Source organism: Nyctereutes procyonoides, unplaced genomic scaffold, assembly GCF_905146905.1.
Source record: "Nyctereutes procyonoides isolate TBG_1078 unplaced genomic scaffold, NYPRO_anot_genome, whole genome shotgun sequence".
NCBI lineage: Eukaryota > Metazoa > Chordata > Mammalia > Carnivora > Canidae > Nyctereutes > Nyctereutes procyonoides.
Window position 1 is genome coordinate 38,069,951 of NW_026575159.1, and position 72,089 is coordinate 38,142,039.

The window sequence follows — 72,089 nt, forward strand, 5'->3', positions numbered from 1 at the left end:
TACAAAACAATATTATGTATTAAAATTAATACCCTTTTGAAAAAAATATTTTATTTGGTTCAAAGATACATACAAAATTTTATGTTTGAGGTTAAAATTTCAGAGTTTTGTTTAGAAATTAGCAAACATTTATATTCAGTTGCTCAATTGGACTCATGAGTAAGTAAAATAAATTCTATCATCTAGATGATTTTGCCCAACTGTAGGCTAATGTAAGTGTTCTGAGCACATTTCAAGTAGGCTAAGCTATGCTGTGATGTTCAGCAGATCAAGTATATTAAATGCATTTTCAACAATGATATTTTAAAATTATGAAGGGTTTATTGGGTCATAATCCCATCATAAGTCAAGGAAGAGCTCTATTCAATAATTCATATTTCCAAGACAATAGCTACTTATTTACATCATGAAAAGTATCTTTACTTGACTAATCATTTTACATTTCCTAAGTGAATGAGTATAAAGATTTACATATGTGTAAGTTTCTTTACTATCCATAGTATCATAACTGCAAAAGTCTGTTTTCGAAGGTTTCAGAACATCTTAGAGTATTTTCAGCTAATTAGCAATTTTAACAGATAACTGCTGAGTTCCATTTCCTCAAGTAGGACTTAACAAATCTGACCAAATCTCATCCTCATCCCGTTTGTTATCAACATGAAATATTGATAAATCCAGTGAGGGTGCTTGCAAAAGACGGGCTACATCTGTGATATTTTCTTCTGAAGCATATTGACAATCCTTGTCTATGTTATTTCTTCTTGGTCACAGACAACATGAATTAATTGAGAGGAAAATATTTCTTAGACTTATAAAAAATCCAATACATGAAAAGATTTTATAAATTTGACCTCATCAAATTAACGTTTGCTCTGTGAAAGATCCTGTCAAGAGGATGCAAAGATAGATTTTAATGCGGAAGAAAATATTTACAAATCATATATATGACAAGGAATTTGTATCTAGAGTATATAAAGAACTCCCAAAATTCAACAGTAAAAAAAAATACAATAAAAATGTTCAAAGGACATTAAACAAACATTTTAGTTTTTTTTATTTTTTTTAAATTTATTTATGATAGTCACAGAGAGAGAGGCACAGAGACATAGGCAGAGGGAGAAGCAGGCTCCATGCACCAGGAGCCCGACGTGGGACTCGATCCCGGGTCTCCAGGATCGTGCCCTGGGCCAAAGGCAAGCGCCAAACCGCTGCGCCACCCAGGGATCCCAAACAAACATTTTAGTGAAGAGAATATAGAGATGACAAGATGAAAAAAGATCAATCATTAGCCATAAGAAAAAGGCACATTAGAATTACCAGCAAATATCACTACATTCCTAACAGAACAGCTAAAACATAAAATTAGTGTTCTCACCAAATGTGGATGAGGAGGAGGAGAAACTGAACCACTCACACATTGTTGGTAGGAGTATGAAAGTGTACAGCTACTCTGGAAAAGAGTTTGGCAGTTTCTCTTAAAACTTAAAAAAAAAAAAAAAAAAAAAAAAAGGACTTACATATGCCCTGGCAGTTACTTCCTTGGGAAGATATCCTAGAAAACTGAAAATATTTTCATATTAAAATATGTAAATGAATGTTCAGGACAGTTTTATTAAGAATAGCCAGAAACTGGACATTATCCAAAGGTCCTTCAATGATGAAAAAGCAATTTGTGGTACATCTATACCATGGGACACTAATCAACAATACAAATGGATAAATTGATGCATACAATGACTTTTTGGGACTTCAAAGAAATCATGCTGAATGGAATAAAGCTAAAAGAATACATTTTTCGTGATTTCATTTTTATCCTAGTAGTGAGTATATATAGCATTATAAAGATGAAAAACTAGTGGTTGTTAGGCGTTTAAGATGGAGGAAAGACATGGCTTTATAAGAGTAAAATATTGGAATCTTGGAATCAAGGTGCAGTAAGTAATTTGATTTCGGTCATCATGGTTACTTGATTTTGGCCAAATATAGTTATGTCACTTGTAATAACATAGCATAGAGCTACACACACACACACAAATATGTGAATTTATAATCGGTAATATCTGAATAATATCTATGGTTTGCATGAGTATCTATTTCCTGGTTTTCACACTGCACTATAGTTATTCAAGATGTTAACATTGGTTTAAACTGGAGGAAGTGCTCATGAGACACAAGTTTCTATGAAATCTATAAATACCTCAAAAAGGTTTTTTAAAAAAAATTATCTTCTTGAGTCCTTGAATTATTGAATTGTGGAATTCTGGACAGCATTGGATGACTTTATTTAAAAAAAGGTATACATTTGTGTTGTTACCCAACCCCTGTAAATTTCCACAATATGAGGATTTAGTTGTAATATCTGTATGTATAAATATTACCCTGATTGCCAACACAAGGTATATTAAAAGGAACAATTAACTAGGTACAGAAAATAAGCATGCCTTTCTTCTTTGTCCCAGTTCTTCACTCTGGAGTGAAACAGGAGAATCAAATGTCATCCTATAAATGGTGGAGTCTACTTAAATGAAGCATCTCAAAAAAGTAAGTGTGGAGAGTTATATAGGAGATTTAGCTGTCTCTCTTCCCCTTCACAGAGAATCTCTTCAGAAATATAATGGGAAGGATTTGGGGTTCTTAAACCCTTTGGAATGTAAATTATTTTTTTTTTAGGAAAGAGAGAGATGTTACTAGTATCAGCAAATTTAGAAGTCAGAGTTAGGGTGATTTGCCTACTATTGAAGTGTAAACATAAGTCCAGGGATGTTAGTCACAAACTAATAATTAGTTGAGCTAAGTAGTCACAAACCTTTAGGTTTTTATTTTTGAGCAGGTGACAAGTTTCAGTAAAATTTACTTGGAAAGACTTTACAGAAACCCAAATTTTTTTCTTGCATAAGAAAGGAATGTAATCAAGATTTTAAAATGATTTTAAATGTGCTATTCTTCTGTATTTTCTAGTAATGATTTGTTACATTTCTTTGATAAATTTGACATCCATATATCACTATTTTCAGTGAATTTGATACTGAACACTACTGAAATTATTAACAGACAGCATTTTGTCCCATAGGTGGATCATTACAGCGGGCATGTGAACTTTAAGATTTTATTTATCTTCCTCCAAGGAACTGAAGGAGAATTAGAAATATTATGTGGACCACTTACCCAATTGTGAAGTTGATTAAGTTTTGATATTAAATGCTCTAAGCAAATCTATCCCCTCTCTTTGAGAAGTGCTTTCCTGAATTGTGTAAGAATGTCTTTCCTCTCCTTATGCTCCCTCTATATAAATTTGTGACTGTCTCAATAGCATTATTTTTCACAAGATTTAATATTTCACTCATGCCTTTATTCCTAATTATCCTTAAGAGAAAATATGTCCATATATGTAAACTTATTGATAAATATTTAGCATACTAGAGATATTAAGAATATCAGCCATCAGTTTATTTTTTAATTTAAGAATTTTAAGAAATTTTAGAATTTTAAGATAATTAAAAGTCTCATTGTAGGCCCCAGTAGATGAGTTTGCTGAAATATTTCTTCTTGGAAAATACATAAAATGTAAGTGTAATAAACAATAATTCTATCAGATTCTGTTTAGAAAAATATCTAATGCCTTCTATAAACTGAATTTACAGACAACTTACTTTATTTTGCAAGATTTCAAAAAGAACAGAAATTGATAAGTGCCTGAAGCTTTGACTTTGAGTTCTTATTGTCAGGGATTTTTTTTTTAAGGTGGCATAGGTAGATCTATAAGCAAAAATGATACTCAGAGACTCTTAGAGACTAAAATAACGACATTAATATTTCTGGCAGGTGATTTCTCCACTGATAATTCACCTTCTACAGATTCAAGGTCTTAAGTTTTTGTGTATAGGCATAAGATTGTGAACCTTTTTTCCTTGTGAGCTTACAGTATCAGCCCAATTTGACTATATATCAGAGCACCTGGGATTGGCTTGTGTAAAATGGGTTTTGAAACAATCATTGAAATTTTGTTAAATGATTTAAACAGCCTGAAAGCCATCCTTAAATGAATACGCATTACACCTTTGTGAATAATATCCACAATTACTGATGACAAAATCCAAGGAAGACAACAGGATTATAAAAATGTCTAAAATGCCTGTCATGCAGAATCTCCAGAAAGGAAAAGAATTAACATCTATAGAGATAATAAACCTGTTTTTTGTGCTTTTCTATATTATTTTCATATTGCAATAAAAGGAAAAGTTGTTTGTACTGGTGCTATACTAATTCAAGCATCAATATAGTAAATTACATTTAGAAAAACACAACAACAAACACTACAGATAAATACAGAAGCTTTAGGTAAGTTTTATGGAAGCTTTATGGAAGTTTCTAAGCATATGCAAATGTAGAGAGAAGAGGATCATGAACTTTGAATCCTGCAGCTTCACCAATGACACCTACTTTAAAACACTGTTTCACATATATGCCTGCTATTGCCTACCTACAAATTAGTTTTTGTGACATAATCACAAAAATTATGCCATTTTTTGATAAATATTTAATAATATTCAATATCTGGTTTGTGTTTAAATTTCACTGCTTATCAGAAAATATTTTTTTATTTTAAATTTGAATACAAATGAGCCTCAGTTATTACATTTGGCTACATGTCCTATGGCTCTCTTTTTATCTATAGCCTGTCCACCATTTCTATCTTGTCACCTTTATAATGCTAGTTTTTTTTGGGGAAAAAAAAAGTTAATATTACATTAAAAAATGCTTAAAAACTGCTAAAGATAACCAATACTTCTGTCTAAAATGTACTATTTAAAAAGAGTGTCATTTCTTAAGGTAAACTTTCCACTCAAACCTTCATTTTTTTTCTTTTTTTAGATTTTGTCAAGCTGTGATCATCTTATAAAGTTTCTAAGAACAATATCAAAGGATATTTTTGTCCAGTCAGTTCATTCTCTATAGCTAAGTAAGTACATATTTAAGATAGTTTGAAGTAGACATGCAGAGTTTCACACTATTTTTAGAGTTAACTATATTTAAAATGACATTATTATATTAATTTTCAAAAGTATAAGTAATTTAGAATTTCTAATGCATTTATTCTCATTTAAAAATATATTTCCAAGACACTTCTTATTTTTAGAAGACATGTATCAGTAAGAGAAACTATAGTTTACTTTGTTTTTATTCCTTAGGTTAGATTTTCAATAGAAATTATATCAGCATATTTTATATGTTCAGTACACTTAACACAAAACACTATGAATTTCAGTAACTTCTTTTAGAGGACCACATTAGATTGCATGAATATAAACCATGGTACAGTTCCAGAGAAACTTGCACTGGTACATTAACATAATCCATTTGTAAATTTCAGCATATTTTTCTGCAATATTTCTGTCTATAGACCACTACCTGAAATTTCTGTACACAATTATAAAACTATACAAATAATTCAATGGTGTCTAAAACTGCACCTTAGACTTTAATATTTTTTTTCTATGTACAGAATCCTAAAATATTAGAAGCTAGAGAAGGAAAAGACTTCTAGGTCATCGTGTCTCTCTCAGTTCCAATATGAGATTGTTCCAGGCAATATATTCTGACATATTCTGTCTGGGAGAGATTTCAAGTGATTCCAGTAAGAGAACTTCCATTACGTCCCATGGGATGCCATTCTGCAATCTAACACACTTCAGTAGAAACCAACTGAACATTCTTATAATTTCATCTCTTCCCTTTTGCTGCACGTTGTAGAATTTGGTGTTAGAATGATGCTTTGTCATGTTGTCCTCCAGATAGGATGAGCTTCTCTGCTGCCACCATTTTTTAAGTGTAAGGAAAGGAAAATATTATTAGAATAATAAAGAAAGCTTACTGTATCATACTGTGTTTAATAATACTGTAGAAAAAAACCTTTAAATATAGCTGCAATATAATTTTGTTTGAGAAATTAAATGCTTTAGTGACTTATAATATGCATTTTCTAATCTAACCTAATATGCCTGATTGAGAAAAGTGGCTGGAAAAGAATGCTGAGCTAGTCTAATTTCTTAAAACAGAGGAGCAATTTGTCCAAAATCAGTTGAAATGAATATTTCAGTTAAATTCATATTTCAGCATTCCCAAACCTCTAAAAATGAAAACATTAGTAGAGATAAATAGGCAATGAAAGAAGGCTATTGAATGCAAATCCTTTAGTTGAGAAAAATCTGGACTAACCTTCACTCTAAAGCAGAAGCACAATGTTGAATGTTTTGTGCATACATAAGAACATTTCAAATATCAAATTATTCTTTTAGCACATCCTAATGTGACCCTTTGCATGAGTTCATATTTTCTCCTAAGGAAAAAACATTTTATTCTAGTCTAACATTAGCAATGTGTATACTACAGGCTAATTGGGGGAGAAAGTGTTCTTCTCTTATTTTTAATTAAGTACTGTTGATACATTTATATTAGAAATATTTTCATAGATTCTGCTTAAGATTACCAATCTATTTCAAATGTTTATTTCTTCTGATCCTAGCTTTCAATGAGGAAACTATTTGTGCCTCCTGCTATTTTAATGAAAATGTTGAATATCAACATTTCAAACCTTTTTTTTTTCCTTTTGGACTCAGTCCCATCCAATAAAAACCCAGAGTATATATATGTATGTTGTGTGTACATGTATGTGTAAATACATACAAGAACATTTCAGGGGATCCCTGGGTGGCTCAGTGGTTTAATGACCCAGGGCGTGATCCTGGAGTCCTGGGATCAAGTCCCACACCGGATCCCTACATGGAGCCTGCTTCTCCCTCTGCCTGTGTCTCTGCCTCTCTCTCTCTCTCTCTCTCTCTCTCTCTCTGTCTCTCATGAATAAATAAATAAAATCTTCAAAAATTAAAAAGAACATTTCATTGCAGCAATAATTTTTAAAGAAAAAAAATCTCAGTATCTCTTTTTCATGATATCATTGATAATATCTGAGTTTTTAAAAAATACATAAAAATTAGTATTTCAATTATTTATCTCACATTCTATTTAAATTACGATCTGTTTCATCTAGGGGTGTTGGGGTGGCACAGTTGGTTAAGTGTCTGACTCTTGGTGTCAGCCCAGGTCATGATCTCAGGGTCCTGGGATCAAGCTCCACATCAGACTCTTCCCTCAGCATGGAGTCTGCTTGAAATTCTCTCTCTCCTTCTCCCTCTGCCCTTCACACTCTCTCTACTGTCTCTCTTCTGTCTCTAAAATAAACAAATGAAATCTTTAAAGAAAAAGGTATATTTTGTCTAAAAAAGATTGAATCAGAAAGTGTAATGGCCAGTTTAATTCTATTCTGCTGGTAAATAGGAGGGTAACTAGATTCAAGATATTTGTTGCTCTGTGATTTTTTTAAAACAAGATACTTAGGTTAAATATCTTTAAATTTTCTGAAACTTTGCCTTTATTTATAATTTTTGTTGTTGTTATCTTTCAAATATAAATAATTTGGTGAATGTTTTAGTAACTAATTTTTTTATTTAGAAAAGTTTGGATATATTTTATTTTTATAATTTTCTATGAAGTTTTTCTTTTGTTGGTAACATAGTTCATGTTAATAATTCTGTTGACTTCCTGTACACTAATATTTAACAATCTCACTTTCAATCATTTGCATTTATATAACACACCTCTTGCTCACACTTTAAAGTGCTTTACGGATCAGAACAAATGAAGAAAACACCAATTCAAATAAAAGTGTTTAATTTGGATTTAAACTGTGACAGGGTCTATGAGAATTTAATCCCAAGAGAAATAAAATGAGAATTAAATACTGGCGGTTATTATACAAACAACAGTCTATTTTACTGCTAGCCTATTTCTAAAATGAAGCATTTAAAATTAAAGTAAAGGAGAAATGAGGGATAATTATAACATGTCAAACATGCAACTTTATTCTGAAGAACTGAAAACATGCCAATTTCTCAGTCATGGTGTGAATATTCCAGAAGGGTGTATTGTCAAATGACAAATTTGGGGCATGGCATGCAAAATACTAAAATCATGTAACAAATTATATTACTATGAATATTGTTAAACAGACTTCTGTTGTTGGTATTATATCAGATCTCTATAAAGTATATACATTGCTATACACAGCAAAGCTTCTGAAGAACTTCTAGCATTCTGCTTTGTTTTTATATACATAGTTTTTCTTTATACTAGGTTGTGAGGGTTTGTAGTACTGTAAGTGGAGTTGAGGGGAAAAGCCATGGAGGGAGATAATAAAGTAAGATGTATTCAGCTTTGTACAAACTAATAATTATGGTCTAGAGGAAGAAAGAAATCAGTGATACTAATAATGTAACATAGCTGTTTACTTTGAATTTCTGTCTGTCATTTTGTATTATTCTTATAACTATGTTGATATCCTTAACTTGATTATCAAAGGATTCAAAATACACATTTAAATGTGTCTAACTTAGAAATAGTATATATCATCTTTTGAAAACAAATAAGTAAATAAAATTATCCAATCAACTTTTGAGGGAAAAGAATACCATTAAACTGATATATATTTTTTTTGACTCATGTACTTCTCTACAGCAGACAATTCGTCACTTTTTAACTTTTTTTAGGAATAAAGCCTCATCTACTGTTTCCCAATCTGCCCCTATCTCTATGCTGTATAAACTAAAAGTATTCCTTAGGCATTGAATCTTCTTTTACAATATGGCTATAACACTTAACGACTTCATACAATTCTGTTGCAAACAGGATACCAAAATAATACGTATGTTATTTTTCATCACAGGTCATTTGTTCAATATTAGCTTTCCTTAATTATGAATTGATGGGAGGCTTTTAGAATATATTTAATTATTTAGAATAAATTTCTAGAAAAAAAGGATTTCTGTTGCAAAGAACTTACATATGTATTAGGATTTGCAAAATATGTAAAATACATTTCCAGAGATAAGGCTAACACATATGTAAATAGAAGCAATTCCTATTTAGAATACAATGAAATTCATTTTAATTCTCCTATGAGTAGATGATGTGAGAAATTTTGTTAAAAGTTTTCATGTTTGTAAACAATTCTATTGCTATACTAAGCTCTATTTGCACTGTGGGATGGATGCACATTAATAGTTTACCATTAATATTTATTTATTGATTTATTATTTTGTTTCTCATTTTATGTTAATGTTCATATTTGAAACACCTCTATAGTTTTGTTTTTTGTTTTTTGTTTTTTTTAGTCAAGCAGAGGAAAGCTAGGCTCTTACAACATCATCATATCTTCTACGCCCTTTTTTTCTTTTATGTTTTTTTATTTTATTTTTTTTATTTATGATAGTCACACTGAGAGAGAGAGAGAGAGAGAGAGGGAGAGAGAGAGGCAGAGACACAGGAGGAGGGAGAAGCAGGCTCCATGCACCGGGAGCCCGACGTGGGACTCGATCCCGGGTCTCCAGGATCGCGCCCTGGGCCAAAGGCAGGCGCCAAACCGCTGCGCCACCCAGGGATCCCCTCTTTTATGTTTTTTAAAATATAGAATTTATCAGAAGTATTTTATAAAAATGAATTTCTGACTATATTGAAAGTTTTTTTCTAAATCTTCCATAGTTATTGGTCTAATCATTTTTGTCTTTTAAGGTTTTGTGCTTTACTTTTTTGACATATAGTTGACAACTAATATTATATTAGTTTCAGGTATACAAAATAGTGATTCAACTCACATACATATGAAACAGATAAACATAGTTACTCCTTGTCTCCAAAGTTATTACAATATTATTCACTAAATTCCCTATGCTGTACCTTCATCCCATACCTAAATTATTTTATAATTGGAACTTTGTACCTCTTAATCTCCTTTATTTTTTTCTCTCACTCTCTCAACTCCCTTCCCCCTTGACAGCTACTAGTTTGCTGTCTGTATAAGTCTTTTTTTGTATTTTGGTTTTTTTGTTTGTTCATTTTGCTTTATAGAATCCACACATAAGTGAAATAATATGGTATTTGCCTTTCTCTGTCTGACATTTCACTTAGCATAATATCCTCTAGGTCTATCCATATCATCGCAAATGTTAAGATCTCATCCATTTTATGACTAATATTCCATTGTGTACATATCCTACTTCTTTATCCATCTATTGTTGCACTTTAGGTTGTTTCCATAGCTTAACTATTGTAAATAATGCTGCAATACACATAGGTGTGCATATCTTTTCAAATTAGTGTTTTCATTTTCTTTGGGTAAATAACCATGAGTGGAACTACCACGTTGTGTGGCACTTCTATTTTTAATTTTTTGAAGGAAAACTCGTATACTGTTTTGCACAGTGGTTGTACCAGTACACTCCCAACAACGGTGCATGAAGATTTCCTTTTCTTTACATTCTCAGCAACACTTGTTTCTTGTCCTCCTGAGTCTAGCCTTTCTGACTAGCCTAGGTGTAAGGTGGTATTTCATTGAGGTTTTGATTTGTATTTCCCTAATGATTAGTGATGTTGAGCACTTGTTGAGGAAAATATACAAGACCCTATATGATATGAGTTCCCCCAACTAACGTCTTAGAGCCAATAACTTTGTGAGAGAATTTACTTTTTTCTTACACCTGTGCTCCTACTAACTGCCCTTTAAAATGATACAGAAGCATGGGAAGAGATTAGTTGTCCTGGAGCCCTTCCCATGGTGTGACCAGCCATGCTCAAGGCAAGTACACTTCACTGGACTGATGGGAGCTTAGGAGACTGTGTGCATTTGGTCTAGTTTTTGCGTCTAACTTTCATGAAAAAAATTCTGTACGAATAGTTTCTAGAGGTGGTTAATAAATTATCAAAAAAAACATAATGAAATATGTTTAAGGTTTTTGAAATTAAAACTATAATTTAAAGCCTTGATAAGATGCCATTATTTTCCTTAAAAAGTGGTGAGGACTTTAAGTAATAATCATTTTCTACAATGACCTTTACTTATTGCATGATTCACTTGTCAGTAGTTATTTTTTTATACTATTCAATGTCTGATTATTTAGGGAACTATATTATTCTCAGTGCTTGGGGTCCTGTATCATGTTTTCATACTAAATAATGACTGATAAGTTTTCCCTTTAAGTATAAATGATTAACCACAAACCCAAATACAAATTCATATAAATTTATTTGAACACTTTACTTTGCACTAAATATAGAGAGGTTTTCTAAGTGTGTTATTCAATAGAAATACATGTTTTGTAATTCATGGGTATATTAGTTGAAACATAAGGAAATTACATTTTGTAGATCAAAATGATGAAATACTGGCAAGTATATAAGTTTTGACATGACCAAATAGAGTATATTTCATTCTCTTCAACATTAATTATGTAGCAATAGCATCAAGTATAGTATTTCCCACTACAGGCTAGTAACTAATGACAATAATTAATAAATTAATTAGTTTAAGATACAAGACTTATTTACAATCTATAATTTATCTAAGATATTTTTTTTCTAAAAATTTCTCACAGCATTACTATAGATAAAAGCAATACCAAATTTGCTATGAGTTTTATTAAAACTCAAACCATTCTACAATCCCTAGATATTTGAAGGGATATAGAGATATAGATTTTATTGTTATATTCTAACATATTTCTTCAGAATAATTAAAACATGAAAATATTTTGTATAATATATGCATTCTTATTCAATCAATGAAATAAGCTTTTTTAGTGCTGGAAAGTGCAGAAAATAGGTTTGCAAAACATGCTTAGTACATTGTCCATAATAACCCAGGTATTATAAATGGAGAAAAAAATTGAAAACTGCTGTCTAGGCTCAAAGGATTACTGACAGGTAGCCTTAACCTGAGATTGTTGCCATCAATGATTAGAAAGTAATCAGTCATTTTAGCACATTATTTACTTTTGGAATAACAAAGTTTCTTGTTGCCAAATCATCTTCAGGTTACAGACTATTTTTGTGTATGTGTATATATTTTTCTTCTTTTGTTATACATTTTATTTTGTTTAATTCAAATAGAAAATGTTCTTAAAATGTTTAATAAAAGTTACCTAATATGTATTTTTATCTTCCATTTTTCTATGCTTTTGAATGGCATAGAACCTTTCATGATCTTGAAAATATTAAATGAAATTAGATTTAATTTCTCAGATATAAAGTGCAACACCTTGAAAGGTAAATGATATCTTATGTGTTGCATTGTAACTTCCTTTGTCTCTACATATTTTTTATGAATGTATCTTATAGAATTTTAAATTTTCTTTAAAAATTAGCAATAACATGCATACTATGTATACTAAAAATGAATTATTTTTAAATACTATTCTCAAAGCTAAAACATATTAGAGATCTAGAGAAAGCTTTGTTACAAAATATGATATAAATCAAAGAAATACAGAGTTTCCCAGGGTTGGTAAAATAAATTTGGTACCTTAGGATTAGTATATTTAAAAATATATATAAGGTTTTTTTAGAGGTTTTATTTTTTCTGTTTCTATTGAGATATAATTGACAATTAACATTTTTAAGTTTAAGATGCATATCATAATGATTTGATGTATGTATATATTGCAAAATTATTATCACAATAAGGATACTTAACATATCCGTCACTTCACATAAAGTATTTTTGTGTATGGTTTGAACTTTTGAGATCTACTTTTTTAGCAACCTTCAAATATGCAATACATACTGTATACTATAGTTATCATGCTGTATATCACATCCCCGGAATTTATTAATCTTATAATTGGCAGTTTATACCCTTTGACTATTTTTACCCATTTCCCACAAACCCTCGCTTTCCATCCCAGTCAAGTACCACCCTGTTCTCTGCGTTTATGAGTTTTTTTTTTTCACAGTTAAGTGAGATCACCAATAATTGAGTTTTTCTGACTTATTTCACTTAATACAATGCTTTTGAGGTACATCCATGCTGTCATAAATGTCAGATTTCCTTTTTGTTGTTGTTTTGGCTGAACAATATTCCTGTGTGTATATATGTGTATGTATTTTGTCCATAGATCAACATTTGTGTTTATGTCTTTGCTTTTGTAAATAATGCTACAATGAACATGGGGGTTGTGGTGCAGATAAAACTTTAAGATTGTGATTTTATTTCTTTCAGATACATACCCAGAAGTAGAATTGCTGAATCATATAGTAGGGCTAGTTTTAATTTTTTGAGGCACCACCATACTATTTTCAATAGTGGTTTCATCAATTTACAATCTCTACAGTAGTGCGCAGGGTTCCGTTTTCTCCACATCCTCACTGACACTTCTTAGTTTATTGTTTTGATGAAGGCCATTGTAACAGGTGGGAGATGATTTCTCCCTGTGTTTTGATTTGCATCTCCCTGAAGATTAATGATATTGAGCATCTTTTCATGTTCCTTTTGGCCATTTGAATCCTTGGAAAAATGTCTCTTCTGGTCCTTGCCCATTTTTAATCAGATTATTTTTGCTGCTATGTTAAGTGAGTTTCTTACATATTTTAGATATAAATCTTTTATCAGATACATAGTTTGCAAACATTTTCTCCCATTCCACATCTTGCCTTTTCATTTTGTTGATTGTTACTTTTGCTGTGCAGAAACTTTTTGGTTTGATGTAGTCTCACTTCTTTTTTACTTTTGTTTCTTGTGCTTTGGGTTTCATATCCACAAAAATTGTTGCTTCCTGCATTCTCTATCTGATCTCCAGTGGTCAGATCCTGAAAATTCATCCAGTGATCACTCTGAGGCGAGACCTGAGTGCAACTTTGGGAAATGTTTTAAAATGTTGGGGAGGGGATCCCTGGGTGGCGCAGCGGTTTGGCGCCTGCCTTTAGCCCAGGGCGCGATTCTGGAAACCCAGGATCGAATCCCACGTCGGGCTCCCGGTGCATGGAACCTGCTTCTCCCTCTGCCTATGTCTCTGCCTCTCTCTCTCTCTCTCTCTCTCTCTCTCTGTGACTATCATAAATAAAAAATTAAAAAAAAAATGTTGGGGTGGCTGGATCCATCTTTGGCACTCTTTTTCCCTAGCAAGGCCTTCTTAGAGAGGCATTGCATAGGGAAGGGTGATGTGGTCAGAATATAGCTGCTTTTCTTATTCTAAGTTGGTCCTTCTCAGTCTTTCTTACCCACTGGAGTGCTTCAGCACCACCATTGGTCTCTGGGATTTCCACAATGGCATCTGTCTCTGTATATTCACTAGTTGGTGTTCTGAGGGGGACTAGAAGTTGGGAATGACCTATATCACCATCTTCATGGATTAAAAAAAAAATGCTGCCATTTCTTTTCAGAAATAGGTAGTGATTAACCTCTTTTTGGTTGTATTTTTACTCTACTTTTTCATAAAAACAAAAATCCCTGGTTTTATTAGGGTTCAAATTATTGGCCATGTTTTTAAAAACATTTTTAAATCTTTAAATCATAAAGATTATTTATGGGAAAGAGAGAGAGAGAGAATGAGAGAAAGCATGAGCAGGAAGAGAGGCAGAGAGAGGAGGACACTCCTCACTGGGCAGGGAGTCTGAATCCCCAGGATCCTCAGATCATGACATGAGTCAAAGTCAAGTGCTTAACTGAGCCACCCAGGCACCCTAGTTATCAGCCATATTAAGAAAACATTTTTAAGCTTATTATTATTTTTTACAAGCTCTATAAATTGAAAACAGTATCATCATCATCTTTTTCTTAATGGCTTTATAACACACTTAGGAAGATACCGTGGAATTTTCTGGATTTGATTTTTTGTTGTTGTCACAGCATGTTGATTGATTTTCAGTTGCTGTATAACAATTGTTTGGAGGACACCTGGGTGTCTTAGCATTTGAGTGTCTCCCTTCAGCCCAGGGCCTGATCTTGGAGACCAGGGATCGAGTCCCACGTCGGGCTCCCTGCATGGAGCCTGCTTTTCCCTCTGCCTGTCTCTGTCTCACTCTCTGTGTCATCCATGAATAAATAAGTAAAATTAAAAAAAAAAAACACAATTGTTTGGTGAGATGTATGTTTTATTTATAAGAAAAGTGGTGAATAAAAAAGAAAAAAGTGATGTCTTACTCATCTAGTAATATTCACATGCATACCTTAATATCTTTTTTCTTTTCCTTTGCTAAATATGAGTGTCTTAGAACTTCAGCACCTGCCTTTGGCCCAGGGCGTGATCCTGGAGACCCGGAATAGAGTCCCACGTCGGGCTCCCTGCGTGTAGCCTGCTTCCCCCTCTGCCTGTGTCTCTGCCTTTCTCTCTCTCTCTCTCTCTGCGTCTCTCATGAATAAGTAAATAAATAAAATCTTTAAAAAATGAAATTTAACAATTTGCAACAACGTGGACAGAACTAGAGTGTATTATGCTATGTGAAATAAGTCAATCAGAGAAAGACAATTATCATATGATCTCATATGTGGAATTTAAGAAACAAAACAGAGGATCATAGAGGAAGAGAGGAAAAAATAAGATGAAATCAGAGAGGAAGACAAACCTTAAGAGACTATTAATTATGGGAAACAAACTGAAGGTTGCTGGAGGGGAGGTGGTGAGAGTATGGAATAATTGAGTGACAGACATTAAGGAGGATACATCATGTAATGAGCACTGGGTGTTATATAAGACTGATGAATCACTGACCTCTACCTCTGACACTAATAATATATATTTCAATTAATTGAATTTAAATTAAACCATAACTTAATTTCCATTCAAAAAACTAAAGGTTTTTTGTGATCTAAATTTTGAAATGTTTATTTAATAAATTTATTTATATTTATTATAAAAGGAGATATAATTATACTTGATTGTGTCATTTTCTATTTGTCACATTATCTATTTCTAATCCTTCCTTTGATTCCCTTCCTTTTTTATGATCTGTGGTTATCTGTGTATTATAGGTGTGAATGTATTTATAAGTTATATGGATATTTTAACTTCCTCTCTGGCTTACTTTTATCATTCTGATTAATAGCAAATAATCTATTCTTTATATGCAGTAATCATTGATTCTCAATAAAAAAATTGTGCTTTAATTTCCATACCTATTTGTCCCATTCACTTTTGTATATTTTAGTTACATTAATTTTATATCATAGTTACCAATCTATTCTTTCAGAATTTCCAAATTTATTAATTTTATATTTTATTTAATTCAGTTTTAATATTTTGACATCTTACATTGATTTATATTTCATATAATTTACTGGTCACCAAGTTTTTCTTTTATTATTATTAAAATGTGAGACATGCTCTATTCCATAAACCCTCAAATTTATAGACATTATTAGGTTGAATTAGAGATCCTTGTCTTAACCTTTTCTTGTCTCACATCTTTAAACTTGTATCATATTTTTATAATTTTCTTTTCAATGATTTATAGTTAACATACAATGTTATTTTCAGGTGCACAACAAATTGAATTAACAATTCTACACATTACTCAGTGCTCACCATGATAAATGTTGGAGCCATCTGTCACCCAATGTTAATACAATATTATTGACTATATTCTTTATTCTGTACTTTTCATCTCTGTGACTTATTTATTTTATAACTGGTAGTTTGTATCTCTTAACTCCCTTGAGTCATCCCCCCCCCCCCGCCCACCTCTCCTCTGGTAACCAACAGTTTGTCCTATTCAAAACTGTGGTTATTTCATTTGTTTGTTCACTTCTTTGTTCTTTTAGATTTCACCTAGATCTGAAATTATTACGATATTTGTGTTTCTCTGTCTGACTTACTTTACTTACCTCAGGTCCATCTATGTTGTCACAAATGGCAAGATCTCATTCTTTTTTATGGTGGAGTAATATTCTATTGTGTATCTATTATATCATGAGAATTATTTCTGGTGTTTTCGAAACAAAATTAGCATCTTAATCAAGTTGTTTCTTTTTAATTAATTATTATTATTATACATTTATTTATTCATTATCATTATAGATTTATTTATTCATTTGGGGGGGGAGAACATGAGTTGAGGGAGGGACAGAAAGAAAGGGAGAGAGAAAATCTCAAGCAGTTCCTCTACTGAGTATGAAGCCCAGTGCGGGGCTTGATCTCTCCAACACAAGTATCAACCATGCAATTAAGTATCTTCCCTCTATTACTATTGATTTTCTCTGTATTTTTATAACATATATCAATCTGTGGCTTAAGGTTGTAGTTTTTCTTTGGTTCAGTCAAGACTGAGTTCCTTGGCTATTTTATTTAAAAAATAAAAATAAACAGTCCATATTTCAAGGTAAAATTTGGATAGTTGTACATTATTCTCCCATTACTTTTTAAACCATAAATTCTATTAATGTTTCTGAATATTTTATTTGACAAAATTTGAAAAAGAAAAATAAAAGCCAGATTAAGAAACTAGTTCTTTTGCATATGGAGAGAAAAGAAAATAAAGTTAAATGTTTTTAATGCACATATGTTCTTAGTGCAAATATTTAAGACTGTGCAAATGTTCTCAGTTTGCAAATATTGAAAATATGATTTCCTGCTATGTACGTTTTAATTTTATAAAATCTCTAGGTTAGCTTACTCTAAATTGATCATGATTACTTTAACATTTATTAAGATTTATAAATTTATAATTTGTTTATTTTAAAAATTTAAAGGGTTACAAAACAGATGAATTGTCTATCAAAATAAGCCAAATTAAAATCTGAAAAATTAAAACCAAATTAATATATCTGAAAAGAATATAGGCAAATTTCTCAAGAGATAAAAAAAATAATCTTATCACTCAGGAAATTTTAAGTGGTCTTTTTTTTTTCTTTTTTGGTCCAACTATGTGAATTGAAAGTTCACAATGATTCATATTAATAGATAACTTCCTTTGTGTTTTACCCAGGAAGAAATAGTTTTTCTCTATACTCCATACTCAAGAAAATTTTTATCTGTGAAAGCAAAAATAAACCAAAACAAAAGAAATATTTTAAAAAAAATAGTGTCATGAACTATTTATTTGAAGAGGCACCCAATTCAGAGTACAATATATATCTTCTTATTTGAAGTTTCAGATATGCATGTCATAAGAATGGTAAGTATGTGAATTTTTCTTGTCTCAAATTTTCAAATGCTTTTTGTTTTTCTGTAGTGTCCCATTTTTTAAGAACAATGTTTTTCACTACTTTAGATACCATAACATAAAACAAAATTTTCAGCCAGTGTGACAAATAATATTCACCACTGGGGACCAAAAGGGTGTCTTCTTTGTAAGAATAAAATAGCATGGAGACAGATCTCTTCCATTTCTCTCAGAATAGTCAAACGTTTTGCAGCCTAACTTTATTTATTTATTTACTTATCTTTCAACGTATTCACAATCCAACTGATTTCTAACATTTATTGAGTAACTATAGCATTCTGGACGGGGAGAATGTTTCATTAAAAGAAAGTAGAATAACTCTAGTTACCTGTATACTGTTAATGATGAGCTCTTACCTGTTTATCTCTGAATCTCCTTCCTACTGAAATAATTTAGGTTGAAAACATCCCATGACTTTGATACTTTGCTTTTTTTTTTTTTTTTTTACTTTGCCTTATTTCTGATGATTATTTCTTTGCTACCAATTAGGCTTGGAAAGTATGTTTATTTAGAATATTGATTAGGCAATATGTTTAAATTTTCTTTATTAGTATTTCTAAGTTATGTCACACGATTAAAGAAACGTGTATGTGTGATATTATTACTGATTCATTACCAATTCAAGTTATAATATGTATGCTCCCATTTAAAAACAAATAATCAAAAGAAAATAACTTGTCAAGAAAAGAATATTTAAAGAAACATATTGCTTTGCAAGAGTCCCAGTATAAAGGAAAGGTGATTATCATTATTCCAGTGATTTGATGTGTGCAAATTTATCATTTTTTCCTCAAAAGTCAACCCTTCCACATTACCTATGTGCCTGACCCAATGAGGTAAAAGGAAAAGGACAATTCTACAAAAGGCTTTGCATCTTAGAACTAGAAACTCATTGCCTGGGTTTCCTTGGTCTCTAAACTGTCATTAAATTGCATGTTATTTTACGTCTGTATCTAGGGGTGTCTGGGTGGCCCAGTTGGTTAACCATCCAACTCTTGGTTTCAGCTCAGGTTGTGACCTGAGGGTCCTGAAATCAAGCCCCATATCAGGCTCCATACTGAGCACAGAGTCTGCTTTGGATTATCTCTTCCTCTTCCTCTACCCACGCTGCTTGTGCTGTCTCTCTCAAGTAAATAAATCTTTAAAATAAAAAAAATCAATCGATCTGTAACCATAGTCTCTAATTCTCTCATTTTCATATGCTGAAAACCCAGATTCTATAATTATGGTTGCTTAAATTTAGAAAAGGAATAATGATTATATCATCATCTCTTCTTCACGGGTTTCTGAAGGTCAAAAGTATATTCTAATAATTATTCAATAATAATTGAAATCTAGGCAAAAAGATTCTTTGTGAAAAGTGTTAAATTGTAGATTATTGAAGCTTATAAAGTTCAAAGCAATTTATTATTTTATGAAAATTTTAAAGAAAATTGTGCCACATTACATTTTAGTTGCAGAAACATCTAATCAAGAATAAATTAAACATTTTATTAATAGGTTTTCATTTATTATGAAGTAATATTTTTATAGAATATTTGAATACATACAGCTATAAAATAAAGTTATAACTAAAATAAACTAAAAACTCTTCTGGCATAGAAAATTCCTCTTAAAATTTTGATATATGAAACTGGAAACTTTGTATATATATGTCCCATTTTTAAATTTATCATGCTGTGACAATTATATTTACTTAAAACCATGACTCTACTAGTTCCATATTAAATATACTTTGTCCAGTGTCTTCTAGTTATTTATATATCCTTGTTATTTTTATTATTTATTGACAGATATTTCATTTATTTTTAATGTATAATTAGAAAATATGCTAAAATAATGTATTAATTCAGAGGTTTTGCATATCTCTATTTTATTAATCTTGCTCTTAGACCTGGAACATTTTAAAAAAAACTCAAGGAAGTTAATGTGCATTAGTATTATATATTAAATTTCAAATATTTTAAGCTGTGAAAATTGGTTCAAATTAAATATTTCTTTTCAGTATATTTATCTCATGACATCTTTTATGTTATATCTTAAATAATATCAACTTGATCTATAATATTTTCTTAAAGTAAGAACTTATCCTTAAATAAATATACAATTGGATTATCAAAATTTCTTTACTATTTTGAAATTTAACTTTCAGTAATAAATGAAATATTGACAAAGATTTGAAACTTTTCTTAAATTTTTGCAAATTGTACATTGATTTATCTGTTTTTTTAGTACTAAACAGTCTTTTTAGGTTTAGATTATTTTATGGAAAAAATAGCACTTAATCAAGTACTAGACTTAGTAAAATGCTTAAAAAATATTATCAGGGTGCCTGGGTGGTGCAGATGGTTAAGCATCTGACTCTTGGTTTTGGCTCAGGTCATGATCTCAGGGTGGTTATATAGAGCCCCATGTGGGGCTACATGCTTAGTGGGGAGTCTGCTGTAGATTCTCTCCCACCTGTGCCCTCTATCTCTCAAATAAATAAATCCTTAAAAAATACTAATCGTACTAATGTATTTATAATTAGATATTTAAAAAATCATCTCAGTAGTATGATTGTGATTGAATTAACCCTACCAGCTAATTGGGAATTTTGTTTTATATTAACCACTGTACTTCAATCATGCTGCTTAACAATTCTAAAAATTTCAGAGGCTTATAACAATAACGGTACATAGTTTTACTTCTGTACACATTTTTTATTTGTTTACTTTTTCTTTTTATTTATCTTTTTATTTGTTTCCTTTTTTCTTTTACTTAGGTGGCTTTTTTTGTTGGTTTATCTTTCACTTTTTAGTAATTGTCCATCCTGAAGGACCAATGTACCTTTTATTGGAAAATGGTTGAGACTTTTGGAGATCCTTCTTAGAATACTTTATGCTCATATGAAAAGGGAATAAAAAGCTAAGGTAATATATTCTACAAGTCTATTCTGGTAGTTCAGAAATATAGCAACTGCTAATATTAAGGGTAGAGAAAAGTAGTAATAGAAGGCTTTACTCTTTTATTCCAGGGAGTCTCATTCTTACTTCACTCTTTTTATAAATAAAAATTATATGTACTTAAGGTGCACCACACGATGTTTTGGTTTCCACTATGAAGTGATTATAGTCAAGCTAATTAACATGCAGTAACTCACATAATTACATTTATATGTGTAGGTGGTGAGAAAACTTAAAATTAACTCTCAGAAAATCTCAAGTATACAGTATAATGTTATAACTTTAGTCACTATGTTGTACATTAAGTCTAGGATTTTATTGATCCTACGTAACTGAAATTTTGTACCATTTAACCAACATCACAACACTTACTCCACTCTCCACCCCTCATAACCATCATTCTAATTTTTGCTTCTGTGAATTCTGTAGAATTTACGAATGATTTTAGATTTCACAAATAAGTGAGATCATGGATATTTTTCTTTCCATGCCTGGTTTATTTCACTTAACATATGACTTCCAGGTTCATTCAGGTAGTTGAAATTCGCAGATATCCTTCCTGCTTAAGATAGTAAAATATTGTCTTGCATGTATGTGTATATATGTATCTAGATCTGTCTATGTATGTGTGTGTATATGTATCTAGATCTGTCTATGTAGATAACATATGTATTATTGTAGATAATATGACAAAATTGCTTTGGCTATTCAGGGTTTTTTGTGGTTCCATACACAATTTAGTTTTTTTTTTTTCCCTGTGGAAAATGCTATGAGATTTTCATAGAGATTGCATTGATCTGTATGTTGCTTTGGCTAATATGGAAATCTTAACAAGATATATAACTTCAAGTGTACAACATAGCAATTCAATAATTCTATACATTAAGCCATGTTAACCATGATGAATGCACTTATCTTCTTGATATATTTTTGCTTTCATTTGTCTTAGAATAAATTTTTTAATGATTTTATTGATTTATTTTAGGGAGAGAGGGATGAAAGTGGGGGGGGGGGAGAGGGAAACGGAGAATTTTAAGCAGGTTCCAGGCCCAGTGTGGAGCCTGACATGAGGCTTGATCTCAGGGCCCTGAGATCATGACTGGAGCTGAAATCACTGAAATCAAGAATTGTACATTTAACCAACTGGGCTACCCAGGTGCCCTCATCTTAGGATGTTTTAAAATTTCCTTTTGATTTCCTCTTTGACCCAATGATTATTCAAAAATGTGGTGTTTGGTTTCCCTGTATTTTTTAATTTTCCCATTTTCTCATTGATATTAATTCCTAGATTCATTACTTTGTGAACCAGAAAAAAATACATCGACTGATTTCAGCCTTCTTAAATTTGTTGAGACCTGTTTTGTGGCTTAACATATGATCTATTTGAGATTACACTTTAGAAGAATATGTATTCTCCTATTATATGAAAAGTTCTAAACATGTCATTAGGTCTGTTTATCTACAGTGTTTTTCGAGGTGATAGTTTATTGGTTTTCTATCTTTATGGTCTATCTATTATTGTAAGTGGGGCATTAAAGTCTCCTATTGTATTGCTGTCAATTAGTCACTTTTGCAATTATGGTTATTAATATTTATGTCAATTTTATATCAAGGTTAAAAATAATTTATGCACTACTATTATAGTATTATAATAGTATGTATGGTATAATATATTTCTGTGTTTACTATGTATTTACCTTTACCCTTGAAATTTAAGATTCCACATGCTTTCATGTTGCTGTTTAGCTTGTTACACAATCTGGACTTCAAGTTATATTACAAAACTGTAGCAATCCAAACAGCAAGATACTGGTACCAAAATAGACACATAAGTCAATGGAACTAGAATAGAACACCCAGAAATAAACCCAGAACTATATGGTCAATTAATCTTCAGCAAAGTAGGAAAGAACATTCAATGGAAAAAAGACAGTGTCTTCAACAAATGGTGGGGGAAAATTGAGAGCAAAATGCAGACGAATGAAACTGGACCATTTTATTATACCATAAACAAAATAAATTCAAAATGGATGAAAGAAATAAATATGAGATCTGAAACCATAAAAATTCTAGAGGAGAACATAGTTAGTAACCTCTTTGATATTAGCCATTACAATGTCTTTCTAGAGATGTCTCCTGAGGCAAGGGAAACAAAAGCAGAAATAAACTATTGGGACTTAATCAAAATAAAAACCTTCCCTTTAAAAAAATTATTTATTTATTCATGAGAAACACAGAGAAAGGCAAAGACATAAGCAGAGGGAGAAGCAGGCTCCATGCTGGGAGCCCGTTGTGGGACTGGATCCCAGGATCCCAGGATCACGCCTTGAACCAAAGGCATACGCTCAACCAGTGAGCTACCCTGTTGTCCCAAAATAAAAAGCTTCTGCACAGCAAAGGAAACAGTCAAAAAAAGTAAAAGGCAATCTGTGGAATGGGAGAAGATATTTGGAATGGCATATCTAACAAAGGGTTAGTATCCAGTATAAAGAACTTATAAAATTCAACACCTCAAAAATAAATAATCTAATCAAAAGGGGCAGGATGCATGAATAAACACTTTTCCAAAGAAGTCATATAGGTGACCAACAGACATGTGTCATGTTTCCTTACATGTCATGACTCACCTCTCTCTTCCTGCTTCCAAAATTCCCTTTGTTTCTGACTTTTAAAAAATTGATTGTAATGTGTCCCCATATAGTCTTATTTGAGTAGATGCTGGTCAGGTACTTTTAAACTTCACAAAACTGATGTTGATTTTTTTCCCCCACATTTAGGAATTTTTAGCCATTCCTTTTTAAAATGACCTTGCTTCTCTTTCTCTTTCTCTTCTCCTTCTTAGACTCCATTAAATGTTTATTGGTTTTTTTGACAGTATCCCATAAATCCTGTAGGTTTTCTTTATTCCTTTTCATTCATTACTTTTCTCCCTCTCTCTTGATAGTTTCAGATAATTTGTCTTTCATTTAATGTATACTTTCTTCTAACTGATTGAGTAGTTGAAGCTATCTATTATATTTTTTCACTTCAGACATTGTATTTTTCAGGTGTAGTGTTTTATTTTATATAATTTCTGCCTCTGTTTAACTTCTAATTTCGTTCATATATCTTTTTTTTTCCTGATTTTTGTTACAATATCTATCTTTGTTATCTGAGCTGCTTTAAGATAATTATTTTGAATTCATTGATTTCACCTCTTCCAAATGCCACAAACTGGCCTAGGTAAAAAAAAAAAAAAAAAAAAAAAAAAAAAAAAAAAAAAAAAACACCTCCTCTCACTGGTAGGCACAAGGATACTAGCTAGATGAGACATTCCATGGCTCTAAGTGACATCCATGTCCAGAAACTTATAAAGAAGTGAGTTCTGTGTGATTATAGTACCACTGTCTTAGGAAAGTGTCATGGGTTGCATGGGGGAAACCCCCAATTAGAACTATAATTATGGCAGGTGTCTGATTTTATAAAAGTGCTTTGTGGCAAGCACTGATCCCCAAACATGAGATTTCACAGTGATGTCAGCATGTTGTAGGACCAGAACACAATTGTGCACTTGGTGGTAGATGTCTGCTTGTGGGCTCAGGCATACCCAGTCTCACCAGGGCTATAGGGATACAGCGTCCTCAACTACAGGGTAGAGAGGGGCAGTGCTTGGTAGCTTCAGCTTTAGGAGATATAGGAGGTATAGCTCTGGGCAATGCCAACAGCTGGAGTCCACATCAGTAAAGACATTGGAGATCATCTTGGTCATAATTATGACTTTTGGGATCTTTTTGGCAAAGGCTATTGAAGGTTCCCTGTCTGTCTCTCCCTTGGGGAACTCAAAGCCAATAAAATTCCTCACAGTGTTTCCCTGGTGTTAGAGATGATAAGATATAGGCAGAATATTTTCTATCCATTTTCTACGCAGCCATCCTCAACCATAACATTCATCTGGGTAACTGCAACCCTCTAACTACACTCCTGGTTCTCCCAGAACTAATGCTTTGGTAGATAGTTGACTTGATCATAGTTTTTGTTTGAGAGTGAGGATCTGCTCGTAGGAGATCCTGCCATCTTGCTGAAATCACATCTCTTACTGAAACAACTCTTGCCTACAATAAGCATTCAAGCTATGTTAAAGTGAATCATATTTTTTTTTTTACCACAAACTCAGTTTGGAGGAAGTCCTCAAATCTGTGTCTGGGACAATTGCCAATGTCCTGGAGGTCTTTTTCAAGTGTGATCCCAAAAGCTTTCACAAGTGAGGCCTGGATTTATCTTCCCTTTTATTACATATTATTTGAATTTGTTATGAATCAACAACTTTCTCCATCTTAGCACAATCTTGGATTTTTTCCTCTTCTATTAATTTATCTTTCAAGGGTGAATATTGTTTTTTTTTGTTGTTGTTTTGTTTTTTGTGATTTCAGTACAAGCATTTTCATCTTATGTCAGAAATTCAGGTGGTGTGAAGAAGACTAAAGGAAACATTTGTCATTCTTTAGCAATACTGAGTTATGAGATTATTAATAAATTGGTCATTCTTTAAATATATATATATATACATATATATATATATATATATATATATATATATATATATATATATATCTTTGTAGAGATATTTCTTTCTTCAGGCCTGGTTTCTAGTATCTCTAATATACTGATTTCAAGAAAGATGTTGACCCCAGACAGGATAATTTAAGTAATTATCTATTAACCTTCTTGAACTAAGCATCAAGTCAACTTAATGTTTCTTGGTCTGAACTGGCACCATTTAACCAAACGACTGTCTTCCAAAATAAAGGTGACTACCTCCAGATCACATTTCCTTATAGTGGTCACAATGGGTATCTACAAATCTCCTATTCTATTGTTTCTCTATCAGTGAGACAGACTATGCTTAGACAATTGGCAGAAAATAGCCCATATAAAAGTCACAATCATTTTCAGAATCTGAAGTAACATATTGTAACTATTATTATAATAGCATCTTTATTGATATTCAAATCACTACACCACTATCATCACCAGAAAAGAAACAATCAATTATATTCCTTACAAAAGAGTTTGCTTTTTTTATGGTTTTCTATTTTATGGTATGCTATTGTTTATAGCACTTTGAAGCTTGAAAATACAATTTCATTGACCATTGATTTTATTCTGTGCTATTTAACAAGCACTGGGATGCATGGAGATTTATAGAACTAACTTCCAATGCAGTATGATTAGAAAATACAAAACTCTGTCATTCTATTGTTTGTCATCAAAAAGTAAAACATAGGTTGGTTTCCTTGTGTTTGTTTCCTAAATTATTTATTGGGTTTCTCCATATTAATTAGTGTTTATTATTTTATAAATTGAGGTTTTAAAAGCAAGTCAAAATAAGCAGGCATACATTTTGATAACCTAACATAGACATTTAAATGCATCTAGATTAGTGAGCTTCATTATTAATATAACCTCAAATATAGGTTGAATTTAACTTACAAGAAAAAGACACACAGATGTATACTTATAAAAACAATGTACTCCAGTCACCAGTGATTTTGACAATGTTATTATTTTTTTTCACAAACTCACATGTATTTTTAAAGCTTTTTACAACATGTAAATGTGTATAATAAATGCCAGCATTGGGAAGGCTTGCTTAATGTAAGTAAGTAATTATGTTCACTCTTTCTCTATGAATGGCAATACTTCCTGCAACACACAATTTAGAATATATTTTATGCCCTCCACAACTGAATAGTTAAGATTATACAGGATAAAAGAAAATGGCTATAATTAGCTTGTAACTTTACTGCAACAATAGAAAGAAATACCAGAAGTGGGTCTTAAAGTATGTGAACAGGGTTATCCAAAGCCTATATGTGTCCTTGAAGTTTTCTGGATGGATTCTTTAATGGAAACATTTGCTCCAGCATGTGAGAGCTAAAGCATTAATTTATTCCTGAATAAACATAGTGGACATAGATTAGTTTTTCTTCACTGACAATCTACAACAAAACAACAAAGATACAATAATTTAATAATTATTATCAAGCTTAAAAAATCAAAGTAGATTCTTCCATTAACAGATTTTAGAGAAGAAAATCATAGGGACACCTGGGTGGCACAGTGGTTGAACATCAGCCTTAGGCTCAGGGCATGATTTTGGGGTCCTCAGATTGAGTCCCACATCGGGCTCCCTACAGGGAGTCTGCTTCTCCCTCTGCCTATATCTCTGTGTCCCTCATAAATAAATAAGTAAAATCTTAAAAAAAAAAAAAGGAAAGGAAACGAAAGGAAATCATATGTGTAAATGAACCTTATAGTAGTTCTGATGCCATATGATGTAGAAAGGGTGAAAGATGAATTGGATACAAGTAAATAAATATAATTTTCTTAAAATTTAATTTTTTAATAAAAATAATATTGCTTAATCTGATGGCAGACATGATTTACAGGCAATTAGCTGCCAGAATCCAAACAAAACCAGATTTTTATGAATGAGGATATATTTGTGAATAAGGAAAATAAAGCTAATGAAAAAGTAAGTCTAGCATAGGAGATCATAATCTGGAGAAAGGTAATTTTTTAAATAAATTTATTTTTTATTGGTGTTCAATTTGCCAACATACAGAATAACACCCAGTGCTCAACCCGTCAAGTGCCCCCCTCAGTGCCCATCACCCATTCACCCCCACCCTCCCATCCTCCTCCCCTTCCACCACCCCTAGTTAGTTTCCCAGAGTTAGGAGTCTTTATGTTCTGTCTCCCTTTCTGATATTTCCCACACATTTCTTCTCCCTTCTCTTATATTCCCTTTCACTATTATTTATATTCCCCAGATGAATGAGAACATATAATGTTTGTCCTTCTCTGATTGATTTACTTCACTCAACATAATACCCTCCAGTTCCATCCACGTTGAAGCAAATGGTGGGTATTTGTAGTTTATAATGGCTGAGTAATATTCCATTGTATACATAAACCACATCTTCTTTATCCATTCATCTTTCGATGGACACCGAGGCTCCTTCCACAGTTTGGCTATCGTGGACATTGCTACTAGAAACATCTGGGTGCAGGTGTCCTGGCGTTTCATTGCATCTGTATCTTTGGGGTAAATCCCCAACAGTGCAATTGCTGGGTCGTAGGGCAGGTCTATTTTTAACTCTTTGAGGAACCTCCACACAGTTTTCCAGAGTGACTGCAGCAGTTCACATTCCCACCAACAGTGCAGGAGGGTTCCCTTTTCTCTGCATCCTCTCCAACATTTGTGGTTTCCTGCCTTGTTAATTTTCCCCATTCTCACTGGTGTGAGGTGGGATCTCATTGTGGTTTTGATTTGTATTTCCCTGATGGCAAGTGATGCAGAGCATTTTCTCATGTGCATGTTGGCCATGTCTATGTCTTCCTCTGTGAGGTTTCTCTTCATGTCTTTTGCCCATTTCATGATTGGATTGTTTCTTTCTTTGGTGTTGAGTTTAAGAAGTTATTTATAGATCTTGGAAACTAGCCCTTTATCTGATATGTCATTTGCAAATATCTTCTCCCATTCTGTAGGTTGTCTTTTGAGTTTTGTTGACTGTATCCTTTGCTGTGCAAAGCTTCTTATCTTGATGAAGGCCCAATACTTCATTTTTATTTTGTTTCCCTTGCTTTCATGGATGTATCTTGCAAGAAGTTACTGTGGCCAAGTTCAAAAAGGGTGTTGCCTGTGTTCTCCTCTAGGATTTTGATGGAATCTTGTCTCACATTTAGATCTTTCATCCATTTTGAGTTTATCCTTGTATATGGTGAAAGAGAGTGATCTAGTTTCATTCTTCTGCATATGGATGTCCAATTTTCCCATCACCATTTATTGAACAGACTGTCTTTCTTCCAGTGGATAGTCTTTCCTCCTTTATCGAGTATTAGTTGACCATAAAGTTGAGGGTCTACTTCTGGGTTCTCTATTCTGTTCCATTGATCTATGTGTCTGTTTTTGTGCCAGTACCACACTGTTTTGATGACCACAGCTTTGTAGTACAACCTGAAATCTGGCATTGTGATCTGGCCCCCAGATATGGTTTTCTTTTTTAAAATTCCCCTGGCTATTCTGGGTCTTTTTAAAGATTCCACACAAATCTTAAAATAATTTGTTCAAACTCTCTGAAGAAAGTCCATGGTATTTTGATAGGGATTGCATTAAACGTGTAAATTGCCCTGGGTAACATTGACATTTTCACAATATTAATTCTTCCAATCCATGAGCATGGAATATTTTTCCTTCTCTTTGTGTCTTCCTCAATTTCTTTCAGAAGTGTTCTATAGTTTTTAGGGTATAGATCCTTTACCTCTTTGGTTAGGTTTATTCCTAGGTATCTTATGCTTTTGGGTGCAATTGTAAATGGGATTGACTCCTTAATTTTTCTTTCTTCAGTCTCATTGTTAGTGTATTGAAATGCCACTGATTTCTGGGAATTGATTTTGTATCCTGCCACGCTGCCAAATTGCTGTATGAGTTCTAGCAATCTTGGGGTGGAGGCTTTGGGTTTTCTATGTAGAGTATCATGTCATCGGCGAAGAGGGAGAGTTTGACTTCTTCTTTGCCAATTTGAATGCCTTTAATGTCTTTTTGTTGTCTGATTGCTGAGGCTAGGACTTCCAGTACTATGTTGAATAGCAATGGTGAGAGTGGACATCCCTGTCTTGTTCCTGCTCTTAGGGGAAAGGCTCCCAGTGCTTCCCCATTGAGAATGATATTTGCTGTGGGCTTTTCGTAGATGGTTTTTAAGATGTTGAGGAATGTTCCTTCTATCCCTACACTCTGAAGTTTTGATCAGGAATGGATGCTGTATTTTGTCAAATGCTTTCTCTGCATCTAATGAGATGATCATATGGTTCTTGGTTTTTCTCTTGCTGATATGATGAATCACATTGATTGTTTTACGAGTGTTGAACCAGCCTTGTGTCCCGGGGATAAATCCTACTTGGTCATGGTGAATAATTTTCTTAATGTGTTGTTGGATCCTATTGGCTAGTATCTTGTTGAGAATTTTTGCATCCATGTTCATCAGGGATATTGGTCTGTAATTCTCCTTTTTGGTGGGGTCTTTGTCTGGTTTTGGAATTAAGGTGATGCTGGCCTCATAGAACGAATTTGGAAGTACTCCATCTCTTTCTATCTTTCCAAACAGCTTTAGTAGAATAGGTATGGTTTCTTCTTTAAACGTTTGATAGAATTCCTCTGGGAAGCCATCTGGCCCTGGACTTTTGTGTCTTGGGAGGTTTTTGATGACTGCTTCAATTTCCTCCCTGGTTATTGGCCTGTTCAGGTTTTCTATTTCTTCCTGTTCCAGTTTTGGTAGTTTGTGGCTTTCCAGGAATGCGTCCATTTCTTCTAGATTGCCTAATTTATTGGCGTAGAGCTGTTCATAATATGTTTTTAAAATCGTTTGTATTTCCTTGGTATTGGTGGTGATCTCTCCTTTCTCATTCATGATTTTATTAATTTAAGTCTCTTCTCTCTTTTTTTTAATAAGGCTGACTAATGGCTTATCTATCTTATTAATTCTTTCAAAGAACCAACTCCTGGTTCTGTTGATCTGTTCCACAGTTCTTCTGGTCTCGATTTCGTTGAGTTCTGCTCGAATCTTTATTAACTCTCTTCTTCTGCTGTGTGTAGGATCTAATTGCTGTTCTTTCTCTAGCTCCTTTATGTGTAAGGTTAGCTTTTGTATTTGAGTTGTTTCCAGTTTTTGAATGGATGCTGTATTGCGATGTATTTCCCCCTTAGGACTGCTTTTGCTGCATTCCAAAGATTTTAAATGGCTGTATCTTTATTCTCATTAGTTTCCATGAATCTTTTAATTCTTCCTTAATTTCCTGGTTGACCCGAGAAAGGTAAAATTTTTAAAGGACACATATTCAATACTTTATAGAGAAACAAATACTTTATTTCTTAATATTAAAAATTAAATCAGATTAGACAGCCAAGTTTTACATGTTATTATGCGTTGAATTATGTTCTATCAAAATTCACATGTTGAAGTCCAACACCCAGAAGGCCAAAATATAACATTTTACTATACTCATGCTTGCCTGGAATAAGCATCTAAGAGATGAATACCTTGTTATTTAGAATTTAGGTTATTTAAAGTTGGTTAGTTAAACTGAAGTCATTACAGTGAGCCCTAATCTAGTATGACTGGTCTCTTTATAAAAAAAGGAAATTTAGTCAAAGACACATACAGAGAAAACTCCATGTGAACAGGAACACAGCCATATACAAGCTAAGGACAGAGGTCTTGAATAGTCTTCCCGCACAGTCCTCAGTATAAACAAAGCCTTATAACACCTTCATTTCAGGTATCTGACAGAAATGTAAAATATAAATTTCTATTGTTTATAGAACCTAGTTTATAACAAATCTGTGACAGCGCTAGGCAACTAATACATATGTTATATCTAATATTCAAATGGTGACTGTACTTACCATTGAATTTCAGACTTAAATAGTAAATTGGAGAGTGCTTTCAACATGTCACACACACACACACACACACACACACACAGTTGAGAGAGTTTAAGGAATTGGCTCATGTGGAAGATGACAAGTCTGAAATCTGAAGGGCAGACTGGTATCCTGGAAACTCAGGCAGGAGTTGAAGTTGCAGTCTTCAGTGGGTGAAAGTCAGGCAATATTTCTGTATTATAGTCTGGAGGCTGCATTTTTTTCTTCTCTGGGAAACTTGTTTTTGCTTTTAAAACCTTCAATTGATTGGTTGAGGTCTACACATGTTATTGAGATTGATCTCTTTATTTAAAATAAACTAATTGAAAAGTTAACTATATGTACAAACTACCTTGATAGCAACATCTATACTAATGTTTTACCAAACAACTGGGTGCCATAGTCTAGCCAAGTCAACACTGATCATCGGTCGGCACACAGATTTATGTCCTCCTCTTTAAATGAAATTTCAAGAGGGACCATTACTCAAAATTACCCTCAGGTAGTAAGGAAATATATATAAATAAATACAAATATTTAAAAAATGATTACTGTTGCTCCATGAACTGATTCAGTCCAACTTTTGAAATTTCAATTTATTAGTAAGAATTCCAAATCTCATCTAATATTAATGTTTATAGGCACACATTTAAAAATTAAAAAAAAATACTCTTTATCTCCCTTCTCAATTATCCACTCAAATAATAATATATGGGTTTTTTAGGGATCTCTGGGTGGCGCAGCAGTTTGGCGCCTGCCTTTGGCCCAGGGCGCGATCCTGGAGACCTGGGATCGAATCCCACGTTGGGCTCCTGGTGCATGGAGCCTGCTTCTCCCTCTGCCTATGTCTCTGCCTCTCTCTCTCTCTCTGTGTGTGACTATCATCAATAAATTAAAAAATAAAATAAAATAGTAAAAAAAATAATATGTGAGTTTTTTTTAATAGAAACAGTCCAGAAAAAAATCTACACGTGATGCTCATTTTTCCTTAAAACCAATGTAGGAGTGAAATGTAGCTTTCAAAAATAGTATATGCAAACTCAAAATTGAAGCAGAAAAAACTTTCCCAACTCATATCTTACTGACCTCTAAAAATGTGAATTACATACAGATGTATTGTTTATGTAATTGTGGATGGCAGACAATAGAGCTTCTAGAAGAATATATTCAGAACTTCATGTATAGAGTCAAGAAAATTTTATTCATGATATTGAAAAAGGCAAATATCTTTTTAAATTTTTTTTTAAATTTATTTTAGAGAGAGTGCATGCAAGTAGGGTGAGGAGCAGAGGGAGAGGGAGAGAATCTGGAGCAGACTCCCTGCTGAGCATGGAGCCCAAAGTAAGGCTCAATCTCAAGACTCTGAGCTCCTGACCTGAGCCAAAATCAGGAGTCATTCAACTGAATGAGCCACCCAGGTGCCCTGGAAATAGGCAAATATATCTTAAACAAGGAACAGAAAGTATATTATAAGAGAAAACACTGCTAATTGGACTGTAAGAAAATCAAACATTTCTTCCAAGGACATTATTTGGAGAGTTTAAGGGAAACCACAGGTTAAATTTTAATACATACAAATGGCAAAGGACTAATATAGAGAGCATATAAGAAACTGCAGCAAATAATAATTTATAAAAAAGACAAGCCAAAAGAAAAATCTGACAAATACTTGAATGAGAACATCAGAAAGATGATTTCCACATAACTATCACTAATGTGAAATGGTACCAAAATTTGTAAGTCATGGAGAAATGGAAAGTAAACTATAATATGAAACCTCTAGATATACCCCAGATTGCCTCTAAATTAAAAAGGCTGATTATGAGGTGTAGGGTAAATTCATGGAGCAACAGAAATATCCATTTTGTTGTGGTGGTGGTTAAAAATAAATACAAACACTTTGGAAAACAGTTTGACAACCTGATAAAACTACATATATGCCTTTTCTATAACTTAGAAAGTCCACAAACTATTACAAAAAGTACCTATGTCTACCAGCACATATGACAGAAATGTCGACAACAGCTTTGATAAGAGCCAACCAATCATTAGGAAGGATGCATAAAATTTGCATACTCATTACTAAACTGAAATAAAAGTTTAAAAAATACTGAAAAGACAAACAAACTTAGACAGTTAAAAGTATTTACAATTTGATTTCATTAACAGTATATTCAAAACTCGGCAACGCTAATTGACTGTGATAGTAAGACAAAGAGCAATACTTGAAGGAAGTTAGGGTGTTGGCGTTGTTAAATTCATCACATATCTGTTATTTTAAATTTTTGCTAGTTCATCCAGCTGTGAACTTATGTACTTTTTGAATGGGTTAAACCTATAAGCAATTATATTATAAATGAGACAAATCTATAAGTATAAAAAGAAGAGGAGGAGAGAATAATTTTGGAACCTAGAAAGCAGATGGATAAGTGGTAAATATGAGTGTCATGTACTTATTCCTTATTCAAAGAGTCCATTTTAGCAGGATGTACCTGAATTCTCTGAAATTTTCTTGTTCTAGAAAATGCTAGTTAGAAGGATTCTGTGATCAATCATGCAAGAAACAGTTAAAAAACTAAGTGGCCTCTCTGGGTTTCTGTAAAGTACACATAGTGTAAAATATTTGACAATGTATTTATAAATACAATAAAACCAAAATGCATCTAATAGCAAATATTCTAAATTATTTAGAGGATGGAAGGGTTCTTCTCTATTTTTTTTCTTAAAAATACACTTTAACCAATGCTTTCACCCTCACTCTCATAGATATTTTCTTATAGATATTATATTCTCAATTTCTTATTCTTTGAGGACTTCTGTGGTTTTAGATAGCTTCTCATTTTTTTTCTTTTTCAATAAGCTATCCTGGGTATTTTATATAATATATATTATGTATATTATATATAATATATATATATTTTTAAAAGATTTTATTTTATTTTTTTATTTATTCATGATAGAGAGAGAGAAAGGCAGAGACACAGGCAGAGGGAGATGCAGGCTCCATGCCAGGAGAGATCTGGAGACCCAGGATCACGCCCTGGGCCAAAGGCAGGTGCTAAACCGCTGGGCCACCCAGGGATCCCTTATATAATATATTTATTAGTTGTTTTGTCATCTAACTAATAAATTTATCTACCAACGAATACATTTTATATCACTTTATTAATAAAAATTTGTGATGTAAGCCAAATTCCTTAAGGTGATTCTGAGTTACATACCTGTTAAGTCTTTGTTCATAGATAATAACATATGTAAAAGGAATTAATTTTAAGGATAAGTTTGCCTAATGAATTAAGCCAATATTTTTTTCCTTGACTCAGTTCCTAGAATAGTGTCAGGGTGTAAATTCCAGGTTTTATATCTCATTAGTCCAAGAGTAAAGTCTTAACAGTACTGACATCAGTGGTTTCTAAAATGTAATGGTAAGTAGACCCATCTTAATTCTCTGGTTTGGTTCTGAGTGTCATATATTCTCCTTATTGAGAGTAGAGTATCATATAAAAGTCATTGATTTAAAGCATACCCTGCATCAGAACATAAACTCATCCTCACAAAATATTATTTCTGAGAAAGCATATCACTTATGACTTTAGCTCTGTTTCCTGGCCATCCATCTACAACTGGTTCTGCTGGTATAAAATGATGTTTACCCTTGCTAAATAGCCATATGTTTGTCCCTATTGATGCTGTGTTCTCATAGCCATCTCCATAATTCTTTGATGTTCTCCCATCCTTTTCCTCATGTTATCTTCTCAGTCATTAGAATAATTGCATTAACTTAGTTTATTGTGATTAACTACCACCACTTGGCTTGTAGTGCTTAAGGAGGCTTTCATCTCCATTCTATGAGCAAATATAAGTTTTATAGTAATCCATTCTATCATCAGCCTGGTCTACAGGAGACAGCCACCAGTTGACATTTTAGTGATGCTGATGTTCCTTTCAGCAGCGCAGTCCTGAGTCCCAAATGCTTCCATAAATGGTGTCTTCTTTGGGAAATCCTGATGAATGTAATCATTTAATGGTCTTCCCAGCCATATGCAGAATGCCCATTTTCTCAATCTTTTTAGTCCCTCCTGACTGCCTGTAACAATTCTGCCATTTTTTTATATTGTACAATTGACATTATATTAATTTCAGGTATACTTCATAATGACATGATACTTTTATATTTTACAAAATGATCGCCAAAATAAGTCTTAACATTTGTCACCATACATAATTACATTTTTTTCCTTTTGTGATGAGAAATTTTAGGATCTACTATCTTAACAATTTTCAAATATGCAATACAGTATTAACTACAGTCACTATTATATACATTATATACTCATGACTTATTTGTTTTATAACTAGAACTGTGTAACTTTTCATCACATTCACCCCACTCTCTGCCTCTGGCAATAATAAATCTGTTCTATGTATCTATGAATTTTTTTTAGGTTTTGTTGTTTTACATTCCACATATAAGTGAGATCATATGGTATTTGCCTTTCTCTGTCTGATTTATTTCTCTTAGCATAATGTCCTCAAAATCATCCATGTTGTCACTAATGACAAGATTCTTTTCTTTTTTTAAGGTTGAATAGTATTTCCTGTCTGATTTATTTCTCTTAGCATAATGCCCTCAAAATCAGTTGAAATATATTTATGAATAGATAATATTCATATATATATGAAATTTCATACAGCAATACATCAATGGCCCCTTAGGTTGTTTCCAGATCTTGTATGTTATAAATAATGCTGCAATAAAATGGTGTTTCATATATCTTTTCAAATTAATGTTTCATTTTCTTCAGATAAATACCAAGAAGTTAAATTTCTGGATCATATGGTAGTTTTATTTTTAATTCTTTGTGAAATCTTCATACTGTTTTCCAAAGTGGCTGTACCAATTTATATTCCCACCAATAGTGCACTAGCTTTCTCTTTTCTCCACATCCTTACCAATACTTCTTATTTCTTGCCTTTTTGATAATAGCCATTCTAACAGATGTGAAGTGATACAGCATTGTGGTTTTGATTTGCATTTATCTGAAGATTAGTCATGTTAAGCACCTTTTCACATACTGCTGGCCATCTATCTTTGGAAAAAATGTATATTTAAACATTTCCATTTTTAAATAGAATAGTTTGGATTTTGCTATTGAGGTGTATGAATTGTTTATATACTTTGGATATTAACCTCTTGTCAGATACATAATTTTCAAATAGTTTCTCACATTTGGTACATTTCTTTTTCATTTGATTGATGGTTTCTTTGCTGTTCAGACACTTCTTTAGTTTGACATAGTCCCACTTGTGAACTTTTGCTTTTGTTGATTTTGGTTTTGTTGTCAGATTCAAAATATCATTACCAAGACTGATGTCAAGAACTTACTGCCTATGTCTTCTAAGAATCTTATGGTTTTAGGCCTTACCTTCAAGTCTTTACTCCATTTTGATTTTATTTTTGTGTACGTTGTAAGACAGTGGTCTAGTTCATTATTTTCCATGTGGCTTCCCAGTTTCCCAACACCTTTGTATATTCTTAGCTCCTTTGTCATAAATTAACAAGCCATACATACATGAGTTTATTTCAGGGCTATTTTGCTTCTTGGTATATGTGTCTCTTATAATGCCAGTATCCTACTGTGTCTTCTTTGGGCCTCCCTAAGGATGCAACACTCTAGTGGGTCTTTTGGCCATATACAGAGTGTCAATTTTCTCAACTTTTGGTCCTTTTCTTATAACAATTCTGTAATTTTAATTCTGTCAACTTAGGCCATCCTTTTGGAAACAATCCTAGTAGCCAGTTTATAATATCTCCTGGAGTCCTTACAATATTCATCCTGATATTTTGTCATAATTAAAACAAAATTATGCTCCATCATCCCACCGTCTCTTGATCAGCCATTCAAATTTCAATGCTATGCATAATTTTCCAATTCATAATTCCTGCTGGCACATACTGGTTGTATACTTCAGTTCTTTTGGATATAGTATATTTTCTTCCTTATAGACCCACCTGTCTCCCTCTAAAATTTCTTGCCACAAAACATCAACAATCCAATATCCCAGTTCACCTTTTTAAATATCAAATAAATCAATTCATGATACCATTCTATATACCTCTAATCTTACCAACCTTACATCATCACCGATCATTATTCTATACTTCAACCCCCACACCCAATCATCTTTCTGACTAAGTCCCAACAAAATCCATAAATCAAAACCAAAGTACTTGCCCAGGGTATCTCCTATGTAGCTCCATTATAGCTAATCTACTTTAGATCTCAGTGTCTTTGTCACGATTCCACTTTGTCTCCCTTCCTTGCGCCATCAACTCCCTCTCTCTGTCACTCCCATCAATCTTTTACAAACCCACCTCCCCCACCCCCTACCCAACCCCCCCCTAAAATACACTAAATAGCAATACAAGAGTATACATCATTTATGTATCCGAAGACATTGTGTTGCCCCTAGGTGGCACCTTGTATGTGGTCATCAGTTATTTAATACATCCTTTCCCAACCCATTCACCCATCTTTATCATCATAATCCAACTTATTTATACTTATACACAACAATCCAAATCACACACAACCACAACCCACCCCTCCCTTATTTTACAAAACACAACACCCCACCCCCCTTCAACCACTAAAAAAAAACCACCACTAAATCAACCAATCACCCCTAATAAAACTTCCAACAACTCCACACAAATTCCACATCACACCCCCCACCCAAAATTCTCACTCCCAAAAAAAAAACCCCTCAAAACCAAAAAACACTAATCAAATCAATAACCCCCAACAAACTCCCCTATCCAACCCTATCAACCTTCCCCCCCTCACAAACATAACCCCACCCCCCTAATCAACAACCCATCAACACACTTTCCACCATCATCCCAAAAACCAAAACACCCCTACCCCCACTCCTCCATCCAAACTTTTCACCAACTCCACATCCCACCCCCCCAACCCCCCTCTCCCCCCAGTTTCAAACTCTCACACTTGGTAACCACAAAACTCCCTCACCCCCCCCCCTTCAACAGAATTGTTTATGCATAAGTTGGAATCATATTTGTCATTCAGTGGTTTGAGGCTTACAACTTATAGGAGGTTACTGGAGGTCAGAAAATAGAACCATAGTTTGATAATTGTGGTTTTAGAACTTTAGAGCACTTAAAGTGTATTTTAGAGAAGGATGTGAGAGTATTTTTACAAATGTATACTTGCTATATATGCTATTAAATTAAAAAGAAGGGTTGGAAAATAAGATGTAAGCATCAGCAGTAACTGAATAAACAACAACAACAAAAAACTTAGTATCTCACTACAATTAATATTTATTCCCAGAGATCAAAGGGTTATTTCAGATAATTCTGATCTATACTATGTTTTGCCATTCTTGGCTCCAAACTATCTGTTGTGTCCAGATTTAGTCTATGTGTCATCATCCTTAGACAAGCTAGCTAGCATGTTCTTTTCATGATGATAATAGAAGTACAAGAGGGCAAATGGAAATAGGTGATACATCATAAGGCTTCTGCTCATAATTGGCACACTGTTACTTGTAACTTGTAACTTGTAATTCAATTGGTCTAAGTCAGTCTGTGATGTTCATTTTATATATCAACTTGGCTGGACTAGGGGATGCCCAATCAGTTAGTAAAATACTATTTCTGGGTATGTCTGTGACAGTGTTGCTGGAAGAAATAAGCACTTTATTCTAAGAAGTGAGTAAAGAAGAGCATCCTCACTAATGCAGGTGAACATTATTTAAAACAATATTTGTTCTTACATGGGCAGTATTTGGATAAAACCTCTCTGTTTCAGTTGATTCTGCTATATAATTAGAGACAAAAATAATCCTAAATCTTAACTATGCCATTCTCAGGAAAATTATTAATAAATCTGAAAAATCCTGTAGCCAGTACAGCAATAGATACAGTAATCAGATACTAAAAATTCAAAATCCTTATTTACATTTTCTGCCAATTTTGTAAATATATATGACATAATCAACATTTATCTTTATAAAAATTTAATTCGATATCTGAAAAATTTGCTCAAAATAAATCTACTTTTGTAGTTACTTGGCAGTTAAGAAAATGCTCAAATTGAATAGTGATCATGAAGGTAAAAAATTAAGACTTTTCACACATATTTGATAGATATATATTTTTAATTTTGCAAATATAGAGCATTAGAGGAGATTTTGATCAATAGAAACTGAAAGTTTAGGTTAATTTGATACACTCTTACTAAAGAGCAATTTGATAATGTCTTTCTCTTTTTTTAATGTTTCAAGTTTTTATCTAAACCCTAGTAATTAATTAATATACAGTGTAATTTTAGTTTCTGGAGTAGAATTTATTCATCACTTACTAAGTATTGCCCAGTTCTATGAAGAAAAAAAATAAAAAAAATACATTTAATGGTATTCAAAGTTTACATACAAGATGTAATAGAACATCTATATTCAATTTTAAAGCAATAATTTAAAAATTGAATGTGTGGTTAATACAAACCATATATCTTTGAAACCCCTCTGTGCTTTCCACTAATCATATTTTCCTTTGTCACCCAAAGATAACCACTGTCCTGGATTGCTTTTCTTTATAGTTTTACCACAAAAAGTGATACCCACAAATAGCATACTTTTAAAGTTTTACTTTTTTTTTTTTAAGGTTTTACTCTTCAAATGCATGACAAACCCTGGTAGAATTTTTATTTAAGTGATTTAAAATCTATACAGTTTTGAATATCAAAAATTGTATCATATTTTCTTCTCTTTTATCAGATAGGATACAGTATTTTTTAAGGAATATATGCTTTTATCTGTAATTTAAATTTTATTAACATAAGATTGTAACATCTTATTATCATCTTAATATTAGTATAATCTTTAATGACAACCCCTTATATTCTTTACATTATATTATTTTTTTGAATAATCAGTCTTACAAGATGTTTACCTTTATTTTTGCCTTTCAAAGAATAAATATTTTGTTCTGTGAATACTCTATTCTGTTTGTCGTCTATTTCATTAACTTCTGCTCTTATGATTATTTTTCTCTATTTACTTTACAGATTTTATTGTTCTTTTTATACTTTCCTGAGATAAATATTTATTTGTTTTCTACCTGTCTTGTTTTCTGATATACACATTGAAAGACATAAATTCTGTACTTCACCTGAATGTCACAATTGTGACATGTAATATTTTTGGTATCAATTCAAAATTTTTCTGGTGCCAGTGCTTTTTTCCTTTGTCCTATAAGTTATTTTGAATATAGGGATATTTTATAGTGTGTTCTTGTTATTTTTTTTTTCTAGAGTAATTGAATTTTGGCCAGAGAACATAACATATATGATCTTTTTTTTTCTTTTTCTTTTTCTTTTTCTTTTTCTTTTTCTTTTTCTTTTTTTTTTTTTTTTTTTTAAGATTCGGTCCATTCTACCATGGTGGGTACCATATTTTGTATTTGTTTACTAAGATGAATTTACTTCTTGAGTTTAAAAAATACATTTAACATATTTTGGAAATAATTCTTTAAATAGTTATGGAGAGATGTATTTTTTAATCTTATTAATTTTGTCTATTTGTCCATATAGTTTTGTGCACTTTTGTTGTATAAAAATAAGACAGGGTCAGCAGGTACATACTTATTTAGAAATGCTGTGTCTTCTTGGTCAATTGAAAATGTTATGATTCTGAAGCATCTTCTTATCTTGAATAAAGAATATTGACTAAAGTCTTTTTTTTCTGAAATACAACTACATTTTCTTTATTTTGAGTTTCTTTTGTCTAACTTTTTAAATTTTTTTAAAAAATCATACTATTTGATACCTATTTTTAGATATTTTTCTTGTAAATAACAAAATAATTTATATCTGGAATTTGCTTTTTTTAAAAATAGTCTTGTAATCTTTATCTTTTAGGTTGAGTATTTAGTCAATTTGTTATTATTATTGCTGATCTGTTGAACTTAAAACTTCTGCATTGCACATACTTTCTGCTTTGCCTGTTCCATTTCTTCTATTAAAATGACTGATTATTCTGCATTTTCTACCATTAACTCAGAAGTCATTTACTTTTTTTTACTATTTTTCAGTTTGCTCTAAATATTACTATATTTATCCTGAGTAATAAAATAGAGCATTAATTAGCACTTTTTTCCTCTTAACATATTATATAATAAACTAACATTTTAACTATTTTTATTCCCTACTAATATATATGCTATGCTTTTTGGTGTGATTTAATACTAATATATTTCAAGTACATTTGACGTCACTTTTATTTTATAAGTTATCATTTTATTATATTTATCCACATTATTACTACAGTTAATCTTCATTTACTTCATCATTTCCAAATATCCGTTTTGAATTATCCTCTTCCTGCTAGAAGAATGCTCTTAATTTTCCTCTAGCTTTTCCTGTAGTGTATACCTGTCAGTGATAAGTGGTTTTTTAAAATGTCCTTAAATTTTTTTTCATTTTCCGTTATTTTTTCTTTTTTTTATAGTTTCAAGTTTTTTTTTAATTTTTTTTTAAATTTATTTATGATAGAGAGAGAGAGAGGGGGGGGGGGAGAGAGAGAGAGGCAGAGGCACAGGCAGAGACACAGGCAGTGGGAGAAGCAGGCTCCATGCACTGGGAGCCCGATGTGGGACTCGATCCCGGGTCTCCAGGATTGCGCCTTGGGCCAACGGCAGGCGCCAATTGTTTCAAGTTTTTATTTAAATTCTAGTTAGTTAACATACAACATAATATTAGTTGCAGGAGTAGAATTTAGCAATTCTTTACTTACAATAGTCAATGCTCATCACAAGTACCCTCCTTAATACCCACCTCTCATTTAACCTATCCCCTTGATTACTTCCCCTCCAACAATCCTGTTTGTTCTCTATAGTTCTCTTAAATGGTTTTACCTCCTTTTTGAATTTTATTTCCCCTATGTTCATCTGTTTTGTTTCTTAAATTCCACACATAAGTGAAGTCATGTGATATATCTCTTATAATTGAAGATAGTTAAACTTTCATCCTAAACACTGAATATCCTAGAAAATCTCATGAGTAAGGGAGATAATGTACAAAAGTTAGAAAATAAATTTATTTTCATTTAAACATTAGTATAGAGAATAGAAATTTGCTATAGGTAAATTCAAATAGGCAAATTGCTATAGGCTATATTCAAATAGTAACTGGTGTAAAGTTGGAAAGAAAAACTTCAGCATCAAGGAAAATATCTAAAAATCACTTAATCCTTCTGTGGTGGGCAGGTATATTCCTTATAGGATGTCAGAAAAATAAGGCTGGCTACCCCAATAAGGATGGGAAAATAAAAGTAGTTGTTAAATATGAGTTAGAGGAAACATTTGTGTAGAATAATAAGGAAAAGTAATATTCTAAAAGAAATATGAATGATGATAAGATTGTCCAAAAATATAAATGAGAATATTCATAATTATTATATAAGAAAGCCATGATCAAGAAGTCTCTGGCTGAATGTAAAAGTAGTTTGGACAAAATAGCAAAAGAAGGTCTCTAGCATTTCTATTTTTGTATTAAATTCACCACAATACTGTTTGGCTATGCTTATTAAATTGGTAAATAGACTTTGAAATTAAAGAGGTAATGTATATTTGTTTAGAAATGCTTTAAAAGGAGGTGAAAATGTGAAAAGATTGTAGACTGAAAATAGAAATAAATGGGTATAGACTTATAGCTTTTGTTTAGAGTTCACCTTAAAACACTGTTATCACAGACTAAAACAATTTTCCAATAGTTCAGAGAAGTAGACGAAGTTTATCTCTCTGTTGGTGAAATTATCATACTCAAGAGAAATGGACAGTCTTTTCTACTTCTTGCTGTCTTATGGTTTAGGAACTGCAAGTAGGAATTAAACATAAAAAGTGCTGCAGGACTACTGACATCGTTTATCACTGACAGATGCTTAAAAACCACTATAAATGTGGCAAAATCATGACAATGAAAATAATAGAAATATATGAGAAAACTAAACATTGATGAAGAAAAGTTGCTGCAGTAAATTAAAAATAAGATTATATCCCAAGGAAATTCAAGGCTACATAGGAATAAGATATATTTTATAAATTAAAAAAGAAAAGGGGTGACTATCATCTTAGGTGTATTATTAATATAAATAAATTAAAACCAGAAATCAACATTGATTTATAAGAAATATGTATGAGCAAAGAAACTGTTCAATAAATGGGTAAATTGAAATAATGAATTGCAATGGGAATTAGTTTTAAACTTACAAACTTAAGAAAATGTAAAAAAGAAGATTCAAAGGGAATATTCTGCAAAATTTGATAAAATATTGGTAGCTATAAATAAAGATTAATATATTCTTGTTGCTGTTTGGGAGAAAGAGGGATATACTGGTTAAATAGTACATACAGATGCCAAAATTTTATAGACACTTAACAAAACATTCAAAATATGATCTATATAGTCTAACCATGGAGGCAAAGACAGGAGTAACAAAAACTTTCTGTGCTGGGAGAGAGGAGGAAAGAAAGAGGGACATACTGAGGGAGAAAGAGACAACGGAATTCAAAACTTGTTCAGGGTTTGACTGATAAAGGACTTAGTTACCAAATTGTTGACAATGCACATTTTGTACAAATTTTAACTTGATAGATATGTTTCATTTAAATGTAAATTAGTTTAAATTTATATTTTGTAATGTTTTTGTAGAAGTTGCCTGCCTTGATTTGCTACAAATTAACATAGAAAGAGTTTATAGCCAGATTATAAAAGTTGGTCTTTTTTTTTTAATTATTATTTTTTTTTTAATTTTTTATTTATTTATTTATGATAGGCACACAGTGAGAGAGAGAGAGAGGCAGAGACACAGGCAGAGGGAGAAGCAGGCTCCATGCACCGAGAGCCCGACGTGGGACTCGATCCCGGGTCTCCAGGATCGCGCCCTGGGCCAAAGGCAGGCGCCAAACCGCTGCGCCACCCAGGGATCCCCTAAAAGTTGGTCTTTATCTTACCATATTTTGTAATGAATCTAGGGTATATTCTTACTTGTTTGTTTTGCTAAACAGAGACCACCCTGGAAATGGTAGTAAGAAATAAAGTTCATAGATTTTTATTTAATGTGGCAATAAAACTGAAAACGGAGCCTGTAAAGTACTATTTATTGCACAGAGTGACAAAGAAATTATAAATAATTATTTTCCAGATGGTTTTAGTCATTATTGTTTCCTTTAGGCCTAAGGAAATATTTTAGATGGATTTTATTAATACTAAGGGGAAAAAAGGAAATTATGAATGTGAAAACTGAACAGATTTTTGTTTTTGCTTTCTGTATTTTATATACTTGTATGCTTTTAAAAATTTAAATTTACATTTTAAAATCAATATAATGAAAATTTGTGTGAATCATATAGGTTTTTTTGAGAATAAAACAAAAAATTTAAATCTGTCCTCATGGACATTTTAAATAAAATAATTTGACTTATTTTAATTAATTTATTAATTTGCTTAATTACCAAAGATATTATTTTCCAAATTTCTTCTGTAAGAATTATTTCTGAATTTAATATCTCATTTATTCTTTAGTAATTTCTTCTATAATTTTGTTTTCAGGGATGTTCTTTTTTCAAATGTTATTTATTGAGATATAATTGACATATAATATTGCATAGGTTTAAAGTATACATTTATATATTGCAATATGATTACTTATCTTAGTGTTAGCTAACACATGATTGCTATTTCTTTTTTGTAGGGAGAACAATTAAGTTCTGGACTCTTAGGAACTATGAAGTCTATAATATAGTATTTTTGCCCATAATCACTATGTATATCAGATATTCTTTATAACTTTGAAATTAGTTTTGCTTATATGTTTCAAATAACTTGCTTCTTTACCACATTTCAGTATATGTAATCCTATTTTCCACTTCAATTTTATTCTGTGGTTATCTATCATACTGTGTCTTTGGTCTTTTAAATTATAAACTAACTTTTAAAAATATATTTCTGAAATTATATTACACATTAGAGTTAATGTTCCTGCCTTTAGCTCTCATACATAATATTTTGTAAGGCTTAACAGTAACTTCTAGTCATTTGCACGAAATATCAGTTTTTAAAAAGTACAACAGTTGTATTGAGTTTGGATAATGTATTTATTCAATACTAAGCTGTTTTCAATAAAAATCTACCTGTGAAATTGATTTCTTCCACTTTAAATAAAACTGCAATTTTATCAATGGTATCCTTGAGCTGTGGAAATTGAAGAACACTCAGAAATCTTTAGAATAATGTGATCTTCTATATATTCTATAATATAGTCTCACTGTCTTCAAATTTCTTCCATTTTTGATCATTACCTTGGTTTTCATTAGTAAAAGAATTTTATACTGTGTTTTTATATTTAATATTCAATTTGTTACTACAAGTAGCTATTTGTAGCTATGGCACTTATGCCTTATTTAGTTATTATTATATTTAAAAAGCTCTCATTACAAGTTTTATGGAGAAATGATTGTCAGTGGATTTCAAATATACATTTATTTTGTATTATATCTTACAATGATAAAATTTTATAGTTTTTTACTGCATTAATAAAATGTGAACATTCTTTGTTCTGAAAATGGCATAATTCACAGAGATTTTTTTGGATAATATACCTATTAATTGCTTTAGAGTTGACTTAATCTTGATGTTTTCTTGTTTTACATTGCTTATAGCATCATAAATATTTCTCACCTCTAAAATATTACTCATAATTTAGTGTCAATATACTCTATCACAGGATGCTAACAGATATAGAAGGAGTCCTATGAAATTTTTAGTGAGGATTTATTTTTCACCAGAAAGGAATATGTCTGCTATGTTTGGTAATGATGTATAGGGTGAAAATTTCCATATAGTATTTCAATAATAATAATAATAATAAATAATAATAATAATAATATACTCTATATCTCAAAACTTTCATGAGAAAATATATTGCTCTTAATAGTTTTTTTTTTAATCTACACTACTGCATGGATTTCATGATGTATTTTATCTTATTTATCTTTGTTTCCAGGGCATAGCAACATCCAATTGTTATTGTAATCTCTCATAAGTGTACATGTAATTTAGAACCTGCTATAAAATAATGAAAAGGGTATAAGATTATTTTAAATATTTAGATCAAATGAAGTGATAGTAATGAGAATTTTTATTAGCCACATTTTTTTGAGAAGAGGATATTAGAATTAATCCATATACTCATTCAAAGTAGTAGGATGGGGAACGCCTGGGTGGCTCGCTGTTAAGTGCCTTTTTTTTTTTAATTTATTTATTAATGACACAGAGAGAGAGAGGGGCAGAGACACAGGCAGAGGGAGAAGCAGGCTCCATGCAGGGAGCCTGATGCGGGACTCGATCCTGGGACCCCAGGATCACGCCCTTGGCTGAAGGGAGGTGCCAAACCGCTGAGCCACCGAGGTGTCCCTGTTTACTACTTTGAAACTTAATTATGGATCATGAAATCCTGTGTTTGGAACTGTCCAGATGCTTGCTTTTTTTAAAAATTGATATATAATTGGTATATAACATTATATTACTTTTAGGTGTACAGCATCATGATTTGATATTTGTATATATTGTAAAATAATCACCACAATAAGTTCAGTTAACATCCATCACTATATAGTTACAAATTGTTCTTCCTTGTGATGAGAACTTTAAAAATCTCTCAGCAATTTTCAGGTACGCAATATAGTATTAACTACAGTTAGCTGCTATACATTACATCCCATGACTTACTTATTTTATAACTGAGAGTTTATACCTTTTGACCCACTTCACCCATCTTGTTCACCCCCTGCCCCTCACCTCTGGCAATCAACAATCTGTTTCCTCCATCAATGAACTCATTTTTTATCCCACATAAAAGTGAGATCAGGGCAGCCCGAGGGGTTCAGTGGTTTAGCGCCGCCTTCAACCCATGGTGTGATCCTGGAGATCAGGGATCAAGTCCCACATCTGGCTTCCTGCGAGGAGTCTGCTTCTCCCTCTGCCTGTGTCTTTTGCCTCTCTCTGTGGGTGTCTCTCATTAATAAATAAATAAAAATCTTTAAAAAAAGTGAGATCATACAATATTTGTCTTTTGCTTTCTGACGTATTTTATTTAGTAGAACACTTTCAAGGTCTATCCATGTTGTTGCAAATAGCAACATTTCTTTTTTATGGCTAAATAATAACACACACATACACACACACACCACATTTTATCTATTCATCCATTAATGGACACTTAGGTTGTTTTCACAGCTTGGCTATTATAAATGTTGCAATGAACATGGGAATGCATATATCTTTTTGAGTTAGTGTTTTTGTGTTCTTCAGATAAATATCCAGAAATTGAATTGCTGGATCATATGGTAATTTATTTTTTAATTTTTTTATGAACCTCTAAACTGTGTTCCATAGTGGGTGCATTAGTTGCATTTCTGGCGCAGTGCACAAGGATTCATTTTTCTCCACAACCTCTCCAACACTTGTAACTTCTCTTTTGGATAGTAGATATTTAGCAAGATCAAGTTATAATCTCAGTGTAGTTTTGATTTACATTTCTATGGTGATTGGTTATGTGAAGTACCTTTTCAAGTACCTCTTTGACATCTGTTTTTTTGGAAAATGTCTATTTGGATCTTCTACTAATATTTAATCAGATTATTTAGGTTTGTTTGCTATTGAGATGCATGAGTCTTTATATATTTTGAATATTAACCTCTAAACAGATATATGATTTGCAAATATTTTAACCCATTCAGTATGTTGTTTTTTCCTTTTGTTGCTGGTTTTCTTTGCTGAGCAGAAGCTTTTGAGTTTGATGTGGTCCTAATTGTTTTTGCTTTTGTTGCCTTTGCTGTCAATCCAAAAAAATCATTACGAACACTGATGTCATGTAGCTTACCACCTGTTTTCTTCTAGGAGTTTCAGGTTTTTTATTCAACTCTTTAATACATTCTAATGTTTACGTAAGGTTTAAAAGAGTGATCCAATTTCATTTTTTGCATGTGCTGTTCAGTTTTCCAATATCATCTACTGAAGAAACTATCTTTCCCCTTTGTATACTCTCGGTTCCTATGACCTAAATTAGTTGACCATAAATGCATGGGCTTATTTTGGGGTTCTCTATTATATTCTATTGATTTATGTGTCTATGCCAACACCATACTTTTTTTTTTATTACTATAGCTTTGTAATAAAGGTTGAAATCAGGGAGTGAGATACTTCCAGCTTCACCTTTCTCAAGATTGCTTTCAGTATTCAAGGTCTTTTGTGATTCCATAGAAACTTTAGGATAGTTTGTTCTATTTCTGTGCAAAATTCCATAGAAATGTTGACAGAGATTGCATTAAATCTGTATGTTGTTTTGGGTAGTATGACTATTTTTAAAATATCAAATTGTTTCCATTCATGAGCATGGAATATCTGTGTTTTTCTTCAGTATTTTTCATCAATGTTTTCTAGTTTACAGAGTACATGTCTTTCATCCTCTGGTCAAATTTATTCCTAGGTATTTTATTCTTTTTGATGTAATTGGAAAGGGGATTATTTTCTTAATTTCTTTTTATGAAAGCTCAATATTAGTGTATAGAAATGCAACACATTTTTGTATATTTATTTTGTATCCTGTAGCTTTACTAAATTTATTGATTAGTTCTAATAGTATTTTGTGGAGTTTAAGGATATCTATATATATCTATATAGATATCTGGCATATATACATAGATAGATGATGATAGATAGATAGATAGATAGATAGATAGATGATAGATAGATGATAGATAGATAGATGATAGATAGAGTCCCATTACTTACAAGTGGTGAGTTTTACTTCTTTCTTTTCAATTTGGATGAAGTTTTAAGATTATTTATTCATTTATTTATTTTGAGAGAGAGAGAGAGCAAGTGAGGGAGGGACAGAGGGAGAGAGAGAGAGAGAGAGAGGGAGAAACTTAAGCAGCCTTCATATCCAGGGCAGAGCTCAATACAGGACTCTCACAACCTGAGATCTCACAACCCTGAGATCATGACCCTGAGATCACGAACTTAGCTGAAATCAAGAATAATACACTTAACTGACTGGGCCACCAAGGTGCCTTCAATTTGGGTAAATTTCATTAATTTTTCCTGCAGAATTGCTCTTGGTTAGTGAGTATCCTTGTCTTATCTCTGATCATTAAAAAGTTTTAGCTTTTTGCCACTGAGTATGATGTTAGCTGTATGTAGGCTTGCCATGTGTTGCTGTTATTGTGTTAGAGTTCATTTCCTCTACAGTAACTTGATTGAGAGGTTTTGTTTGTTTTGTATAAATCAATGTTGAGTTTTTGCATATATCAAAAATTATCATGATTTTTATTCTTCATTTTGTTAATATGATGTATAATGTTAATCAATTTGTGGATTTTGAATTATCATTTTTGCATTCCTGAAACAAATCTCACTTGATCATGATCTATGATTCTTTTAATGTATTGTTGAATTCAGTAAGCTACTATTTTGTTGAGGATTTCTGTGTCTTTGTTTATTAGGTTATATTGGCCTGTAATTGTTTTCTTGTAGTGTCTGGTTTTAGAATCAGGGTAGTGCTGGCCTCATAAAATGAATTCCTTCTTACATATTTTGGAAGAGTTTGAGAAGAATTTATGTTAACTCTTTATATGTTTGAAAGAATTCACCAGTGAAGCAGTCTAGTCCTGGACTTATGTTTGTTGGTAGGTTTGATTACAGATTCAATCTTACTAGTAATTGGTCTGTTCAGATTTCTGTTTCTTCATGATTCAATCTTAGAAGGTTATATATTTCTAGGAACTTATTAATTCCTTCTGGGAAATTTGTTGGAATTTCATTTCTCATAGTAGTAGTCTCTTATGATCCTTGGTATTTCTGTGCTATGAACTGTAACATCCTCTTTTTAATTTTTGATTTTATTTGAAATTTATCTATGTATCTATTATCTATCTACCTATATATTTATCACCTCTCCTCTCTCTCTCTCCTTTGTGAGTCAAGTTAAAGATTTTTCAGTTGTTGTTGTTGTTGCCTTTCCAAAGAACCAACTCTTAGTTTCATTGATCTTATTAATTGTCTGTTTAGTCTCTATTTCTATTCTGATCTTTGTTATTTTCTTTACTAACTTTGGAGTTTGTTATTTTTTTCTAGTTTTAGGTATAAAGTTAGGTTGTTTATTTGGGATTTTCCTTGTTTTGTGAGATAGGCTTTTGTTGCTATGAATGTGACCCATTTCCATTTTTATGTGTCGAGGTATTTTTTGATTTCTCTCTTGATCTCTCCTTTGACCCACTGGTTGTTCATTAACATTAACATTAACATTAACATGTTGTCTAATACTACATATTTGTTAATTATCCAGTGTATTTTTTGTAATTTATTTCTAATTTTATACTTTTGTGGCTGGAAAAGATGCTTGAAATGATTTCAATTTTATAAAATGTATTAAGTCTTGTTTTGAGGTTTAAAATATGATTTATCTTAAGGGTACCTGGGTGGCTCAGTCAGTTAATTATCTGAACTTGATTTCAACTCAGATTATGATCTCAGGATTGTGAGATTGAGCCCTGTGTCAGGCTCTGTGCTGGCCATAGAGCCTGCTTAAGATTCTCTCTCAACCTCTTCCTTTGCCCCTAACCCTGCTCATGCTCTCTCTCTCTCTCTCTCTCTCTCTCAAAAATAAATAACATATAAATAAAATATGATTGATCCTAGAGAATGTTCTATATGCACTTGAGAAGAATATGTATTCAACAGCTCCTGGATGGAAGGTTCTATGTATATCTCTCAAGTCTGTCTGGTCTAACATATTATTTTAGGCCAATATTCCTTTATCGATTTTCTATCTGGATGATCTATTCATTAATGAAAGTAGGATATTAAAACTCTGTACTATTACTGTATTTCTTATTTCTCTCTATAGGGTTTGTTAATATTAATTTTATATATTTACATGCTTCTATGTTAAGGCCATAAATATTTACAACTATGCGGTTTGTTAATATTAATTTTATATATTTACATGCTTCTATGTTAAGGCCATAAATATTTACAACTATGCTTCTTATTTGATTGACATTTTTAACATTATGTAATGTCCTTTGTCTCTTGTTACAGTCTCTATTTTAAAGTTTATTTTTTCTGATATAAATATAATTCTATTTTATTTTATTATTTTATTTTATTTTTTTAAGATTTCATTTATTTATTCATGAGAGACACATAGAGAGAGAGAGAAGCAGAGACAGAAGCAGGCTCCATGCAGGGAGCCCGACGTGGGCCTTGATCCCGGGTCTCCAGAATCACACCCTGGGCTGAAGGCTGCACTAAACTGCTGAGCCACTGGGGCTGCCCTAATTCTATTTTTAAAATCTATTTTGTCTGCTGTGACTCTGGCCACTTGGGTCAAGGCTCCTGAACAAGCAAAAGAAGCATCTTTTACAGAAAGACCAGTCATGCATTTTAGTCTCTCCATAAAGTGCTAGAGGCAGAACCTATTTCTGATTGTTTCAGTTCCATGAGATGCAGGAATGCAAGATACTCTCTCACCAGAGCCAGGTAATCAGGATGTATTCACTGGGCAGCAGCTACAAAACCATGTCACCAGATTAAAAAAAAAAAAATCAGGGTTCTAGTAAAAGCTCCCCTTCAGGAGATATGGACACTCCAATATGGCAAAGGAAGAGCTTAAAGATAAAGATACCCAGCCTCTCTGGAAAGGGTTACAGTTAGCCAGTAGATGTGTTTTAATTAGAAGCCTGTCCCTCAGGCTGCAGCTATAAAGATAAGCTAATAGGTCTCTTCCAGAAAGACAGTTGCCTGTTCTAGTGTCCTGGGGTTATAGCCACTTAAGAACTTTTTCCACTGGTTTCCAATTTTGAGAGGCCCTTGAGTATAAGCCCCATGCTTATACTGGCCACTAGAGCCAGATAATCTAGAAGTGTCCCTTTGGGTAGCAGTCCCAAAATTGGCACTGGAGGAGGTACAAGCTTCTTTCTAGGAGATACCACTGAGCAGTGAGGTAGAGGGAGATCACAAAGACAGTGCCTCTTGGCTAAAGTGTACCCCCGGAGACTCTTAGGTGTATGTTAAATATGATGCCTGTTCCTCAAGTAAAAGCTTTAAGGTAAAAAATAAAGTCTGGGTGCCTCTTAGTCTGTTGCCTCTGCACTGGTCCCTGGGGGATATGAATCTGAACATGAAAGCCCTTAAGAGCTAGTTTCAAATTTGCTATAGTCTTGTAGGTCTGGTGTATGTGACTTCCATTGGTTTTCAAAACTAGATGCTTTGGTGCAAATTTTAAAATTTAAGGTGCTAGATATGGGTTTCAAACTCTTTGCTCTTCAGAACAAAGCTCCAGGTTTTGAATTCTCTCTCAATTGTTACTGTGCTGGGGTGGGGTTTATAATAAGATTGTGTCTCAGTGTCTCCTACTTCTTTCAATGTGGGTTTATTTGTTGTTGTGGTTGTTGTTGTTTTTGTTGTCCTCTCAATTACCTGGCATGTAGGAGTTGCCGAGGTAGTTTTTAGGGTTTTTTGTTGTTGTTGTTGTTTGTTTGTTTTTTCAAAGTAAATTGTTTCATATGTTGTGTCCTCCAAAAATTAAAATCTGGAAACCTAATCCCCAGTGTTCTGATATTTGAAGATGGGACCTCTGGGAGGTAATTAGGTCATGGAGCTTTTATGCTGAAATTAGTGATTTTATAAAAAGAGACATGAGAGAGTTTGGCTCCCCTCTTTTTGTGCTCTGTTGTGAGAGGTTATAGAAAGAAGATGGCCAAATTCTTTTTCCAGAAACCAACCATGTCTGTACCCTGATCTCACAATTTTCAGTATCAAGAACTGTGAGAATTTCTGTTGTTAAGTCATCCAGTCCATGGTAGTTTTTTTTATAGAAGCCCAAACTGATTAAGAATTTACATTACTATTCCTTTATTAATGGATACCAAGTTCCTACTGTATGTTATAAGATTGCTATAAGATTCTGGAAACAAAATGTTAGAAAACCAATGGGAATAAAACCAAACATCCCAGTAATTAAACTAAACAAAACAAAACAGAAACCCCCAAAACACCACCAACAACAACTCTGCAAAATCAAACCATGATCTCTTTCTTTAAGAGACTTGTAATTTATTGGCAGAAATAAACACTGAAAAAATAATCACAATTATTGATTGGCTCAATCACTGAGCCACCCAGGTATCCCTGTAAGTCTTAAGTATAGAGATGAATGAGTTTTTAAATATGTAAAAATTTCTGTTATCATATCAACACTTACACTATAGAATATTTCTATCTTCCTTTGAGAAAAGTAGGTCCACTTATAGCCTGACTGGCTCAGTTGGTAGAACATGTGACCCTTGATCACAAGGTTGTAAGTTCAAGCCCCATGGTGGGTGTAGAGATGACTTAAAAATACAGAAGTGGGTCCATTCTCCTCTTGGTGGACATTTGAATTGTTTCTAGTGATGATTATTTTAAATAAATCTTTACAGAACATACTCAAATAAGTGGTTTTTATAGACATAGGTACACATTCCTCTTATAAAAACAGAATTCTGGAGCCATAAAGAAAGTATATGGTTACTTATATCAAGCATCAAATATTTTTTCCCATTTAATTGTACAATTTTACATCTTCACTAATAATAAATGAAAGTCCAGTCACTGTACAGTCTCAATAATATATTGTATTTCAAGGGCCCCTAGATTGCTCAGTGGTTGAGCATCTTCCTTTGGCTCAGGTCTTGATCCCAGGTCCTGGGATTGAGTCCTGCATCAGGTTCCCTGCGGGGAGCCTGCTTCTCCCTCTGCCTATGTCACTGCCTCTCTCTGTGTGTCTCTCATGAGTAAACAAATAAAATCTTAAATATAATTTATATATATATGTAAATAATATATATAATTTCAGTATTCTTAGTTTTAGTCATTGTGATAGATATATAAAAATATTCCACTATGGTTTTAATTTGAATTGAGTAAAAATAGTAACTTTTCCTATGTTTATTGCCAACTTAGATACATATTTTTGAAGTACCTATTCACATAATTTCTCCATTTTTGATTATTTTACTTTTTTATTATAGGATTTTAAGAGTTATAATATTATAACTTTGAGTCATTTTTCAGATTTGTGAAACCTAAGTAACATCTCCTAGTTTGTGACTTGACTTAATGACTTATTGAGGTCTTTTTTAATAGGTTAACATAACCTTTGAAGTTTTAAGTTCTTAATTTTCTTTTTTTTTAAGATTTTATTTACTTGAGAGACACACAGAGAGAGAGGCAGAGACACAGGTAGAGGGAGAAGCAGGTGCCACACAAGGAGCCCAACGTGGGACTTAATCCTGGGACTCTAGGATCACACCTGGGGCCGAAGGCAGGTGGTAAAACACTGAGCCACCAAGGGATCTCCAAAGTTCTTAATTTTCAAGTAGTCTGATGCATCTTTTTGTTTTCTTTTATAGTTGCTTGTTATTGATAAGTATCGAACATCAGGTATTCTATCTTTTTAAAAAATTTTGATATATAATCCACTTCATTTTTTCTATGGTGTGAGGTAATAAAGTTTTTTTTCCTATATATATTGACATCCAGTTACTCCAGCACTGTATATTAAAGGATACATTTTTCTTATCCAGTGTATCTCCCCCTCTGCTGAGGATTTCTTTTTTTATTTGTTTGTTTAAATCACAACTAGTCATTATATTTTATCACATTTTTATCATTATCTTAAGGTGGTAAATTGTGTTGATTGATTTAACTTTGTCCTTGTATTCTTTGCATACACTTTTTTTTTGGTCATGAATTATTAGGCATTTTATGCATTTTTATTCAATGTACTAAAACATTTAAAACATTTTATTTATGAGGAATACTGAATATAATATTTATTCTATATCTTTTGGGTAAATCCCCAATAGTGCAATTGCTGGGTTGTAGGGCAGGTCTATTTTTAACTCTTTGAGGAACCTCCACACAGTTTTCCAGAGTGGCTGCACCAGTTCACATTCCCACCAACAGTGTAAGAGGGTTCCCTTTTCTCCGCATCCTCTCCAACATTTGTGGTTTCCTGCCTTGTTAATTTTCCCCATTCTCACTGGTGTGAGGTGGTATCTCATTGTGGTTTTGATCTGTATTTCCCTGATGGCAAGTGATGCAGAGCATTTTCTCATGTGCATGTTGGCCATGTCTATGTCTTCCTCTGTGTTATCCCACAGATACAGATGCAGTGAAATGCCGGGACACCAGTACCCCAATGTTTCTAGCAGCCATGTCCACAATAGCCAAACTGTGGAAGGAGCCTCGGTGTCCATCGAAAGATGAATGGATAAAGAAGATGTGGTTTATGTATACAATGGAATATTAGCCATGAGAAATGACAAATATCCACCATTTACTTCAACGTGAATGGAACTGGAGGGTATTATGCTGAGTGAAATGAGTCAATCGGAGAAGGACAAACATTATATGTTTTCATTCATTTGGGGAATATAAATAATAGTGAAAGGGAATATAAGGGAAGGGAGAAGAAATGGGTAGGAAATATCAGAAAGGGAGACAGAACATAAAGACTCCTAACTCTGGGAAACAGACTAGAGGGTGGTGGAAGGGGAGGAAGGCAGGGGGTGGGGTGAGTGGGTGACGGGCACTGAGGGGGGCACTTGACGGGATGAGCACTGGGTGTTATTCTGTATGTTGGCAAATTGAACACCAATAAAAAATAAATTTATTATTAAAAATAATAATAATATTTATTCTAATATCCTTTGAGAATCTATTATTAGGGTTATTATCTGAAACGTGCTAAATGGATAGTGTACTTTTTGGCTCAGCTGAGTCCTACAAACTTTGCTGCTTTATTTTTATAATCATTCAGTTCAAATATTTTCTTATTTTTATTTTGATAGTTTGCCCTGTGAGTTGTTTTGAAGTATATGATTTAATTTTTAAATATTTGGGTATTTTGGGCTTGTGTTTTATTTCTAGTTTTTATTTTGTTGAAGTAAGATAGCAAACTCTGTGTGATTTTAACCTTTTGAAATTTGTCAAAATTCTCTTCTTTCTTTCTTTCTTTCTTTCTTTCTTTCTTTCTTTCTTTCTTTCCTTTCTTTCTTTCTTTCTTTCTTTCTTTCTTTTCTTTCTTTCTTTTTCTTTCTTTCTTCTTTCTTTTTTCTTTCTTTTGTTTCATAACCCCACACTTAACATGAGGCTTGAACTCATATCCTAAGATCAGGAGACCTGTTCTACTGACTGAGCCAGCCAGGTACCCACTATAAAATTGGTTCTGCTGCACAACATTATGTTCTTCTTGGGTGTATTTTTAATTTGTATTGGAAAATACTTTCTATTATTCAGTTATTTCAGTGTTCTATAAAAAACAATTAGGATACATTCTAAGACTGTTAATGATGCAGTTCACTGTAGCATAGAATACACATAGGGAAAAGACAGAAATCAATGAATCCTCATCATCCCTCTGGGGCTAAAGAAATTAATTTTAGAAATAGAAAACTTTGCATCTTTTTAAAGTAACTTTTCAATTTATAGTTTTCTCAGTCAGGATCCTATTATTTTGAAATATCCCTATTCTCATGAAGATGAATTTTATATCATAACTGTTAATGTTAGTCAAACGATTACTACCTAAGGCATATTTGATCTCACTGGCTTTATATTGGTTGTGTCCCATAGTCTTCATCTCAATCTCATCCTAATCTCAGTATTTACAGCCATTGCTTATTACCACAATCTTTTCATGATAACATCCATATGGCTGCTGCAATTTGGAGAGTATTTACTGGCATGTAGAGATTTAAGTGGAGCAATTTGTGCTAACTGCAGTGTCATTGAAATACACAATATCTTCCTTTTACATTCAATGCAAGAAACCAATGAAAGTTGTTTTTTTTTCTAAAGTAAATAAAAAGAAACAAAAATATGGTTCATATTTTTTTCAAGACAATAAAAGAGAAATTAGAGGTGGATAAATTAAAATTTTGTTTTAACATACTCTTGGAATATTGTAAAATACTGTATTAGAGCCTACTATCAAATGCTAAAATGTCTGTGGGTTTAACAAACTTGATTGGTATTTTGATTATATGCATTATTTTACAATCAGATTTCCCTTTATTTACATAAATATTCACCATTGTAATCCCTATGTGACAGTACAAAAGCACTCATTCACTTGTATGCTTATTAAGTACTTTACTATATGCTTACTATCATGATAGGCACAAAATTTATTACCAGTTTTCTTGATGGGAAGATAAATTATATTCCAATATGATGATGATTGCTCTGGTAGATCATCTAGTAAATAGTAAAAAAAAAAAAAAACTATTTCAATTAAGATTTCTTCTACTTTGTATTTGTTACCTAATACCATTTCACTCATCCCCAAATGTAGCATTGTAAAGTAGCATTTATTATTTATAGTTTCAGCATCAGCTTAGATTAATGGTTCTGGCTCAGAATTATAGACTGCAGTGAAGAAATCATCTATGATTGTAGTTATGTAAAAGTATGACTGTTGCTGATGTAGCTCTGCCCAACATGGCTTACTAACATGACTGTCAGCAGCTTCTCTCAGTTTCTCACTAGTTATTAGCAGGAGGCCTCTGTTCCTAATCAAGTGGACATTTCATAGAGATGCTTGGGTTGCCTTTTAAAATGGCAGTTGATTTATCTCAGAGTGAATGTTCTGAGAGAAAGCAATATCTTTTAAGCTTAGCCTTAGAAATCACGTATTATTTCTGCTATAATCAATTATTCATAGACACCATTCCTGATATAAAGAGGAGAAGAGACAACACAAGAATATGAAAAGTGGGAATTACAATCATTAGGAACCATTTTGGTGTCAATCTTCTCTAGATTTAAATCATTGTTATATGCCATTTTGACTTTCCACTCTCATGTCACAAAGAATTGCATAACATTTCAAGGGTACATAATAAAATTTAACATAACTTAAGATAAAAAAGGCAATTATTCATCAAGCCCCTTTAATGACTTAAATTTGGCCCCATCAATGACTATCAAATCCCTATTTTATCACCCCTCAAGTTTCTTGCATAGGTAATGATGCTGATTATAGTTTCCCAAATAACTTAATAGTTGTATTGCATTTCTTTTAGACACTAATATAATCGCTTTATGTACTCTAATTTAGTCAAGATTCTTAATTCCAAATCTATACTTTTAGTCAGAAAGGTGTTTAACAAGCTTTATACTGATTTTGGCTTGGACTTTATTCAATAGATAATAAGAATTATAGAAGACATTTTAACATGAGAACCACATGTTCTAAAGCTACATGATTTTTTTTTCTGTTTTGCTTTTTTCAATGAAGAATGGACTGAGTTAAAGAAAATCCTAAAGCATGGAGATGATTCAGTTGTAAGTCATAAACTCTCATATTGTTGCTATTATATATTATAGCAAAAGAACATTCTAAATTATTTGCTCCTTAATGGACTAATACTTCACTCTTTTATATATCAAGAACCAGACAATAAAGGTAAAAAACTGAATTCTAAAATAATAATCTTAGTTCATATAGTCAGAGAATATTGAGACCTAGATCTTGCTGGAGATTGTGTGGTCATTTTAATGGGAAAAACCTACATAAGGAGATTGTAGCATTTTTTCAATCCTACTATATTTCTTCTCATTAAAACCCAATCAATTATTAGTAAGAAACTTCTTGCTACAGAAGAAAATTTTAACTTTCAGATGTACAAAAAAATCTATGAGGATAAGTTGGTTATTAGAAAGTATCTCTGGTGAATAGTTAATACTATTTCAATTTAAATATCACTCTTCAGACTGAAAAATAAGAGTGTACATTAGATATACCTCAAATATTCTGTTTTTATGTTTAGCATTGGGTTAATATTTCTTATATTAAATGTTAAAGCTTTTAAAATATATTATTTTTATTACCCTTATATTTTCCAAATAGAAAAAAATGTTGCATTTTTTGAGTGTAAACATTTCCATAATCCTTCATTTCAAAATAACAGTACAATGTCAAATAAAGAATATCTTAATAATTTTCCAACACATATTCTAGCAACCCTTTTATTATAATAATGAATCTTCTGCAGGAAAACTCAAATACCAAGTGCTGACAAGATGAAATCTGATTTCTCTTCTCTGAAGATGCAGAAAATGAAAGTTATTAGTGACATTTGAACTCCTTTGCAGTCTCTCATTTCTAAGTTATATGCTAGTAATACTAAAAAATCCTATGCCATAAAAGGAAGTCTTTTACAAGATTCATGGACTTTGCCAGTGATCCTTTCACCTTTCAGACTCTTTCAAATATGGTTCATATCAGCTATGACATAAAATCATTATGAAATAACCTTTGTTCATGGGAAGTGAACAGGTGGTCTCTGTTAAGTGTCCCCCTACACAGCTGACTATATAATAAGTACAACCATGGCTTGTTTCAACTCTGAAGTCAAAGGTCGAGTCTGGATAGAGATGAAATTCTATTACATAACTTTGAGGGAAAATCAAATCCACCAGCCTGGAAGTAATATATTCTTCATCAGAGCTCTCACAGTACATTTTATGTCTAGCTGTTATTGTGCTTCCCATTTTCTACCTTGTATTTCAGTTATTCATGGACATATTTCCACAGGAACCTCTTCAAGCTTTTTGTCTTATTTGCCTTTGCATTACAATGAGCACATTGCATAGTAGACCAAAACCATGTTTATATTTCAACCAAACTTTGTTAAATATATAAGTAAAATAATTTTGTTGAAATGAAATTTTGCTTCTACAGACATACAAAGAGTGATTTCAGATAGTATATTTAGCAGACAGTAGAAGATAAAATTATTGTTTTACACGTTGAATCATTCAGGGTTCATTCAGTGAGAGAAGTAGAATCAGTAGGAGATACATATTAAGAGACTTATTATGAGGAATTGATATATGCAAACTGGGAGTAGGCAAGGTAATGTAAAATCTGTAGGCCAGGATGTCAGAAATTGCCAGGGATTCCAGGCTGGGAGTCTCAGACATAACCTCAAGATACCATTCAGAATGAAGTTTCTTCTTTTTCAGGGAAGTCTTTTATCTGCTTTTATGTTTTTCAATTATTATTATTTTTATTTTTAAAGATATTATCTATTTATTCATGAGAGACACACACAGAGAGAGAGGCAGAGACATAGGCAGAGGGAGAAGCAGGCTCTCTGCAGGGAACCCAATGTGGGACTCCATCCCTGGGACTGACATTATGCCCTGAGCCAAAGGCAGACGCTCAACCGCTGAGCCGCCTAGGCATCCCAAGGCTTTCAATTTTTTGAGTTAGGCTCATCCAGATTGCCAAGGATAATCTCCCTAAATTCAACTATTAACTTTAATCACATGAACAAAATGCCTTTACAGAAAAATCTCAATTAGTCTTTGATTAAGTGGAGATCATAAGCCAAATTGATACATAATGCTGACAATAACACAGGTTGATGAAAGTGATGGTTCCATCCATATTCAATAGTATACACTAGTTAGGCAATGTGAAATAGTTATTTGACTAACATAATAGGTCATAATGCCAAATCATACATAAAATCATTAAATAAGTCTTCCACATAAGCCATTATCCAAGATTAGCCATACTGTTAAGTTAAGGTTTTATTTTTCAGAGTCAAGTTGACCCAAGACTTCGGATCCCACCTGTTAGTTGAGGGGTTCGTAGCATCACCTTCACTTTGGAGAAACACTGTCGAGATACGTTTCTCTCTTAAGCACATGTCAGCAACCCCATGGGGATTTCTCCCCAACCCTCCTGATGACATCCTTCTGGAGGCTCCTAATTCTATCCTGAGACTACTTGGATATGTGAGCTTTAAATTTTACCTGTTGCCTTAGTGTGTCTCCAAGTTTTGTTTTGAAATTTCAAAAAATATTTTATTTATGTATTTGAGAGAGAAAGAGACACCACGAGCAGGGGGAGGAGCAAAAGAAGAGGGAGAAATTGACTCCCCACTGAGTTGGGAGCCTGATGCAAGGATTCAATCCTGGGACTTCAGAATCATGACTTGAGCAGAAGGCAGCCACTTAACAGACTGAGCCACCCAGGTGCCTCTTGTTTTGAGATTTTTATTTCATTTTTTAAAGATTTATTTATTTATGTACTTATTTATTTATTTTTTCATGAGAAACATAGAGAGAGAGGCAGAGACTCAGGCAGAGGGAGAAGCAGGCTCCATGAAGGAAGCCTGTCATGGGACTCAATCCTGGGACTCTGGGATCACATCCAAAGGCAGATGCTCAACTACTGAACCACCTAGAGTCACAATTTTGAAATTTTTAGTGATTGATTTCCAACCAAGCAGTACTGAACATTCCTGTTTGTCAACAAGGAGGCCTTCTTTGAGTTAACCTATTCATTTCTGAAACTTTGAAAACTGTCTTCCTCAACTGTGGACTTATTGTCCTTAAACATTTTGTTTTGTGCAGCCTTGGTTATCTTTAACAAGATCAAGCAACCACAAATCTTTTAATTATTTTCTACTAGTTTTTAACTAGGCTATTTCCATTGTGGGAAACAAGTTCTAATAGAAGTTGAAGTAAGAGTGCTATTCCTTTCTCTTCCATTAGTGAAAAAGGGCCTGCACAATAATCAGCAGAGTGTGCCAGCAAACAGGCACTGCAGGGTGATCATTAATTCTGTACTATCCCAACTGAACTTTCAGATCTGGTCATTGAATCTCAAGCAGAAGATGAAAAATATTCAATATTGAAGACAGTGTAAGGCTGATGCACTTAGAATATGTTGAGCCTGTGAATAATGACTTTCTCTGGTCTTTCTGTGGAAAATCACAGATATCATACAATACAATCCTTTATTATTAAGTCTTTGAAAATGACCTTAAAAATTCCAGAAGTAAGGTATGCTTTCATATACCACAGAGTATTATCACCTTAGGTGTCAGGTCATAGAATTAAAACCTTTCTAAATATTGTGGTATGGTGTTTGTCTAACTTTGCATAATTGGAATTTTCCATTTGACCCTGGTGGGACATTAGTTTTTATGCCTCTAGACATTGATGTACCTGGAATTAATGTGTTTTGTCAATAATGGAACTGTGTTGTTGGTGATCAGTGTCCGTAAACATAGGCAACATCAAGAAGGCAATCTTTGGAAAAATAATGCCACTTTATTTCTGTGGCAAATGAGGATACTACAGAAATATAGGAATTAGCAAGTGTTATAGATTATGGCACATATTTTCACCTTAAGAATGTAGAAATTACTTATATTAAATAAAACTATCTGATACATAATTGAGACTACAATAAGAAAGAAAAGAATACATTAATATTAAGATAGTGCATTCTTAGATACTATAAGGTAATTATAGAAACAAAAAGGAACACATACCTTATTCATTTCTTAAAAAGACAAACAATATTTTCTGCTCTTTCTGTACTGCTAATTTTAAGATCCTTTGTCCTTGCTAACAAATAAATTTCCAATGCTTAGAGTCCATAACTCTATTCTTTCTTTTAACAACAGGTAGTAAAAAGAAACTCAGAAAAATTTGAAAAAAGAATAGAAATTATTTGTATTATGCTACTGCTACTGTTGCAAAAAAAGGCAGGCAATGTTATCCATAATTATACATTAAGATATTATAATTAAGATTTGTAATTAACTTATATTAATTTATAAATTAATCTTAATTATACAAGATTGATTGATTGATTGATTGATAATTGATTGATGAGAGACACACACAGAGAAAGGCAGAGACATAGGCCCAGGGAGAAGCAGGCTCTCCACAAGGAGCCTGATGTGGGACTTGATCCTGGAACACTGGCAACGTGTCCTGAGCCAACGGCAGATGCTCAAACTCTGAGCCATCCAGGCGTCCCGGGGATAAATGCATTCTTAGCAATATTGATTTTTATAATCCTTGAACATAGAATATCTCTTTCCATTTATTTATATTTTTTAAGTTCTCACAGTAATATTTGATAGTTTCAGTAGTTTTATAATATCTTTGCTAAATATATTCCTTAGTATTTTATTCTTTTTGATGCTAATATGACTGGAATTAATTTCTTAATTTCATTTTCAGGTTTTTTTTTAATTTTTTTAAAATTTTTATTTATTTATTTTTTTAAAAATTTTTTATTTATTTATGATAGTCACAGAGAGAGAGAGAGGCAGAGACACAGGCAGAGGGAGAAGCAGGCTCCATGCACCAGGAGCCCGATGTAGGATTCGATCCTGGGTCTCCAGGATCGCGCCCTGGGCCAAAGGCAGGCGCCAAACCGCTGCGCCACCCAGGGATCCCATTTTCAGGTTTTTTATTGATAATATCTAAAAATATAAATTCCGTATAATGATTTTGCATGTGATAGCATTGCTGAAATTGTTTAGTATTTCTAATAGGGAATATTTTAGTATTTGCTTCATCTAGGATCAAGTTGTCTGTAAATAATGGCATATTTACTCCTTTCCAATATGGATGCCTTTTATATCTTTCCTTTTTTTTTTATCTTGTACTTTTTTCACCTTCAGTCCCTACTTTTCTCACTAATAACATAGGCTATTGCCTCCTGTACTGTATTGAAGAGAAATGGATGGAGCAGTTATCCTTGAACTATGCTTTATCTTAGGGGACAAGCATTGTCTTTATCTTTAGGCATAATATTACCTATAGAATCTTCAAAGATATCCGCTGTAAAGTTGAGAAAGATCCTTTAATTCTTAGCTTGTGAACACTTTTATTTTCAGAGTAGTTTTAGGTTCACAGCAAACTGAGAATAAGGTATAGAAATTTCCCATCACTGTTGCCCATGCACACCCTTGCATAGCATATCCCGGTATACACTTCTACCAGAGTAGTGCATTTGTTGCAACTAGTGAACCTACATTGACACTTCATAACCACCCAGAGCCCATTGTTTATGTTATGGTCCATTCATGATGTCTGTTCTGTGAATTTAGACAAATGTATAATGACACGCATCCACCATTATTGTATCATACAAAGTAGTTTCCCTGCCCTAAAAATCCTTGGGCTCTGCCTATTTATCCCTCTCTCTCTTCTAATCTCTGGCACCCAGTGATTTTTTTACTGATCCTATAGTTGTGCCTTTTCTAGCATGTCATCTAGTTGAATCATAGAGTAGATAGCATTTTCTGACTGACTACTTTCATTTAATAACATGCATTTAAAGTTCCTCCATGTTTTTTCATGATTTGATACTCGTTTCTTTTTAGTATTGAATAATAAGGCATTGTTTGGATTTATCACCATTTTTAAAATCCATTTACCTGCTGAAAAACATCTTGGTTTCATTCAAGCTCTAGCAATTATAAATAAAGCTGCTATAGATATCTGTGTGCAGCTTTTTGTTGTTGTAATAGACATAAAATTTTAACTCTTTGGGTAAACACCTAGGAATACAACTTCAGGATTGTATATGTATAACTTTGCAAGAAACTACCAAACTATCTTCGAAAGTAGCTGTTACAGTTTGCATTCCCACTAGCAGGGAATGAAAGTTTTTGTTGTTCTACAGTCTCACCAGCATTTGATATTAGCAGTGTTACAGATTTGAGCCATTTAACAGCTTTCTGGTGAATGGTGGAAGTTGTCCTTTATTCTGTTTTACCTTAATTATTTCATGAATATATACCAACCTTGCGTTGCTGTGAAAAACCATATTCAGCCATGCTGTATAATACTAACAGGTTGCTGAATTGGGTTTGATACTACTTTGTTAAGGATTTTGCAATCTATAATTATGAGAAATATCCATCTGTGTTTTTTGTTGTTATTTTCTTTGGATTTTGTGTTGCTTTAAACATTACTGTAACTTGGGTCTCAAAGTAATACTTGTCTCTTAAGCGATATTGTGAAGTGGCCTATTCCACTCTCTTTGTTCTGTATTATTATGATTGCTACTTTAAATGTTGGATAAAATTCACATGTGAATCATCTGAGCCTAGACTTTGTGGTGAATTTTCTAATTACTAGAGCATTTTAAAATTTGTCATGTGTCTGTTTATACTTTCTATTTCATATCAAGGGAGTCTTAGTCATTTGGTCTTGAACTTGTCCATTTTCTTTAAGTATTTTTAGGCTATAGTTATTTATAGTATTCCGTTATAATCCTTTTAATTTCAATAGAGTAGGGTACAGTGTCTCCTTTTTGTTTCTTATTTTGTTAATTTTTATCTTCTCTTTCATTGCTGTTTAATTAAAGGCATGTCTCCCCCCCCCACCCCAGCTATCCACTTTGACTTTATTGATTTCTATTATAATCTTTGTCATTTTGTTTCTAATGCATCCTTTGGCTGTAATTTGTTCTTTTGTTGTTAGTTTTCTAAGATAGAATCTTTGGTTATTGAGTTGCAATTTATCCTTTGTTTTAAAGAGGTGTTCAAAATTAAAAGTTTCTTTCTAGGTACTGTTTTAACTGCATTCTATAAGTCATGATATGTTGTGTTTTCATTTTCCTTTAATATTTTCTAAATTTTTCTGTGACTTTCATTGTTACTAATGGGTTACTTAGAAGTGTTTTTCTTTTCTTTTTCCCTTCAATTACACGTGCATTTCCCTAATTTCCTGATTTAATTTTGTTTTGATCAGAAAAAAATATTTTGTTATTTCAATCCTATTGAAAATTTACTGAGACTTGTTTTATAGTAAAGCTATGTTCTATCCTGGAGAATGTTCCATGTGCCATTTAAAAAGAAAAAATATTCTGCTGTTGTTTGGAGTATACCATTGATATCCATTAGGTCAGGTTGGTCAATTGTATTGGGCAAGTATTTTATATCCTTGCTTATTTTCGCATGATTTTTTCTATCAATTTTTGAGAGCTGAGTATTAAGGGTTCCAACTAGTATTGTTGAATTATCCATTTTTCCTGTGGTCCTTTTAGTGTGCTTCATCTAAAATTTGAGGCTTTGTTGCTGTGTACATACATGTTTATAGTATTTATTTCTGATATACTGATCCTTAGGTCATTAAAAACATATTTCTCTGTATGTCTAATATTTAAATTTAATAATTAATATTTAAAGTCTGTTTTATCTAATATTAATATAGACATTTTGGCCCTCTTTGCTACCCTTTTGCATGGCTCATCTCCTTTCTTTTCAACCCTTTTTTTTTTTACTTTGAATCTAAAGCATGTCAATTTTAGACAGTATATACTTAGATCTTGTTATGTTTGTTTTTTAATCAATCTGACAATCTCCACCTTTTCCTTGGAATGCTAATCCTTTAATTATAACTGTAATTATTAATATTGTAGAATTTATTTTTGATATTTTGCTTACTTTTTTTAGATTAATTTATTTTTTTTATTTATCCTTTTTTAAATTGAAGTTTGATTTGCCAAAACATGCTATAACACACAGTGCTCATCTCACCAAGTACCCTCCTCAGTGCCCATCACCCAGTTACCCATCCCCTACCCGCCTCCCCTCCCACTACCCCTTGTTTGTTTCCCAGAGTTAGGAGTCTCTCATGTTTTGTCACCTTCTGTATTTTTTCCCGCTAATTTTCTCTGCTTTCGATTGTAATCCATTTCACTATTTCTTATGTTTCCTGTATGAGTGAAACCATATGATGATTGTCCATCTCACTTTTCTATATGACCGATGCCTTTTTTTGTTTCCTATGGCTTCTTTTGCATTAGATATTTTTTGTAGTGCACCAATTTAATTCGTCAGGGTTTTTTAAAAATATTTTTTTAATTTATTTATTCATGAGAGACACACAGAGAGATAGAGGCAGAGACATAGGCAGAGGGAGAAGCAGGCTTTATGCAGGGAACCAGATGTGTACTTGATCCTGGGACTCCCGGATCATGCCCTGAGCTGAAGGCAGACACTCAACTGCTGAGGCCCCTCGGACATCCCTGCTTTTTTTTTTTTTTTTAATCATTTTTTAAGTTATGTTCTTTTTTTTTTAAGTTATGTTCTTAGTGGTTGCTCTCTACTGATTACAGTAAGCATCTTCCTCAGTCTTCTTCAGAATAATACTGAATTCAATAAATTATAGAAACTGGTACAGCTTTAATATATATAATCTAGTTTGACTCCCCACCCCTTATAACTTTGAATGTCCTGTCCTATTGTCTTCTGCAATGCATAGTTCAGTCAAGAATTCTTTGGTCATTCTCTTTTAGTAATTTAATTTTGAAGTATATCTTGGAGTATGTTTGTGTGCATTATATTCTACTCAGAATTTATTGGATTTCCTGGACTTATAGGTATTCAATTTTCATCAATTTTATACAATGTTTTGCCATTATTTCTTCAAACATTTTTTCCTTTCCTCAAAGTTTCTGGGATTAAAACTATGTATACATGTGATTATATATGTGGCTAATTTTATATGTCAACTGGATATGGGGTGCCCAGATTAAACATTATTTCTCCAAGTGTATGGATGAGGATGTTTCTGAATAAGATTAGCATGTGAATCTCAGTGGACTAAGTAAAGTGGACTTTGAATCCTTGGATTCAGTAAAGTAAATTGCCCTCCCCAATTGGGTGGCATAATTAAATCAATTGAGAACTTAAATAGAACAAAAGCAAAGAAGGAGGAATTAGCTTTCCTATTCTCTACATCACTGATTGAGTTAGGACATCTCATCTCATCTCCTCAAGGCCTTAGACTGGGATTTACACCATTGGCTCCCTGGTTCAAGGCTTTCAGACTTGAATTTAAGTTTGGGTGGCTGACTCCAACTTCTTGATAAGCCTCTGACTCTTGATTTAGGTCATGATCTCAGGGTGGTGAGACTGACCCTTGTGTTGGGCTCTGTGTTGGGCACAGAGACTGCTTAAGATTCTCTCTTCTCCCTCTCCCCCTCCCCTTTGCTCACCTGTATGCTCTTTCTCTCAAAAATAAAAAAATAAATAAAATAATAATATAAATAAATTTATTTAGATAAATATTTACGTATTTTATATACCTATTCATACACACATATATCCATACAGTTTTTATTTCTTTGAAGAATCTTAATACAACATAGTATCATCTCATATTATTAAAGTATTGGTCATTTATGTTCAGTATCTGCATCTTTAAGTTTTGGTTCAAATAGTTTCATTTATTGTATCTTTAAGTTACTGATGTTTTCTTCAGAAACATTTAATCCCCTATCAATAACACACTGATATTTTATTTCAGATACTGTCATTTCTATCTCTAGAGGTTAGATCTGGGTTTTTTCCCCATATCTTTATATTGTTTTTATCAGTTGACTTTATAATTGTTCTTTTGAAGTTGTTGTCTGATAATTTTATCATCTTTATCATTTCTAGTTACGTTTCTGATTGTGACTTTTTCCTGCTTTCTTGAATGTTTAATATTTTTATTTGGACTATATATACCATAACATAATTGTTGATAATTTTGTATTTGTTTTTTCCTTAATGAGCATTATACTTATTTATATCCCAGTTTTTATTTTTGAGATTTGCTTTGTGATTTGTTAGAGCAGATTAATAGTTTTCTTTACTTTAGGACTAGTTTAGATGTAAATTTTATGTGTGACCCTTATGCTATCTCCACTGAAAATCCTTGGTGTTCAATATGGATTCACCCATCTGGCTGATTGGAGCTTAAGTGCTTCTGACATCTGTGAGCTCTGGAAAATTTTCAACTTAGAGCAATACAGTCATTGTTTGGCACTTACAGTTTCATACTAGGTCTGCATGACTGCTCAAAGGGATTCCTATCCTCATGTTCTTTGTTTATTTGTTTCTTTTTATCTGGTACACTGACCACAATTTCTAGCTTACCTTTATCTTTCTAAATTCTATTCTCTGGCTCCTCTACTCAGAGAGATTGATGTGTTCTGCTTCTAGTCACCCTCCCTACAAAGTGGACTAGAAAACACCTTTAAGAAAAAAGGCAGGTGAATTATAGGTATTTCAACTTTGTATATCTCCTTTTAATCTCCATAACATACAGTTTTTTATTAAGTGTTCAATAATATTTATCTTAAATATTTTGTTTTATCTTTTATTTATCTTTGAAAGACCAGTTATTTTATCATGACTGGAAGCAACTATGTCTTTGTTTATTCTTATGCTAGTCTCAAAATATGGGTAATTTGTAAACCATAAAATAAACAGCCCTCTTGATAATGTATTTTCTGTAGAATTTTCTAGTTTTTTATTCCTTCTGTATTAGATTTTCTCTTATATTTTTCTTTGGAAATGTCTAATTGTTTTATAACTGTAGTTCTAAACTTGAAGGTAGTGTATATTTCTTTTTAATTTCATAATTATTTTTCTATTAGTATGTCCTTTTTTTGCTGCCTGGCAATGAGGAGTTTCATGTATGAATTGATTATTTAAATTTGATTTTGCTTTATTCTAAATACATAGAAAATGACCTAAGATAATTTGAGCAACTTTTTATTAATTTAAAATGTTTCTCTTTACTTTATATACATTTATATAAATTTAAATTTATAATTACAGTCTGCTTATTATTTAATTATCAAGTAAATATTAATCAGTTTACTGAAGTTCATTCTACTACTCTAGACCCAACATAATATGACAGCAGGTAGACTATTTATTTCAGATGAATACTTAGTATTATTATAGCTGTGTTAACCTAGTTCATACAATCTTAGTTATATAGCATGGCATATTTTGCTCTCTTATGCAATTGAATAAAGGGTTTCAATGCAATTTGCAGCATATAGTTATTTTTATTTCATTAATTTTTTTGAATCTTAAATGTCATAAGAATTTTTACCCTGGGGAAACACATATGAATATTTTTCCTACTATTATCCTAGATAATCACAATAATTTGGAAAAGTTAGTCAATGCTAGCTGAGTAATTTCCTTCCTGCATGGTCCACACTAATGTGTATTGAAAAAGAGCATTCCTTCACAGATGTTGATACTTGAAACATGAATTTTTGACCTTTATTTAAGGAACACATGAAATTTTCTATCTGATAGAGATGAACATACTCAGATTATAAGAGTATCAAGTAATTTTGTTAACTTTCTCAACCTATGCATCGGTTTCTTAAAGTGGGCTTTCAAGTATTTACCATGTAAAAAACATTTGGCTATCATATTTGGTCATGATAACCAATAACACGTTTAAAATCATGAGCCCCATAAAATCTTCAAAATACCGTTGCCTTACAAATGAGATATTTTTGGGTGAAAACAATTACACACACACACACACACACACACACACACACATAAATGCATTTTACTACAAATATTTAGAAGGTTAAGGGACCTATAATAAAACTATTTTTGACAGAATAGCAAATACATAGATTTCTTATTCTAAAATAAAACATTTGAATTTATTTAGAATCAATATAACAATAAGCAATAAGTAATAACTTGGTAAAAATAGTTTGTTGGTGTTACACTGAAATATTACTAAAATGATTACTTGGAGAGTCCTACTATAATGGGACCACTTGTCTAACTTATAAGAAGAATGCACTAATAATGATGTGGTACCTCTAGAACAGAAATTATTTTAGAACAATTGTAAGAAATCCTATAATTTTGCTTTAGGGTAAAAGTGTATAATATTGAGGATTCAATAATTCTCTTTAGGATGAGATTTGGCAAAGCTATGACCTCTTCCATCCTAAGAATTGGGTCATGGTGAAAAACAGAGAAGATAAACAGGAATGGGGTGAAGAGTCTACAGAACCCTACTGTTTGATTAATATCATATATTGAATGGGACTGAGTTTTAGTCCAAAGTATGTAGATACTCATCCAGGAATACAGCAGGGTTCTGAATGATTGGTATAGACTCCTGTTGAGTTTATAATCTGTAAATGTTAAGTGTTCAAGGCATGCTACCTGGCTGTTCTTAAACAAAGTCAGGCTTCTATTAGAGTTTAGTTCATTGCACATTATTTAAGATCAAAAAACATTTATCAAGTGCATGATGTTGCAAGTATTACGCTAATGAAAATATACAAAAGTATTAAGTCATAATCCATTGTGACCCTTTGTAATTGAAATTCACTATGGTTTATTAAGGATCATACTGTTATCAATGCTCCCTTTGGTGTTTTATTCACCCATATGACATGACATATCCTACTAATGCAGAGAATGGAAAAAATATAAGTATTCTCTGAATATTTATCACGGGAAGAGCATGTAAATGTGTAAAAACAAGATACTTGTGCATTTTATATATTCATGCTTTAAAACTATGTAGCGAACATTACATGTTTTAAATAACTTTTCCCTCTATTCTTTGGAGGCTTAATTTTATATTAGGTATGAAAATAACTCATATTGTCAGAGACAGACACACTAAACTTCTTCATTGTTATAAAAAATACTTACTGTATGAAAAATACAAATTCCTAAGGAATATAATAGCTAATTTATCTGGGATCTTAAATATACTATAAGAAGTCTTCATGTGGGGATCCCTGGGTGGCGCAGCGGTTTGGTGCCTGCCTTTGGCCCAGGGCGCGATCCTGGAGACCCAGGATCGAATCCCACGTCGGGCTCCTGGTGCATGGAGCCT

At 32.4% G+C, this 72,089-nt stretch overlaps 1 long non-coding RNA gene across 1 annotated transcript; it reads left to right on the plus strand.

Moving 5' to 3' along the window:
* Positions 1-2,462: 2,462 nt before the first annotated feature.
* LOC129502568 (uncharacterized) lies at positions 2,463-44,433 on the plus strand. The gene is made up of 3 exons (XR_008662984.1): positions 2,463-2,541; positions 4,873-4,960; positions 44,308-44,433. It is a non-coding gene; the product is annotated as an uncharacterized LOC129502568 (long non-coding RNA).
* The last annotated feature ends 27,656 nt before the right edge of the window (positions 44,434-72,089 follow it).